We start from the raw sequence: 72,089 nt of genomic DNA on the forward strand, positions 1-72,089 counted from the left end.
CCTACCTGCTTCAAGTCATAGAATTCGTTCAACTTTTATGTGCGGTAAGCAGGTGGCAGATACCTCCCTCGCACAGCTTCCTTAAGATTCTCCCAAGTGACTGTCCCTTCCGAGATCGCTTGGTCTCTGCACCACTCCTTTCACCAAAGTCTCACTTCGCCTGTAAGCTTAAGTTTGGCGAGCATGGCCTAGTTAGCAGGTGCAGTTCCTGCTGCCTCAAAATAGTCCTCCATGGACTCAATCCAGATCTTGGCATCAGCTTGAACAGTCCTTTCCTTGTCATCAAACTTAGGTGGCTTAATTTTTTTGAGGAGGAACTTCTTCTCTTAAACCACAGCTGTACTTAGTACAGGAGTCAGACTTGGGATCTGCGCTTAGGGTTACGTCTGGACAATAAGACTCTTTATGTTAACAACTTATCAAACATTTCCCATATTACGTTAATACGATTAGCACAACTTTTAGCCAAGTGTTTTAACCACTTATCACCTTAGCTAACGATAGTAAAAAGTCTTATTCATTCATGAGGGCATAACCCTTGAGTACATTTATTTTGGATAAATAGGAAAAGCTGATTGATACATCAGTTTGGGGAAAATAGGATTGTGTTACAATCAGCTACAGGGACGGAATAACAATATGGAGTGGGGTCATGGATTTTCAGGAAACGATAAGTCATAGGAAGCTTGGGGTATCCCTTCCTTTGATACTTGTTATTCTCATATGCGCCCTAACACTTTGATCCTGTCAGCAGGGATCACCCAGGTCACTTCTTCATAGACGTACTTGTTCTGCTTAACTTGCCAACCGCCAACATGCAAAGTTGCGTTTGTGTGAGCTTCGACAAAGATGAACAGCTTCATGATCTTTAAATCCTCCATCCACTTGATTCTCTTCAAGTTGATCTGAAGGTACGCGAGATGGTGGGCTGCTATGTAGTATATTCTTGATTCTCCTGTCCATCTCCGTTCCACATACAGGGGAGAAGGATTATAGATGCAGTCCAAAATAGTCATCATGCCAAGTCTTTGGCGGTAATCCGAAGCACACATTGCAGTCATGAACATGACCTAGAACACCAAGAACTTGCTCCATCCTTCGTGACTCTGCAACCCAGCATCCATAAGTGAATAAATAAATGTTTTCAACAAAAAACAATGCTCTATTCCACTCACCTTCCCCTGACTGTCCCCTTATTTCCTTTATTTTCCTTCATCAAGTTCCCTTGTAATCTTTGAATCGCGTTGGTTCACTCTGATACCAACTGTAATGTGTCCACTCGTCCGCTTGTGGGACATGTCTTAGCAGCCCATCGGGAAGAGGGTCTAGAAGGCCCTGCACTCACAAGGAAGGACATAGGGTTTGCAATCTAGGTCTTCCAAAGTCTTCCTCGAGCGGAAGTATCCGGCCATTCCCACTTAGGATCAACCTAAGGTCAGGGTTCCTTTCCTATCAGCAAAGTCTCTAGGAAGAAGCTAGCGTCGAGCTCCAGATGAATCACTTTGCGTAGAAACAACAGAGTCAAAGAGGATTCATGCTGCACTTAGTTCATGGAGAATGGAAAACGAGAGGGATGCGAAGCTCAACCTCTCTACTGTAAGATATAGTCCCATTCCTTTCCCCTAAAACAACATAAATCGGGATTCTAACCCTACTGATACTAGGTATTCATAGTCTTGTTATCTCGTCATTTGAGAAAAGTTACCAGCTAACCGGGACCACCCTTCTATAGGACGGACCTGAGTCACGTCCACCGCACTTTCCTCAATTTGCTTTAGTTATCTAATTACCTACCACATTATGTTTGACATGCAAAAGTAGCTTCCTTAATTAAAAAAATTAATCACGGGTTCCTTCACGTAACTTAGGCACTTACACAAAAACAATGTCAAGCAAGTTTCTTTTTCTCCAATATCTGTTCTTTATTTATCATAATCTTGGAGAACATCCAATATCATGCCCGAAGGCTATCCAAGCAATCTATAGGATTGTTGCTCCAAGTTCCGCCCATAGACTAGTACACGGGCCTCGAGATCTCATCTCGAGTCACGTCGACCTCTTGTGTGAGATTCAGAGGCAAGGGATTTACAGCCAGAGCCTCCCCTGGCACCCAAACATCCTCCCGGTCCAAGCAACACCCACGGAGAGACCTCTCACAGCGGGTTAGGTCCATATACCTGGCGTAGCTAACAACCCCCTTGGATAGGGCCAGGCAAATAGTTGGGGGTTACTGTTCCTGCCTCTCCCTCCAGGCTTTCAACCTGAAGCATTACGTGTTTTTCCTTGAATTAGTTCCTTGAGCAAAGAGATCAAATAATGTACCTAAGTACAAGCATGAACATTTCGGAGGTCGTTTGTATGACCGACTGCTAAGGTGTGATTCCTTTTTCCCGGATGCTCCCAGCATCCGATCCTGGATCGTTTGCGACTTGGCGAGATCCCAACAAGATTATGCAAGCAAACGTTCTTGGTAAGTTAACTTATTTTGACTTTCTGCTTTCCTTGGGTTTTACCTTATGGTATCTTAACCCTAACCCAAAGTATTAACTGGTCAACCAAGGCAATGGACATGCCTTTATTCACAACCCAACCAACGGTCTCTTGTTCTTCTAGTTCTAACCAAGTTCAGTTTACACACTAGGCAATGCAGGAATCTTCATCTAGGCCTTCAAGATACAGTCTAGATGCAAGTGTCCCTTCCATTTCTCTTAGTGTGGTACTATGCTAATCTAATCATCCTTACCCATCATACACATGGTGCGTTTAATATAGTTGTACATCCTAAACGACCTTTAACTATGGCAACGAATACCTATTCCTAATGCACTGGATCACATGTGACTTGAATATATGAAAGTCTACGTCTTTACCTATCGGCGCATCCTACGAATGGAAACTATCATTTCACGTGTTTCTTTTAGTCATGATTGCGAAGCATGAATTCTAAATGATTATTCATGTACTAAACTGGTTTAAAAGCTATTTTTTTAATGTGCAGCATGAACATTTGTTCTTTCAATATCTTCTTCCATAGTAGCATCTTTCTCTCTATTAGTCTCCTTTAGGATAATATTTAACGTTCTTCCTCTTGCCATAGCTACTTGACCACGGCCTTGGGAAGCTCTGCCTTGACCTCAAAATTGGCCTTGGTGATGGTTTTCACCAAGCTTTGGACAATCTCTCCTGAAATGTCTTGGCTCATTATAGTGAAAGCACCTAAGAGCATCCCTATTTCCTTGGGGCGGAAATTTTTTTTCGATTGCATTATAATTTTCCTTTTTCTTCTGACCTTGGTAAAATTGGCCTTGGGTTTTTTTGCTTGACCTTAGAATCCTCCTTTGTTCAGATTATTGTAGCTCAAAACTTATTATTGTTAGGCTTTAATTGTACTTCTCACACAATAGGAGCATCTCAAAGAGGTCTATTGGGCACATTGATTCCAAACGAGTGTTTAGAGGATAATTTAGTCCATTGCAGAACTTGGACACTTATTGAACAGTATCCATGGGAGGTGTATATGTAAGAGTTGAAACAAACTTGGAGTAATATGCATCCATGGTCAGTTCCATTTACTTCAAATTAAAGAACCCATTCATCTTCTGGGTGTGATAAGCTGGAGGTAAATATCTTCCTCTTATAGCTTATTTTAGCAAGTCCCAAAGTAATGGTATCTTCAAAGACACCTTGATCTTGGCACCACCACCACTAGAGTCGAGCTTCGCTAATTAATTTTAGCTTAGCTATCATGGCTTGGTTGGCTTGGACAGCTCCAATAGCTAGTAAAATAATCTTCCATGGATTCTATTCAAATTTCTGTATCGGCTTCCATATTCTCGCCTTTCTTGTCAAATTTCAAAGGTTTGACTTGCTTCAACAGATTCCTTTTCTCTTGAGCTTTGTTGGGAATCATTGTGGGTATGAAATTCTGGGAAGTTTTCAACCATTCTCATGTTAAATTTTATGAAATTTATATAGCGTCAATATTAGAGTTTGATACTCAAATTATTTCTTAAACTTACGTCATATTCTATACTAATGTGCGCTTTGATACAACTTGTGAGTGTTCGCCAATCTCAATCCACGGCACATCTTTTTATAGCCCATCAATAGGTTTTCCAAAATGACGCCATCCAGTGCTCCCTTGGAGTATCACGGGTTTGTCACTTAGGCCCTATTGAGTCTACCTCGCAAATGGAAGAGTTTCGGCCGAACCCACTAGGACCGATCTAAATTTTCGGGTTCCTAAAATTAGATGGGTCTCCTAGCAGCCAACTAGCGTTAGTAATTTTGAGTTTCCACTTCTACAGGATTACTCGATTTGAAGCGGACTTGCCATTGCACTTGGTTCAAAGACAATGGGAGATGGAGGGGAGTGTAGTATGTCAACCCTCCTACCCATAATGCAAAATCCCATTCCAGCCCCCTAAAATAATGCAAATTAGTTCTACTTAACGACTAGTTGGTCAATTTATCATCTTCCTATTTCTATTGTCGATTTAGAAAAGCTCCAAGCTAACCGGGATCACCCTACCATTGGAGAGGCCCGTCAGGGGTTATGTCCATTCGCTTTCCTTTGATGAGGAAATCATCTTTAGTTTTTTAATTACCTATAGCACATTTATTAGGATATATGCAACTAGTTTCCTTAATTAGTCCGTTAAATCACATGTGTCTTCATGTAATTTATCTCATAGACACGCATACAAATCAAACAATCCTTGAATAAGACAAATTTCTTTATTATATTGGAAGCTTATTACAATTTTCATCTTTTTGACCCTATTGAAGATACATAGAATTCCATGAGAGTATTCTATCCACAAAGATTGCACCCTTGTAACTAGTATTTAGGGTTCCAAGATTCCATCCTAGGTTATAAAGGGGCTTGTCAGATTCTAGGAACAATGTATGCTTTACAGCCAGAGCCCCCGTGGCACCCACATTTCCTACTGTCTAAGACTATCCCTACGGATAGACCTTTCGCCTATGGAGCCGGTATAAGCTTCTCGTAGCGCGACAACCATGACCCCCTTGGAGTAGAGTCTTGTAGCTAGCTTGGGGGTAGCCTAGGGCGATCCTTCCTTTTATTCTATTTGTCAATATTTTTCAATCAGAGATCTAGATTCTAGCAAACACAAGCAGTCCTTTCAAATGTATATCAAATGATGCAATGAAAATCACACTATTGTGCAATTCACAACTTCCATAGCCAAGGTTGACCTTATTCTAAGGTAACCTTACATTCTAATGAGGATTCTCCTCCCCATAAAGAAGTGTTGAGTACATCTCTTACCACATGTTAAGAAAGGCATGAATTTTCCGTTTGGGCTATCTTACCCGACATAAGTGAAATTTCTTAAATAAATATATTGTGTAAACAACTTAACAAGATGACTTATAGATCCTTTAAATAGAGTTTCACCTTTTAAGTGATACTTAACCTTGTCACGTTTGACAATAATAATATCGAGTTATTTTACTAAACTTGAGTGCGCATAAAGTCATATGTGCAATAACTTATTGTAACTCTTTTCATCATGATTCCATGATTTAGAGTCTCAACTAATCTAACAACAAATCATAGCGATTAATTGTTTATGTGTGTACTAGTATGCTTTCTACATGAAACTGTCAATTTGTGTAAGTGTAGAGTATAGAGCTAATATTTTATGTAATTATTTTAGGTGGTCAAATAATAACCTAGTAATGAATAACTTGGTTTGGTACGTCGACATCGGGAATTTTGTCTTTGCCTGCACTCGCATTAGCCACACCCAATGTTCTGTTGCTAGTGGCAACTCCGACAACCTTGGGCACTCGCATAACTTTGACAATACCTGTTTCTTGATTGGTTGCGGTGGTTCTTGGTTCCCATGGTCATTCCACCTCATCGCTTTGGAGCCATCATTTGCAAGTGGATGCAAGAGATAAAGCATGAGGAATGAATTTGAGATGGGAGACTGTAATAGAAGATGGCTCAGTCAAAGACTAAGATAGGGGGATTGAGCTAACTCTCTCCCTGGCAGCCTCTCAGGGTAACTCCTCTCTCTCTCTCAAGCTCGTTCTTGCACTCTCGGGGTCTCCTTATGCTTCTTGTTCCTTTCTAAACTGTTTTCCATGCCTCATATTTATAGCTAAACAAGAGAAGATGGGTTGTGGCTGAGAAGAAGAGCTCTTTATGGAGGGGATCTTGGCAAAATTAGCGATCTGAAACTTCTAGGATGATGCAATATGATGCTTAAATCACAAATCCCATGGTTTCATTGGCTCTGAAAGGGAGGTAAAACTCCAAGACACTTGCTTAGAAATCTTTCAGATCACTCATTCTTCTCCTTGTTTGAAGTGTTGTTTTCTATCTGTAAACTGCGATTACGACGCACACGATTTGGTCAATCTTTTTTTTGCATTAATTCTCCAAGTGACTGAAAAAAAACACTTGATTTTTTTACAAGACGTCTTGTTCTAGAAATCTTTATATATTTTTAGGATATTTACAATAAATAATATCTAAATATGCTAGCCTTGTTCAAAAATCTAATATTTTTAGACCATCCATACTATACACATTGACATTAATGACTAATATGACTCATAACTCTTGTTCACGTTGTAACTTCTGTGATGGGTGGTTACAATCCTTATCAATCCGAAAAAATGTCAAGTTACGACTCTCGATTTTTTTAAATAGAAAAATTATTAGTTATTAATGTTAGTTAGTTTTTACTTTAGTTAGTCTTGAGTTAGTGATATTTTTAACTTATTAGTTGATTGACTAACTTTTGAACTAACCAACTAACTTTTAATTGTGTGGAAATATTACAGAGAGCCAATACATGATGTACATCATGAAGAATGAACATGCTACCTGATGTAGCTAGACATCACCAATACCAACTATCTCTAATGCCAAGTCATTAGCTAAATAGATAGATCTAGTCATACTACAATAGGAGTGAAACCACTCTCTATAAGGGGTCACATGCAAGGAAACCCCTAAATCTATCAACCAACACAGAGTATATCTTGATTGTGGTGAAAAGCAACTAGAGTATAGGTAGATGAGAAGGCATTGTGCATAGTGAGAGAAAGAGAGATAGAGACAATAAGTAAATTAGAGTGAACTGTAATTGTTGATTTCATTGCTATGTATACATGGTATATTAAATGAGATAGTTAAGCTCCTATTTTAAATATCTAGGATGTTTACAATGAGGATAACTATGGAATCCTTTTGTCCACATGTTTGCATATCCTTATCTTTTCAATACTTTATCTTAATATCCCCTCTTAAATAGATTCAATAGAGAATCTAACTAAATAGAAATAGATACAACTGAAAAAAAAGGAGAGTACCATTGAAGATCATGATTTATATCCATCTATAATATCATGCCCCCCCTCCGAGCATGCAAAGTATTTGCATTGTAATTTTTGTGCTTTAAATGGGGAACTAATTTGGTGAGGAAATCAATAGCATTGTCATAGGAGGGTACATAGTCAAGGGTGATATGAGAATGCTCTACTAACTCTATTACAAAATGATATCTCATATCAATGTGGTGGAGTTTAAGACTTAATTTGGGGCCTTTAATGACAGAGATACACACTTTATTGTCAGTGAAGATGGGAATTTTTTGAGGGTGGTGCCTAAAACAGATGTCCTTGAAGAGTTTCTTAATGTAGATAGCTTCTTGGGCTACCATGCTGCATGCCACATATTCAGTTTTCATAGTAGAAAATGCTATTGAGTGTTGATGCATAATATTTCAAGAGATAGAACCACCTGCTAGAGTAATAATGAAACTTGTGAGAGATCTTCTGGTAGCAAGGTCTCCACCCCAATCTGCATTCAAATAGACCTTTAAAAGAAAGTCATTGTTGTCTCATTAGAAAAACACAACCCCACATGATTTGTGGCCTTGAGATACCTCAAGACTTGTTTAAGCTCTTTCAATGCTCATATGTGGGCTTATGCATAGCCTTGGAAAGAATGTGTCTTACATAAGACAAGTCTGGACAAGTACAAGTAATCAAATACTTGGAATATCAAAGTGCTTCCATATAAGGAATAGTTTCTATTTTAAGGCTTGCTTGTGTCAAGATTGTGGGAGAGAAGGAAGGAGTCTCACTTGTAGCTTTCTTGCTTGCACAATGGGGGAATACACACAAAGGTGGAGGCTGAAAACAGTTTTCCTCTTCTTAGTTGTGTAAGCCAAAAATGAGTCAAGTACAAAGAAATAGAAGAACCCTATATATGGGTCTCAAACCAAACTCAACTAACTAAGGTGGCATACTAACTGAGCCACGAACTAGAGTAGATAAGGATAGCTGTCATCTAGCTATTATTCATGGGCGATGTACCAATCGCATCTGCAACTAACACGTCGGTGACATAAATGCAAAACGGTCACCCTGGCATATCACGAGTGGAGCTCGATATCTCAATACTCCCCATCGAGCTCAATCCCAATTCCTGCACACCAAGCAGGTCTCTGAACTTGCGCAGCTTCTCTGCACCCAATGCCTTCGTAAATATGTCAGCTACCTGATCCTCTGTGCTGACATAAACTAGATCAATAAGACCTAGTAAAACCCTCTCCCGCACATAGTGATAATGCACCTCAATGTGCTTTGTTCTAGCATGATAGACTGGGTTATTTGCCAAGTGTATACTACTCATGTTGTCACAATAAATGACAACTGGCCCATCTGTAGACTGATGCATATCATAAAGTAGCTTATGCAACCAAGCTACCTCACATGCAGCCATTGCTGCACCCCTGTACTCAGCCTCTGTGCTCGATAAGGCAACTGTAGGAGGCTGTTTCTTGCTGCTCCAAGTGACTGCAGCACTCCCAAAAGAGAACACATATCCACTGGTAGATCGTCTATCAGAAATGCTACAAGCCCAATCAGCATCAGTGTATCCATGCAACTGTATTTGAACCCCAGTCTCATAAAATAGTCCATACTGCAATGTGGACTTCACATACCTGAGTATGCGTCTAGCCGCATCCAAATGCGGTTTCCTTGGAGCCTGCATAAACTGACTTACCAATCCAACATCATAGCTCAAATCTGGCCTGGTAATAGTCATATAAATCAAGGTTCCTACTATGCGTCTGTACATAGTAGGGTCTTCCAGAAGCTCACCTGCATCTGCGCTCAGCTTCACATTCTGCTCCAAAGGAACTGAAATAGGCTTACAGCCTGTCATCCCATATTTGGATAGCATGTCCAATCCATACTGCCTCTGCAAGAGCTGTATCCCACTTGGTGATCTAATCACCTCAATGCCCAAGAAATAACGCAGCTCTCCCAAATCCTTCATCTCAAACTTCTGCTTCAATAGCATTTTCACATGAAGGATATCTTCATCACTGTCACCTGTCATAATCAAATCATCAACATAAATGACAAGTAGCATAATACCTTTCTCTGTTTTTCTCACATAAAGTGAGAAATATGCCTTGGAAATCTGAAAGCCAATAGTGACAAGATACTATCCTATCTTGTCAGACCATGCTCTAGGTGCTTGCTTCAAGCCATACAAGGCTTTCTTCAACCTGCAAACAAACTCAGGATGAACAGCATACACATAACCTGGTGGCTGCTCCATATAGACCTCTTCTTGCAAATCACCATGCAAGAAGGCATTCTTTACATCCATCTGATGTAAAGACCATCCCTTTGATGTAGCCATAGCAATGACTGCTCTTACGGTTGCCATCCTTGCAACTGGACTAAATGTTTCTTCATAGTCAATGCCATATGTTTGTGCATACCCCTTGACTACTAATCTTGCCTTGTATCTGTTCACAGAACCATCTGTATTGTGCTTCACCTTATAAACCCACTTACAGCCAACTGCATTCTTACCTTTAGGCAAAGGTACAAATTCCCATGTAGCATTTTCTTCCAAGGCATCCATTTCTTCATCCATGGCTTTCTCCCATTTTTCTTTTCCCATGGCTTGCTCAAAAGAAGTGGGTTCTGGTTCCTGTATCACTTTGACCATATATGCATAGTGAATGGCTGTAAATCCATCATATTTCAACCTATCCACAGGATACCTAGCTCTTGTAGACCTGCGCAAAGTAGGTTCACTCCCAGGTGCTCTCAAAACATCCCTGGTCTTCCTCACTCCAGGTGTAACAATAGAAGGAATACCCAACTTATCATCAATGCTCTGTTCTGAGCCACTGGATTCACCATCCACATAAGAGTAACCTGCATTCACATCAAACATGGGTTGATCAACCTTCTCTTTTCCTTTTCGTGATACCTGCATACCACTATCTGCATTGCTTTGAGAAGATTCTCCTGATCTCAATCTGCCTGTCCATGGTGAAGAATGTGAACCACTGCTAGAGGACGCTCCAGGTCCACTAATATTTTGTGACTGCTGCTGTGAATTCTGTGCAGCATTACCATTTTGTGCATCTACATCATCAATCACATTTACTGGTTTATACCAACTACTCATCTCATCAAAAACAACATCTCTGCTCACTGTAAACTTACGAGTAGAAGGGTTATAGCATCTATATCCTTTTTGCTGCAGAGAGTAACCAATAAAGATGCACTTCTCAGCTTTTGGATCCAACTTGGATCTCAACTCATCTGGCACATGTACATAGGCAATGCAACCAAAAATTTTCAAATGAGAAATATCCGGTTTCCTACCAGTATACCTCTCCTCTGGAGTCATCCCATGTATTGCTGCAGTGGGAGTCCTGTTCATTATATAGACTGCTGTAGCAACTGCTTCAGCCCAGTAAAAATCTGGCAAGTCTTTTTCATTGAGCATGGCACGAGATACCTCTCCAATATGCTTGTTTTTCCTTTCTGCAATTCCATTTTGTTGTGGGGTATGACTGCATGAATATTGCTGCTTTATGCCATGCTCCTGCAGGAACCTTGCAAACTCATTTGAGAGGTACTCTCCCCCTCCATCTGACCTTAGGCATTTTATTTGCAGGCCTGTTTCTTTTTCAACCATAGCTTTAAGAGTTTTGAAATGCCCAAAAACTTCACTTTTCTTTTTCATAAAATACACCCAAATTTTCTTGCTATAGTCATCAATAAAAGTAACAAAATAATGACAGCCTCCAAGAGATGCAGCTTTAGTAGTCCACACATCAGAGTGGATTAATTCCAATGGCTTCTTACTCTCTTGAACATGTCTAGGAAATGGTTTCCTTGCCTGTTTTCCAAACTGATAGGCTTCACATACCTTATGCATTTCTGCAACCTTGAATTTAGGCAATCCTGCAACAATATTTTGGGCCTGCATTGATTTAAGTCGCTGTACATTAACATGACCAATGTGTTTATGCCAGATATCAATATCTGCAACTACACCGGTCCCATGTGCAAACATTGCTGCACTTAATTCAGACATGTCTGCATCCAACGTAAACATTCTGCCCTTCTTCTTTCCTTTTGCTATCAAGCGACCTTTATTTTTCATATCCTCAACAAAGCATCCATGAGGATTAAATCTGACCTGTAAGCCCTGCTCAACCATTTGACCAACAGAAACCAGATTCTTAGTGATATTCGGGACATGAAATACATCGGACATGTATTTCTTTTTCCCATCCTGCATAGACAAATGAATTTTTCCAATCTGCACAATAGGATGTGCAGTATCATCACCAGTCTCCACAAATCCTGGTTTTTCCATTTTCCTTGCATTCTCCATCCATTCTGCATGACCTGTCATGTGGTTTGATGCACCTGAGTCAATATACCATACATCATTGCTTTCTTCAGCACTTGTCACAGAATTGTTCATGTGCTGCACCAAAAACAAATGCTCATTTCTGTCATCACCCTGTCTACTAGAAGATGCATAGTTCCCTTGTTGTAGTTTTCCATTCATGATGTCATTCTGCTTTTTATAGCAGTCTTTAGCCATATGATCCATTTTACCACAGTAGTAGCATTCAACATTACTGTTTGCATTTTGGCCTCTTTGCCATCCACCACGACCTCTTTGGCTCCCCCTACCTCTAGAGTTACCACGTCCTCCTCCATAGGACTGGTTTCTTGAGTTTGCTGCATATTCTGATTTCTACCACGGCCTCCAGATCGGCCTCCTCTACCTCTGCCTCTACCTCTTGCAGCATTTGAGTAGAAGACAGCTTCTTTTGAAGTTCCTCCTGAAGAAGATGCACCACCATTTCTCTGCTCCTCAGAAATTAGAAGAGTAATCAACTCCTCAAAATCAGGAAATCTTTCACGGACGGAAATGGATGTTCGGAACTGTGCATAATCCTTTCCTAGACCATTCAAGGTCACAGAAACTAAATCATCATCTTCCACTGGTGACCCAATGGAAGCAAGTGCATCTGCAATCTTCTTCACCTTCATGTGGTAGTCATTGATGCTCATATTTTCTCTTTGTACATTATGCAACTCTTGCTTGAGTTGCATTTTCCTGGCTTGCGTATTTGTGCTATACATTTTTGACAAAGTATCCCATGCCTCCTTTGGCGTACGTGCATCCTGAATATGCACAATCATAGAGTCTGAAATGCTGATAGACAGCCAATACATAACTTTCCTGGCTCTCTCATGCCATGCTTTAAATGCCTGCATTTTCTGTTGATTGGGAACATCAGGAAGAACTGGTTTTTCTTCATTTCCTACAACAAATTCCCAATATCCTTTTCCCATAAGAAAATTCGTCATTCTAAACTTCCATGCTTGGAAGTTGTTCTTGTCAATCTTTTCAGTGACAATTCGTGAAAGAGAATCAGACGCCATTACAGAACACTGCAAAAAATTCTGTCACTGCAGAGAACACAGCTTCAACCTCACAAGGGCAAATCTGCAAAACTGACGAAAGTGGTATTTGACCACACAGTCACTTCTAGTGACGATTTTGCATCAACAGGTAACAAGGATAATTTTATAACTCCCAAGGTCTCTGCGCACAGGCATACGATGCAATTTCTATAGTAACTTTTCACCAACCTGTAGAACAGTGGTTGCACAGCATAAAACTGGGCCTTTTCCTGAGTGCGTGCAGAAAACTTCCGCCTCCAAAACACGCCCCGAAATGGCCTCAAATAAAAAAAATAGGGTCGCCGAGGGCTAAAGCCCTCGCCCGCAGCATATACTGCCCTCTTGCTTCACCGCGAAGGGCGTCTCAACCTGAGACAATGCACTCTTGCAATTTTCGGTTGTGCTACCTGCAAAGATCTGCTCCCAAAATAGGAAATGAAAGCAACACTGCTCCTCTTACCAGAACACCGCGAGATTGGCTTGCTTTCTTGAGCTCCTTACCATGAACAAGGCTCTAATACCATGTCAAGATTGTGGGAGAGAAGGAAGGAGTCTCACTTGTAGCTTTCTTGCTTGCACAATGGGGGAATACACACAAAGGTGGAGGCTGAAAATAGTTTTCCTCTTCTTAGTTGTGTAAGCCAAAAAGGAGTCAAGTACAAAGAAATAGAAGAACCCTATATATGGGTCTCAAACCAAACTCAACTAACTAAGGTGGCATACTAACTGAGCCACGAACTAGAGTAGATAAGGATAGCTGTCATCTAGCTATTATTCATGGGCGGTGTACCAACCGCATCTGCAACTAACACGTCGGTGACATAAATGCACAACGGTCACCCTGGCATATCACGAGTGGAGCTCGATATCTCAACAGCTTGTTGGAGAGAGGATGAGATGAAGATTGATTGAGGTGGAGATTTTAAGCAAGAGGAGTAACCATGGCATTACAATGTTACATGGAATAGTGGGAGAGAATAGACATGATGTAGATACGTTGATGCATTTTTATGGATGTGGGTGAGTGTTCAATTTCAAGACCAATGTAGTAATGCATAGGGCCATAATCTATTATAGCAAATTGGAAGGATATTATAGATTTGTCCTTGGACAATACACAATAAGAGTTAGCTAGGATAGGAATGTGATTGATATAGACCTAAGATAGTGATTGTGTTGCCTTGAATGAGAACATAGATGCTAGATATGTATTCAACCTTCTAAAGTCATGTTGTATTGTACTAAGTGAGTATGAATGCAAGGATATTAGGGGAGTTTTGAGGTCTCGAAAATGCCCTGTAAGCGATTCTAGAGATAGAAAGTATTTTAGAAAATAAAATTAATTTTATATTTCTAGAAATATTTATATTTTGGTAAGTAAATATATCAAAAATCGTTAATAAGTCATTGTCGTGATATTCTCATGGTCACATCAAACCTAGAAATCTAGGCCACCATAAAGGTGATAAAGATTATCATAATAAAGATCTTACTCATGCTCCTTAAAGTGAAAACTAATATTCAATTTGAAATTTTTTTTACGTTTGATTACTTCCCTCCATTCACACTCCTTTCTTTCCAATGATCACATCCTTTCTTTCTTTCATTCTCACTCCATTATTAGTTTCTTCTTCCTTTTCCTTCTTATTTCTAATTCACATAGTTTTTCAATCCAATCTTCTAATCACATCCTTAGCTATGGACCAGTCATCCAATGATCTCTATAACTCTAGTAAAAGACCTCTCTATCATCTTCATATTGAGTTGGATATTGAGTATGAACCAATAAGAAAGAGAAAAAACCCATAACTATTAAAGAGCCTATGAAACATATACTCAAGTTTGAAGGAAAGAAGAATCTTGATCTTTGGTTAGATGGCAGGCTATATCCCAAAGATCCTAGCAAAAATAGCACTCCGTCTTTCTATAATAGCTCTTCATTGTTGAGGTTCATTGGTGATGGTTATAATGGGTTTTTGGGTTATATACTTAACTTGGTTGCAGAAAAGGATGTCCTCAGATTGGAGAACCATATTTTATCAAAACATAACAATGAGTTGTTGCAAAAGCTAGAGGGCTGTCAATAGAGGATTCATTTGTTGGAGAAATGTATCAAATCTTATTAGCGAAAGCAAACTATTTTAGGCCTTCAAAATTGACAAAAGACTCTTAAAAATATCGAGTCTCAAATGAGGAGGATGTGGTTGCAGTAAAATAATCCAAGTAGTAAGGTATATTTTTTCTTCACTTTAAAAATATTAAATATGACTTTGTTTATAATAAACTGTATTGATTTGTGATGTTGATTTTGTTTAGGTCTCTTTTTCAACTGAATGCAAGTGAAAGAGATTCTTTAAAAGCATCTCTGTTTTATTATCATATTCTTCCTTTAATAGTTTCAAAAGATAATTTTGGAGAAGAAGAAATTTAAAAAGGCAAAGAAACAATGCTTGGAGTCATTTATTAAGAACCATTCTTTGGATAGTGAGTTAGTACAAAAGACAGTAGATAGTATTGGTATCAGTCGAGATGCTTATATGCAACTTTTTCAGCTTTTACAATCAAATATGAAGCAAGGACAAGTATGCAATTGCATACTTTCAAGGCCATCTGTTGGTTAGAACTATTAGACAGAGAGTGAATAACAAAGTGATGGAGATTTCGGGTGAGCCTTTCCATATCAAGGCTAGCTTCAAGGGCAAGAAAAATGAAGTTGTATTTAATGAATTTAACAATATTTTCCTTGACTTTTCCACCCTACAATGTTTAATGATTAGATTCTATGACTTGTCACTAGAAGAGGCACAAGGAGTGGCCATTTGTGGTTACACTTGATGAAAGTGAGATTTTGAAATGTACAAAACTAGAGAGGGTCTCTATTATCTTGATGAATAGAGCACTTTTATTAGATCATTGCAATAACTCAATGTCATTTAGTGTTCAATCAAAATAGAACATCTAGTGGCTAGGAGCATTCGAAGTAGATACATAAGATTTTGATATATTGTATTAGGTTTTTCATCGAATACCAATACCTGATGTTATTAAGAGACAACAAGTAGAAGAAAAGCTATTTGTTAAAGGATTTGGGAACTACAAGATTGAGTGGCACATAGTTGGTGACTTATAAAGACACTTAAATGTATGTACAAAGTATCAAAGTGAGCCAACTCCAAATCTCCTGGCCTATATTGCATGTCCCCAGCCATAGAGTTAAACTCAAGCAATTGGAATAGAGCTCCCTCTAGGCACAACAAGGATCCACAATTTAAGCCAGTCCTAGATATTCCTTTAATGAATGCCCATATCTGTACACTTCATGTGCTCTGCAGGATAATTGAAAAGCTTGTTCATCTTTATGTAGGATTTACATGGAAGCTGAAGCCATTATCAACTAAAACAAATGCTATAACAAAGATTGAAAAAGTCTTATATGCAAAATTGGTGTACATGGTGGTAATGTTGTTATTGAACCAGATCTTCAAAAGTCTAAGAATGGCAATTATGTCCCCAAAAGCCATCTATTGGTGGAGTGAAGGCTAGAAGGTTTCTAGGCTTTCATGGGAGACTTGGTAAGATAAACTCTAGGAATGGTGGCTCAACTATTAGATACAATCAATGGAAGTCCCTACATAATAGAGTTAAGGATCATATTGATAATGAACAAGCTCGGAATAGAAAAGCCAATGTTTGGGAAATAATAGAAAAAGTATTATTTTATTGTGATAAAATTGAATGGAATTATGATGATCTCAAAGACTTCAAAAACCAATTGAACCGTTTTAAAAAGGAAACGATAAAAGCTTGGGATAATCAACACTTCACTCACTATATGGTAAGAAGTTTGCATATGTATGCCCATTTATTATCTAACTCATATAAGGTTTTTAAATTGATTTTCTTTATTTGTTAACTATGCAACATGTTTTATACAACCATGCTCCATATTTTATTAAAAAATATGGATATCTATCTATCTAGTCAACCCAAGGTATGAAAAAATCACATTATTAAGCAAGAACAAAATACTTTAGACACACAAGATATGGAGGTGGAAGATACAAAGAAAATCGTTTATTAAAGATCTTCCAATGGTTTTGCAGAAAAAAAAGGCACAAATTCAAGCTCAAATATGCAACCGCATCATGTAATACATCATCTTTAGTAAGAACTACAAAAACTATCACCCAAAGAAGAAAAGAGGGATATTTAAACTCTTGTGCAAAGCAAAGATTTTCAAAATGGTCACGAACTAGACAAAAAGATGGAAAAAGATGGGTTTCAAGAAACCCTAGAGATCTTTTAGTCTGACTCTATTGCAAAGGAGTCTCTAGTTAAGCAATTCACTAGGTCCTCTCTAGAGGAATCTTTTATTTCATCCTACTCAATGAGACTTCTACATTTCAGGAAACCTTGTTTCCTATAGTGTGGAAGGAGCTTCAAATTCTTGGTATCTTCTACATGGGAGAGCAAATAAGAGCAAAGAATTCCAAAGTATCTTGTCCTAGATCCACTATATCCAAGCATGAAGCCAAAAACTCTTACAACTTCTTCCTTCTCCACCAAAATTATCTTGTCTGAACCTCTATTGAAAGCTTTGGATCCAATCACCTTGGAGATAGCTTTCAAAGCCAATATTGGTAAGCTTGGAGAGCTTGGTAACCTACTATGATAAATTGTAAATGTTTAATTATTTAAGCTTATAATATAGTGACCAAGGCCTTGACTTTTTCTAAGCTTCAATGGCCTTGATCCCTTGGCTTGTAATATTTCCACAATGAAATATTGAAGACCCTAGACCCCGCACATCCTGCGCAAGAGCAATTTCGAGTGATCTCCTGCAAACAAAAACTTTTGGCTAAGTGCTCCCTCCGCGTGCACTAACAAACTCCAGTCGGCATCGTGTATAGGAAGCCGTGGTTAAAAACCATAGCCCACTCGAGAACACCCCTTCAAGGGGGAAAAGAGATAATGAATTTATTTCAAAATTTTTTATTAAACCCCCTCCCCTTCAGCCGTTGCATGGCAGGGAGAGGGAGTATGTGTGGAAGTATGAGTGATGTTGGAAGAGCATGGGGGAGGGGAGCATGCAGATTGCCACTTGTGTGGCTACCCTCCCCCTTTTACAACCTATAAGAACCCTCCCCTCCTAAGCTTGAGGGGAGGAGGAGAGAGGACATCGTGCTGCCCGCCTACTACTGCCGCCGCCCTGTGGAGCTGCCTGCCGCCATCATCGTGCTACTACGCCACGTCGCCAACATCATCATCATCATCATCATCATCATCGTCGTCGTCATCGTCATCGTCGTCATCTCCATCTCCTCAATCATCACTCTCTCTCCACGTCATCCCTGTATCCAGAATTGGAAGCTTCTATTGAAGCTTCCATAAGCCTTGTTCACCTGTGCTTTCCCCAGTGCTTTAAAACCGTGTCTGCAAGGGCCGTGTCCTGCGCGGAAGAGAAGATCTCGGACAGAGAGAATTTGAAACGCGTAAGTGACCCAAGGGAGATTTGCTGAAACAAAATTACCGTGTCAATGGCTCCTAAGCTAAAGGAAAGAGGAGCACACGCGGGAGCTTCCATCTCAAGTACGCGAGTGGACAACACCTCGATTCTTAATGCCCAGGTTCCGATAATATTTTCGCATGAAAAGGATACACTAGGCATGTTTAATTCTCGTAGGAAAGATTAAAATACATTGGAAAATTTATTTGCTCGCCCGATTTACAAAATTTAGTTGCATGTCAAATATTTGCAATTGCTTGCACTTTCGTGGTTAAGGGTAGTTGAAATTTTGAACGTATGATGCATAGGTAAAAAGATGGGATTGTGCAAAGGCATCTTTGTTACATCATGCATAGGACAGGACTTAGACGTAATGCTTAGTTGTGACTCGTGTAGAAGATAATCGTAGACGGTCATTAAATGATGTCCAAATAGTCGCAATGCATGGAAAGGAATTAGGAACCTTGCAAATTGCATGAGATGATAGTTACATTTTAGGTCGGGTTAAGTGCTAAAGAACGTATTAAATCAATAATGGACTCATGGCATTCCCTCATGCATGGAGTTCTTTTATCAAAGTTTGAATGCATCTTCATTAAAAATATTATAGCTTTGATTTCATTGCATTAAACATAGGATTTACAAGAAATAGTTTTGAATGAAAATCAACGTCGCATAAGGCAAGGAAAAGAAAATATCACTATAGATCCTATAGTTGCAAAGAGGTCTATGGTCTTGAATTTGCATATTCGCATGGAGTGATGCATCTCACCTATCTTGCAATTACTTATATCTTTTAGAAAAAAGTACTTGCAAATTTAGAAGAAAGTATTTGCATCTTTAAAAAGGGAAGATCATCTTTACTCGTGGGGGTTAGATCAACTAAGTAATTCGCCTAAAATTGAATAGCTTACATGAGAATCATAAAGGTATGATTAGTTAGCATATGATGATCACCTTATTGTGCTAGGTAGGGTTAAGCTATGGTAAAATTCTGCCTAGTATCGCACTTAGGATGCCAACCTAATATTTCCGATCTCAAAGTCCTACCCACATTCACGGAATGTTAGGGTTAGCTAAACGCCCATGCAAGAATGATCTAGGGTTCTCACCCTAAGGATAAATTGACTAAATACTAGACTTCCGTATGAATTTAGGAACCCAGGGCCAAAGCGTTATCGGCCTAGTAGGGTTAGGGGTTGGATTGGGTTAAGAGGACTCCCAAACCCTACATCTTGACCAAAGGTATTTTTGACCAAGGAATATCGTAGGATGGGGAAAATAATCCCACAAGTTAGATGATGTCACCTATCTCGTGCAATAAGTTGCAACGTCGTATGGTTTTGTGTCTAAATCACAAAATAGTATTGCCACTCCTTAGAACAAGGTTGGCGAGGTCTAAGTACAAGTCTAATTTTCTAGAGGATGAGTAGTCATCCTACTACATCACCCTTCCTTGGGGCTGATTTGCCAAGTTAGGGTAATTATGAATTGCCTAACAAGCAATTAACCAATCAAGTGAGGACAACAGGATTGCCCAAGGTTTATTGACCATAATATATGGAAACCTAATGTAGTGACAATTTGGGTTAACAAGGTATAAACCCTAACCCAATTAAAGAGGGTAAACAAGCAACTCAGCTTACGAAACCCTTGGGATCTTGCCAAGTCGAAATTGATCCAAGATCGAATGTTGGAAGCATTCGGGGAGAAGGAATCACACCTTAGCTGTTGGCCGTATAAACGACCACTGAAGTGCTTGTATTTGTACACTTAGGAGCATTGTTTGCTCTTCTTTGCTCAAAGAACTAATGCTGGAAAATAACTAATGCTTCAGGTTGAAAGCCTAGAGAGAGAGACAACATCAGTTACCTCCGACTGTCTGTCTGACCCTATCCAAGGGGGTTGTTAGCTGCGTCAGGTACGTGGACCGAACCCGCCGCGAGAGGTCTCTCCGTGGGTGCTACTTGGAGCAGGAGGACGCTTGGGTGCCAGGGGAGGCTCTGGCTGTAAATCCCTTGCCTCCGGATCCTGCACAAGAGGCCGATGTGACTCGAGATGAGATCTCGAGGCCTGTATACTAGTCAACAGGCGGAACTTGGAATAACGATCCCTGAGGATTGCTGGAATAGCCTTAGGGCGGATTATATGATGTATTCCAAAGACTGTTAAATAAAGATCAAATGTTGAAAAGGAACCTGCTTGACATTGTTTTTCTATGTCAGTGCCTAAGTTACGTGAAGGAATCGGTGATTAATTGGCTAATTAAGGAAGCTGTTTTTGCTTGTTAAATTAAATATGGTAGGTAATTAGATAACTAAAGCAAACAGAGGAAAGTGCGGCGGATGTGACCCTAGGTCCGTCCTACGGAAGGGTGGTCCCAGTTGGCCATGAACTTTTCTCAAAGAAATTGACAGCGAGGTAACAATGACCTAGAATCTAGAGAGCTAGAGTCCCGATTTATGCTGTTTTAGGGGAACAGAATGGGACTATGCCTTACGGGCAGAGAGGTCAAGCTTCGCATCCCTCTCATTTCCCATTCTCCTTGAACCAAGTGTAGTATGAATCCACTTCGACCCTGATGTTTATGCGTAAAGTAGTTTGTCTGGGGCTCGACGCTGGCTACCTTCTAGGAACTTGACCATTAGGAAAACCCTAATTCAGGTCAGTCCTAAGTGGGAACAGTCGAAATGCTTCCGCTTTATGGCAGACTCGGGAAGACCTAGATCGCAAACCCCGTGTCATTCCTTGGGAGTGCTGGGCGGCGCTTTCTAGACTCTCTCCCCGATGGGCTGCCAAGACATGTCCTACAAGTGGACAGGGAAGACACGTTATATGGCTCTTCTAAGAAATTTATTCGCATCTTCAATTTCTATTTGCATAATAAACCATAATAGTGTATAATGTCAATAGATAAATATCCAATAATATTTGTCTATAATACATAACATACTCTAATATAAACCACAATGGATATTTTAGAATTATCTTTCATACCTTAGGGTTTTCATCTTCTTCAAGAAGACTATCATTATAAATAACTATTGAACTTTTTGGTTTCTCCTCTAATGGAGACTTCAATTTCTCTTCATACCCCATGTTATCAATACCAAGTCTCTATTGATTTTGTAAAAACTCTTCCTCTGTAGGTATCTCCCCCTTTTCATATCCCACAATCTGATTAATACATGAATGCAAGGCTACAGAGCTGTCTTGAAAATTCTCTCCCTCAACATCAAGACTTGCTAGCAATTCCTATTCAAATCCTATAAAATTCTTATCATTATGACCCCATAATGCAAGGATTGCCAAGCAATAATCTTCTCTAAGATAAAAAAGGTATTGGATATCATTTAGCAATATATATCTCTTTTTGTTGATGAGGTAACTAGGAAATGTTGGGACACATTCAAGAGGACCTATTTCAATCTTTGCACTCAACTCTATCTCCTTTTCTTCCACTTTTGTAATGTTTTCACAATTAAGCAAAGCAACATTAAATCATTGCACTAATTGGTTCTCAACATCCTCTTGAGATATTTCCCCCTTCTTTTCAACCTCTTTATCTTTGCTTGCAATATCCTTTATCTTCTTCTCTTGTATTGTGTCTAAAGAACAACTATTCATATATTGAAGATATACAAGAAATCTAACATCCTTTTGTACAAGAAGACATTGATACTGATTCCAATGAAAATGGCAATATGCTTCCCACTTCTTGAGTTCCTCATCAAGAAGGCTAAATCTTGTTTGCAAAGTTTTTCTAGCAACATTGGTAGCTTCCATTACATCACTATGATGGACAAATCCCTCAATATCTAGGTCTTCAACATGTCTATCTTAAAACTCCCTATAATTCTTCAGTTTGTCTTCAAGATCCTTCAAGAGCTCTTGCAAATCAAAAGGAACATTAAGCATATATCTGATGTAAAAAAATTTGGATGAATTTCTAGTTGCATCGAGGAAATCAAAGAGCTCCTCATCACATGTATCCTCTAGATCCTCTTCCTCCATTCCCTCTAGAGAAAACTTCCTTTTAGTAATCCTGATTACTCACAGACCCAAACCCTGAAAACAACAATACAAATTTAGAGAAACAATATACGAATTCACATTTGCTCACATCTAAAAAATTTGTCTAAGCTATGTATGACATGCTCACTAAGAAACCTTGAGCAAGACATCAATGTGAAACTAGAACAATGAGCCACAATGACAATTTATTTCATTCATCTTGGATGTCTAAATCCATATATCATTCTCCACATTTGCAAATGCTTAGATAACATAGCATACATGTTAAATTGTACAAAACAAAACAGTAGTGCCTTACGAAAGGTGAATTGACCCTTTTGGGCACTAGAGCAAGCATAACATTTCGTGTTTCATCAGACAAAATAACAATTTTAATGATCTTTTGATTCCTCCAAATACTCATTGAACTATTTTCCAAAGATTGCAGAAAGATAGTGATAATATAAGTTTGCTACCCGAAAATTAAATTGCTTGAAATGGGCATTGTTGAGAATACACTTACTTTCAGCTTGCAATGCCTTGTTGAGGATATGGTTGTGGATGAGAAATCAAATTACTTGAAAGAAAAATTTGCATAAACACGAGCTTGAGTTCTTCTATATATGTGTCAATAGTTACCATGCATTTTTTCAAGAAAAAACCATGCACTCGTTCAGAAGAGTTGTATTTAAAGTGAAAATGAAAAGGCTAAAAATTCTCCTTTACACCCGAAAAGTGGTGCCATAAAAGCACCATCATGTCCAAAAATGTGAGTGACACGTGGCACAAGTTTCGAGGCAACAATGATCTACACGGGGCATGTGTCAAGCTAACTGCATATTAAAGAAGCCACATGTGTGAAAAAAGGTCATTTTAAAACTAATTTTTGGACCACAAAAGCATTTTTTCAAAGAGCAAGCCCTTTCCCTACTCCGGAACACCAGCAAGAGGTGACTTTGTCCAGCCAAAATTTCTTTAGCACCCTCCAAACACGGTAATATTTCATCACCCCGCACAAAATGTGCTAAAGTCTCAAAAATGTATGTTTCTTAAAAATCTTAGTAAACTCTATAGCAATGTTTTTTTTTCCAAAATTTTCTTTGAAATCTTCTTTGAACCTATCCAAATTTTCTTCAAAAAAGTTTGATGAGTGACATGCGATAAGGCATAGCTCTCCCCATGCAAAGTAGCCATCTTACATTTCATATGTTGGGAAGGGCTCTACAACTAATTAAAATAGCCTAATCTTATGCTGAGATTGGTTTGAGTAACTAAATACATTGATTACTATGTTTCTGTATTCAAGAAATAAGAAATTTAAAAGATCTTGATAAGTTCAATAGTAAAATCATATTCTAATTTCTTATAGACTTATTTTTCAAAATTTTTCCGAATTTGGCCTAAAATTTTCACAAAAAAAAGGTGACGTATGAAACGCAAAAAGGCGTACGTCTCCCTTACCTAGAAGTCCCAGGTCACATTTCATACGTCAAAGGGCTATATTGTTCAATAGAAATTCAAGGCTAGAAGGTTACCAGAACTTTGATGAATTATTAAAGTTTAATTTTATCATTTGATAAAATAAGTTATTGTCAAAGTGTGAATATATGATCGGCTTGAGATTGAAACTATTTGAGTAGTGTTTATTTACCACTAAGTGATTGCAAATGACATTATATTAGATTTTGGGGATCTTTCCTAATTTTGAGTTGTTTTTTTGTTTTATGTGGAGTTTTTAGATGGCTAAAACTAAGGCTATTGCAAGAAAGAAAAAAGTTGATCCTAGGGATCTTACTTCAAAGATCCATTAGTCATACAAGACTTCCAAACTTACAAGGAAATAAAAGCCGAGAAAGTTTTCATAGCAAGTTAGATGTCTAAAGGAGATTAGAAGTGCAATGAAGGCTTTGGATAATGCAATTCCAAAACTGCCTTTTCAGAGGCTTGTTAGGGAGATTTGTGACAAGCATAATCTTGATAGTTTTAGATGGACAAGGGCAGCTCTCAATTGCACTCAGGAGGTTGCAAAAGATTTTTTGATTGAGTTTTTTCAAGATTCCTATATATGTTGTCAAGAATCGCGTGGTGGAGGGGGTTGCTCAAGATGCTGCACCGAACACACACAGAATGCACAAGGAGAAGCTCACTCAAGAGACAAGAAGAGAGATGGAGGCCAAAACGTTTTCTTGCTGATTTCTTCTTCTTCTTCCACACTCTTTACAATGTACACAAAGTATAGATAAGATACAACATAAAAGGAAAGTGGCCTACTAAGTCAAACAATGCATAACTGACTACACTAGTCGACTGGCGCTATAACTATGCCAGCTGTAAATAGGTGTAACAACCGGAATATAATAAGTAATGAGTCAGTGGCCATGTGAGAGTCATAATGACCACCGACGTGCTAAGTGTAGACGTGTGGACCCATCTAACCAGGCAGTCCATCATCAATGTCCGCATGTGTTGAGCTTGTCATCTCAACACTCCCCCTCAAGCTCAACTGCATCTCTGCAACTCCAAGTAAGCTTCGAAACTTTTGAAGCTTCTCTGTACCCAATGCCTTCGTGAAGATGTCAGTTATCTGATCCTGTGTGCTGACATACACCAAGTCAATCTCACCTGCTAGTACCTTCTCTCTCACAAAGTGGTAGTGTACCTCAATATGTTTTGTCCTGGCATGGAACACAGGGTTCCTAGCCAACTGTATACTGCTCATGTTGTCACAATAAATGACAACTGAACCTTCCACCTGCACATCCAAATCAGCCAATAGCTTTTGCAGCCATACTACCTCACATGCTGCAACAACAGCACCTCTATACTCAGCCTCTGTACTCGACAAAGCAACTGTAGATTGCTTTTTGCTGCTCCATGCAACTGCTACACTACCAAGAGAGAACATGTATCCACTGGTAGATCTTCTATCAGACATACTACCAGCCCAATCTGCATCTGTGTATCCAAACACCTGTACATCTGTACCTGCCTCATAGAAAAGTCCATAATGTAATGTGGACTTCACATATCTCAATATGCGTCTGACTGCATCCAAATGTGGCTTTCTAGGTACTTGCATAAACTGACTCACAAGACCAACAGCGTAGCTCAAGTCTGGCCTTGTAATGGTCATGTAGATCAAACTCCCCACTATCCTCCTGAACATAGTAGGGTCTTCTATCTCATCCCCAACATCAGCACTCAGCTTTACATTCTGCTCCAACGGGACTGAAAGTGGTTTGCATGCAGCCATACCATACTTGGACAACATATCCAAGCCATACTGTCTTTGGGACAGCCATATACCATCATCACATCTGATCACCTCAATGCCAAGGAAGTACCTTAGCTCACCTAAATCCTTCATCTCAAACTTCATCTTCAAATAGCCCTTAACTTCAGCAATTCCACTATCACTGTCACCTGTAATAATCAAGTCATCCACATAGATGACTATGATGACCAAACCTGCATCTCCCTTTCTCACATAAAGTGAGTGATCAGCATCAGAAACATAAAAGCCAATATTGACAAGATACTCTCTAATCTTGTCAGACCATGCTCTAGGTGCTTGCTTGAGCCCATAGAGTGCCTTCTTCAACCTGCACACATACGTGGGATGCTCTAAATCTTCATAACCTGCTGGCTGATCCATATACACTTCTTCTTGCAAATCACCATGCAAGAAGGCATTCTTTACATCCATTTGCTGCAACCTCCAACCTTTGGCTGCTGCCAAAGCAATCACACATCTGACAGTTGCCATCCTAGCAACTGGACTGAAGGTTTCATCATAATCTATGCCATATGTCTGGGCATAGCCTTTTGCAACCAGCCTAGCTTTGTACCTGCTAATAGAACCATCTGCATTGTGCTTAATCTTATAAACCCACTTACATCCAATAGCTTTCTTTCCCTTTGGCAATGATACTAGATCCCAAGTCTTATTGGCCTCTAATGCAGCCATCTCCTCATCCATTGCTGCATCCCAATGAGTATGACCAACAGCCTCCTCAAAACTTGTGGGCTCAACATCCTCAACTAGTTTCACCATATAAGCATAATGGTGAGCTGCATAACCTTCAAAACCAAATCTTTTAACAGGGTATCTCACCCTGCTAGACCTGCATACCACTGGATCACTCAATGGAGTCTTTGCATTAACGCGTGCTCTCTGCACACCTGGAGTCCTCACTGAAGGAATGCCAAGCTCATCATCCAAGCTCTCTGAGCCACTGGAGTCTCCATCAAGAAATGCATCAATGCCTTCTGACACTTTATTCTTTCCTTTGTCTTTACCTGTAGTGCTACTAGATGCACTCGAAGATGTAGAGGTACTTCTTAGTCTCCCAGACCAAGGACTACCAGATGATGTCTCTGGTCCACTAAGAGTCCGTGATTCTTGCCTTTCAGCCTGCACATGAGTGTCATGATCATCATCAACATCCAATGCATCACCACTAGATGCATACCAACTGCTCATTTCATCAAAGATGACATCCCTGCTCACTCTGAACTTACATGTGACAGGGTTGTAACAGCGATACCCTTTTTGCTCTAAAGAGTATCCAATAAAGACACACTTTTCAGCCTTTGGATCCAATTTCTTCCGCAACTCATCTGGCACATGAACATACGCAATGCAGCCAAATACTTTCAAGTGTGAAACATCAGGCTTCTTACCTGTAAAACATTCTTCGGGAGTCATACCATGAACTGCAGCTGTGGGAGTTCTGTTCATAATATAAACAGCAGTATGAACAGCCTCAGACCAAAAATGCTTAGGCATATTCTTTTCAGCCATCAAGGCGCGTGCAACTTCTGCAATATGCCTGTTTTTCCTTTCTGCAACCCCATTTTGCTGTGGGGTATACCTGCATGTGAACTGTCTCTTTATCCCATGAGACCTCAGAAAATCACTGAACTCATTGGAGAGGTACTCTCCCCCTCCATCTGACCTCAAGCACTTTACTTTCAAGCCTGTTTCTCTTTCAACTGCAGCCTTGAAAATTCTAAAGTGCTCAAAAGCTTCACTCTTTTCCTTCATAAAATATACCCACAGCTTTCTAGAACAATCATCAATGAATGTGACAAAGTATGAACTGCCTCCAAGAGATACATTTTGTGTAGGCCCCCAAATGTTTGTATGCACAACATCAAGGATATTTCTGCTTACATCTCTGTCATGTGAAAAGGGTTGTCTTGCCTGCTTACCAAACTGACATGCTTCACATACCTTCTAAAATTCTGCAACTTTAAAAGTAGGCAAACCTGTAACCAACCCTTTGGACTGCATTAATTTCAGCCTTTGTACATTTGCATGTCCAATGCGTTTGTGCCAAATTTCAATGTCTGCAACAACACCTTTTCCTTTGGCATACATAGCAGCATTCATAGTAGGAATTCCAGCATCTAGAGTGAACATACGTCCAACTCTACTTCCCTTTGCTACCAACCTGCACTTGTCATTGAAGTCTTCTACAAAGCAGCCCTTTGCATTAAATCTGACTTACAGTCCTTGCTCTACCATTTGACCGATTGACACCAAGTTCTTTGTAATAGATGGCACATGCAATACATCTGAAAGACTCTTTGTCTTACCATCATGCAAGGACAAGGGAACTTTTCCAATGTGTGAAATTGGGTGGCATGAGTCATCACCCGTCTGCACATAACCTGCATTCTGCAAATCCTGCATCTCTCCAAACCATTCTGCATGGCTGGTCATATGATTGGATGCACCTGAATCAACATACCAAACATCTTCATGTGTTCCCTTTCCTGTAATAGCATTCAGCATATGCTGCATAACGAACAAACGTTCATTTTTGTCTTCATTCTGTCGTGAAGACGATGCATAGTTTCCTTGCTGCAACTTACCACTGCGGATATCATCTTTCTTAGCATAACATTGGGCTGCAATATGACCTGTTTTACCACAGTAGTGGCACACAATACTAGAGTTGTTAGAACCTCTGTTCTGCCATCCACCTCTTCCTCTAAAGCTCCCCCTGCCTCTAAAGTTACCACGACCTCCTAAAACCTGCATATCGCCAAATTGTTGATTCAATCTGTTTTGCTGGTTGTCACTACCACGTCCTGTACCACGGCCTCTTGAAGAGAACCTGCCACGTCCCCTTCCTGAACTGGAGTAGAAAGCCTAGACCTGTTCACCACTTCTTTCAGATGTCTCACTCTGCATGTTGATTTCTTCAGTGATCATTAGAGAGACCAACTCATCGAAATCTGGAAATGGCTTTCTAACATATACAGAAGTTACAAAAGACTTCCAAGCCTTTTCATTGTTAAGTCCACCCAAGGTAGATGACACCAAATCATCATCATCGGGCATTGCATCAATCGCTGCCAATGCATCTGCAATGCTTCTTACCTTCAGTGCATACTCATTGATAGACATCTTCCCTTTCTTTAATGTATTCAACTCTTGCTTGAGTTGAATCTTTCGTGCCTTTGTATTTACAGAAAACATACTTTCAAGTATGGTCCAAGCTGCATATGAATTCTCTGCATTTCTAATGTGTCCCAGCATATTATTGTCAATTACTGCAGACAACCAATATATGACCTTCTTGTCTTTTGCATTCCATTCCTTTCGTGCCTTTGTCTCTTCTGCAGTTGGAGGATCACTCACCTCCGGCTCCTTTTCTTCACCTGAAACGAACTCGTAGAGGCCTTTTCCAATAAGGAAGTTCGTGACACGAAACTTCCATGATGGGTAGTTGTTCTTGTCGAGCTTCTCAATGATGGGGCTTCCACTATTCTCTGCCATTATCACAAAAATAATACCAAACAGCAAGCAAATCTTCTGCAACCCTTGACCTGTAGTGCACAGCAGTACACCAGACGGCCTTTTTCACTGTCTGCTCAACAATACATGCAATCTGCAACCAGTTTGTAGATAAACCTTGTGTTTACTCACTGGTAAACACCTTTGAACTTACAGACCTGAAATCTGTAACCTGCGCACCCACGTTCGGTCAATACAGTCGAAGTCACAGTGTACCCCGAAACTGCTGTCCGCAACCTTCCGGCTCTAAAACGGGCCCTGAAACGGCCTCAAATGCAATCTGCCCTACTTCCGGTGCCTCCACAGGCACTATCCAAGAGAAGAAGTGGAAGAATGGGAGAGATTCTTACCCGTAGCTTGCTTGCTCGAACCTTGCTTCTTCTCCTTCACTTCAGCCTTCGAAATCAGCCTCTCTCAATGGCGCGGCTCTGATACCATGTCAAGAATCGCGTGGTGGAGGGGGTTACTCAAGATGCTGCACCAAACACACACAGAATGCACAAGGAGAAGCTCACTCAAGAGACAAGAAGAGAGATGGAGGCCAAAACGTTTTCTTGCTGATTTCTTCTTCTTCTTCCACACTCTTTACAATGTACACAAAGTATAGATAAGATACAACATAAAAGGAAAGTGGCCTACTAAGTCAAACAATGCATAACTGACTACACTAATCGACTGGCGCTATAACTATGCTAGCTGTAAATAGGTGTAACAACCTGAATATAATAAGTAATGAGTCAGTGGCCATGTGAGAGTCATAATGACCACCGACGTGCTAAGTGTAGACGTGTGGACCCATCTAACCAGGCGGTCCATCATCAATGTCCGCATGTGTTGAGCTTGTCATCTCAACATATGTGTTGCTCATGCACATAGGCTTACACTTATGGATAAAGACATGATAATTCTTAGGAGGTTGAGATATAGGTTTTCAAAGGTCCTTGAGCCAATCCCCCTTTCTGATGTGAAGTCTTTCAATATTTTAAATGTGCCTCCATATAGAAAAAAGAAAGGTGATCCATGTCCTAATATTGAAGATGTCACCCATGAAAAAGACACAAGACTATATGAGAAAGAGAAAAAGGCCACAGAAGAGCAGGCAGATAAATGGAGGGAGTATAAAAGAAAGAAGAAAGAAGAAAAGAAAACAGAGCAGCTCTTATCAAAGAGCTATCCATCCTTCTTGAAAGGGCCAACCCTAAGGGCTTCAATGTCTGTTGTTTTTTACTTGGTGATATTAACAAAAGATCAGATATGATATTTTTTTACTCTCACTATATTCAAATCCTCAAGAATAAAATGAGAAAAGTAAACAACTTTATTCTCCTTGCTAGGATGAGGTATAGTATATCAAAATTTATTTTTACTCACTATATTTTTCTAGCAATAGGCTTTCATGTTGATGCTCACTATGATATCCATTCCTTTGCTAGGTGTGTAATGCATGAACTCCCCTTTGATACAACAAAAAATTGAGGTTCTTGATCCATCTATCTCATACTATATGAGGAGTGAGCTTGATATAAGTGCATCTGATCATTGGTTCAATCCAATTGACTTTGAAACTTTGGAGATTCTTCTAATTCCATACAATGAAAAGTAATTTGATTTTTTTAAGATTTTATTTTGCTAAATTATTGAAATATAATTATTTTTAGTTCTCATTGGAGCCTAATTGGAATAGACTGTGTGAAGAGGCAATGTTTTCTCAACAATTCTATGAAAGGAAGCCATAAAAATGCCAAGTTGTAAGTTATATAATCTAGAGTCTCATTGATATTTTGATTTTTTTTTTGTAATTACTCTAAATTTTATTGTCTTTATGGTATAGAGCTATAAAAATATTGATTGAAGTGCTAGAGAAAAAGCCTCCCATACCTTCTAATTTACTTGCAACAATGCAATATAGACAAGTTGCGGTAAGGTCTTGATTTGAATGGTTGGAACATAATAATAAAATTTATTCTATAAACTACCATAAATAAGTTGCGATAAGGTCTTGATTTGAATGGTTGGAACATAATAAGAAAATTTATTCTATAAACTACCATAAATAAGTTTCATAGTTTTATTATATATTATTGATTGTAGTGTCCTCGTGAGGATGATAGTCACTCTTGTGGTAGGAGAGTAATTGCAAATGCCACAAGATTGGTCAGGTTTATTTATCTCAATGAAGATAAACTTATAAAGGTAATGTGAAGATACTAAACTTTAAGATTGAGGTTTATTACAAAATAATCCATTAATGATAATAATATAGTCCATTGTAAAAATAACAATGAACTAAAATCATTTTCTTACAAATATATGATAGTTTATAAGGAATTACTATACAAGTGAGCATATTTGGTATATAAGAGCAAACGTCATGAAGTACAACATAATGGTCAATTGTATGCAACTGACAAGAATGGACAATAGTGGAGGCTTGGACATTCAAGGAGATGAGGTGCATGTAACTGCAGCAAGTGAAGCTATGCCTTCAATACCCAAGGCATCCAAAGCATCAAAGAAAGACAAACAGACTCCTAAAAAGGATATCTCTTCTCCTAAGAAAAGTTCTCAAAAAAAGTAGCTTTGTCTCATTGCTTGTAAGCCCTTGTGTGTATAAGTCATGGAGATGGCTGATAAAAATTTACCACAAAATTTGTACATGTATTTTATATTGATAGTAAAGATATCTTTTCTTCAATATCCTTTCTTTGTATATACTTCTCTCTCCTTGTTTGATATCTGCAAAAAATATGTTGCAAATGTTTAATAATCCGAAAGTGGTATAAGATATGCACCTAAGTGGATATAATATGATATAAAAACTTACTCGTTTGTTACTAAGTTGAAACACAAATGAGCATGGTAGTTCAATATCTTCATTCTGTAAATCCATCCTCACTTGATGTATCGTACATGATGATCTAACCTTTAGGATTGCAATAATGTCTTCATTGAACCAAACATTAAGATCCAATATAGGATCTTTGCTATTATCAAGATTTTGGTCTAAAGCAACCAAACTACCACCAACATAATGCCATCTACTATAATAAAAGCTAAGGACGAAATTTTGAGTAGTAATCATATATTTACAACTATAAAGTCTTGATCTATCTTACATATAATTATTCCTTCTATCCTAGTGTCCCATCCCTCATCACATCAATAAATTGTATGACATGATCATATGTTAGTCTCTTCACTGAAAGCATGGCTATTGATCTTCTTATCTCAACATTAGAAAAGAAGTCAACAAATATATTAATAGGCATGAACAAAGTAACTTTGCTTAGCCTACTTGAGATATTAGGTTTTAATGCTCTCTATATCTCAGAAAATATTTTACATGTATAGCCCTCACTAGTAGTTGGACTTGGCAAAGGCCACTCAAAGCTTCAAAAACCAAGCAAAGGAAGGGGGGATATTGATCCCCATTGGCTGCGCTGTATGGGGAAAATATAAGAATGATCATAAAAGAATATTACATTCTTTGCAAGCTTTTTCTTCTTTCTATATTTGTGCATTTCTTTTCCAATCGAACCATGCATCACATAAATAACATCAACAATAGACTCGATCGGTTATCATTCCTCAAGATTAGAGGGATAAGCATTTACAAGACAAACAAACAAATGTTATAATGAAAAATATTAAATCAAGTTCAAGAAAAGAAAGACTTTAAGAATCAAATTCTTACAATTTGGTCTATACATTAGAAGATTTGAAGTTCTAGGTTGCAAATATAGCTCTCTATTAATAAAGACATATTGCACCAGTACCTATTGTATGCTATTCTTATTTACTCCAAGCTTGAAATCTCAGATTCTACCTTTCCAAGTAGAAATAAAGCAGCTCTCATATCTTTGCCTTTTTCCACATTTTGTCCTTTTTCCACATTTTGTCTGTTGCATGGTGATCCAACTACCTTTGCTAATGATTATAGGAATCCATCTTCCATATTTTTGGAATGAGTTAAACACTGACATGGATGTGATTTGGGAGCTTGGACGCCTTGTTGAAGATCAAATTTATGGGGAGAGAGAGAGAGAGAGAGAGAGAGAGAGAGAGAGAGAGAGAGAGAGAGAGAGAGAGAGAGAGAGAGAGCTAGGCTACCACAAAGGAGGAAAAGACTTCAGAGGGGACAAAAGAAAGGAGGGAAAAAAATATGTGCCAAGCTTTTTAATTCGAATTTAGATTAAACGTGTCATTATCATTAATCTAGACATATCATTAAATAAAAGTGGTTGAGATTGTATATCATTAATGCAAAGAATGTTATAATCATAAATATAAGATGCTAAAAATAGATATTGATAATAAAAAATCATATTATTATTATAATATATATATCTCTCTTTTTATAAAATAATTTTATATTTTTTAAAATAGAAGTTTTGTTAGGGAGGCTTTGCTCCTGTTGATCTAGAGCACTCTCTTTCTATCTCCTAAAAGGCATTTTCAAGACCTCAAAACTCACCTAATGGATGAAGGTTTGAGAGTAGTGACAATGAGGGCATCGGGAGATGAGTTGTTGGAAGTTGAAGACATGGCAACTATCACCTTTGAAGATTTGGGGTAGAGTTGGAGGTTGCTTTTCTTCTTGGATTTCCTATTTTGGTTAAATGAAGCTACTCAAGAGTGGAAGATGGCAAAGGAGATTGTTGAGGACATAAGCCAATGAGGGTGGAGTAAATAAGTCTATGATGGCTATGGTGAGTATTGTTTCATGATATAGCCAAGGCTTGAGTATCATTAGGTAGCTAAGGCCCGGAGGGAACTGTGAGGGTACAACTGATGAGATGGTTTGGTAGGGATTTTTGGAAGGATTAGGAGATGAGATAGGAGGTTGGAAGAGAGTTGGAGCAACAAGAGTGTGATAGGTTGCATGTTAGAATATCAAGCTCCCATTACTCTTCAGTCAGAGTCTATCTTTATGTGTGTGACTAACATTAGCTGGATACAATTGTACACGTGTGTGACATTCAAAAAGTCGATGTAGTCAGTGACTTAACCACAATTAGTCTTGGTTAGTCATACTTATGTGTGTAAGTCTCTTTCAGTTAGTATGATGGTAGAATAATGAAAGAAGAATAACAATGAGCTGAGGCTCATATTCCGCTCCACTCTATCTCTCTCCCTCTCTTCCAACATGGTATGTGAGCTTGAACGCCTGAAGCTTGAAGGCTTGGCAGTGGCCATTTGACATCAAGACATCATATCTCAAGAAAACGCCATCAAAGGAGACTGTGCCTGCAGCACATTTTTTTTCAGAAGCTTCCCCATAAATCTTAACAGTTTTGATGTGGTCTATAGCTTTGCAGAAGAAATTTTTTTCAAATTCCTCAAAATATTTTGAGATATTCAGCATAGACCTGTGCATACTAGCTATTTACTGCAATAAAGAGTAGGTGATTCCAGGGCACTAGTAGCTTTCATCCTAACAATGTATATGCCCTTATTATCATGCATTTGAGCGTGATATTGGAGTGTTAAATGGTCAGTTTTGGAGCTTATTTGTAGGCTGGAAACAGTGAACTGGTTGTTGTCATGAATTTGGAAACAATATACCTACAAAGTTGAAGTATTTGTGATGCTTATTTGCTACTCATAAATACTTGGATCATACCACTTGAGTGGTAGATACTTTTGGGATATTGTGAGTACTAAAAGTCTAAATTTTTGACTGATTTGTTGTTGGTTATACCAGGGTATTGACTGATTATTGTCTGTAGGAAGGATACCTATCATCTTCACTTGACATACATGCAATATATTCTGACCGATTGGACATGTATCAACTCTTGCATAGAGTGACAACTGAATGAGATATTTTGGGGCTGTTTTGAGGTCTATATACTCTTGTTCTAATAGAGAAAATACTACTGGTTATAGTAGTGGATTGGTTGTATTTGGTAGTGCTAGTACAAACATTGATACTTGTATGGACATAGTTTGTTGCTGGGATGTTTTGCCAGTATCATAGAATGTTTTGAACTGATTTAAGCTTGGTTTATGCTCAGTTGACTATGTTTTTTCATTGTTGGAATACATTTTATAGTAAGCAAGTTGTTAGGAAAACTGTCTTGAATTCCAGGAAACTGTCATGAATAGCAGGAAATTGGTCCTAAACTGTAGGAAAAGGAGTCAGATACTTACAGGTTGTATACATCACTGAATACCTAAGCTGCAACTATGACAAATGCTCAAGGAACTGACAATATCACTCAAATTGTGGGAGAAAAGTTAGACAACAAAAATTTTGCTTTATGAAAGTTTCGTATGAAGAATTTTTTGATTGGTAGAGGTTATTGGGACTTATGTACAGGTAATGAGGCTGAACCTGAAATGCATGAAAGAAATCCGATAAATGATCAGAAAAGGGCTCATAAGCTATGGACTGAGAGAGCATGCAAGGTGTTACATTGGTTTTCCTTATGTATATCAGATGCTATGGTTATACAGATTACTGGATGCAGTTCTCTAAAGGATGCATGGGACATACTCATGAATAATTATGGAAATGTAACACATGCAAGAAAGATTCAACTAAAGCAACAGTTTAATAGCATGTCTAGGAATGACAGAAGCATTCAGGCCTACACTACAGAGATTAAGAACATAGCGGATCAGCTTGCCACCATTGGATCTTCTGTGTCTGGGGATGATATGATTGCAGTGACATTGAATGGACTTGGCAAAGAGTATAAAGCATTTGATACGTCTATTTCTGTGAGAGCTAAATCCCCTGATTGGGATGAGCTGATTGCTTTGCTGCTGTATGAGGAAGTTAAGCTTGGGCTGAATACAGGGTCTAGTACGTCTCAAAGCTGAGACACTATTCTTTACTCTAGCCAGTGTAGCAGAGGCGGCAAAGGCCGTGGCTTTTTTGAGGTCGAAGAGACACTCGAAACACTTATGGATAGCATCAACACAATGCTTGGCATGGCACAAATACACAGGGCCAGTGTGGATTTGGTGGCTTTAGAGGCAAGGGAGATCACGCCATGGTAGAGGTGGTGGATCTGGTTCATGGCATTCAAATGATCAGTCAAACAGAGATAATGATTGTTTTACTATGGCAGATATGGACACATTATAAAGGATTTTTACAAGAAGCAGGGAGATATGAAGGCAAAGGGCAAATAACATGTGCACTATGCATCTTCTAGCGGTGCTTATGATGAGCAAGTTGACAGATTATTTGCCATGTAGCATGTGTCTAAGAATTCATCTAGGCATAACAAATATGAGAGATGGTACATTGATTCAGGGGCTTCAAATCATATGACACCCCATGGAGAATGGTTTGATGAGATGGTTGCAGGTTCACACGGTTATGTGTGTACTAGGGATGACACCCAACATGACATTCAACACACAGAAATTGTTCCGTTGTTGATGCCCGAAGGCAAGAAAAAGAGCATGCATGATGTATTACATGTACCTACAATAACCAATAATCTTTTGTCAATTGGACAGATGGCAAAACAACATGTGCAGGTGAGATTTAATAGAGATGGATGCTTTGTTGAAGAATATGGTAATGGTTGCAAATTGATTGTGCTAGAGGCTGAAGGGATGGTAGAATTTTTACTCTTGATGAGTCAATTCCAGAATTGAAAGCAACCATATTTGCACATATGATGATGGTGCCATACGGGATGTTGAGATATGACATAAGCGGATCGGCCATGTGAATGTACAAAAGCTGAAATCTATGCAGTAGAGGGAGATTTTTTTTGGACTACCTAAGTTCAAGTATCATGAATTTGGACATGTATGCGATGCATGTCAGTTTGGAAAGCAAGCACGGTTTCCATTTATGAGACATGTACGGAATAGATCATGACCCTTACAGTTGGTACATTCAAATGTATAGGGTCTGTCTCATAATGCTTCGTTTGGTGATGCTCGTTACTATGTATCCTTCATTGATGATTTCAGCAAGGTATACTTGGCTTTACATACTGAAACATAAGGATGATGTGTTTGATGCATTCAAGGATTTCAAGAAGCATGTTGAAAATGAGTTGAGTTATAAAATTTCATGTCTTAGATCAGATGGAGGTGGAGAATATGTCTCTAATTACTTTGACAGGTACCTTGCTAAACATGGGGTCACAAAACAGTTAACTTGCAGCTATACACCACAACAAAATGGTGTAGAAAAAAGGAAAAATCGAGTATTGATGGAATCAGCAAGAGCTATGCTGAATGAGAAGAGTTTGCCAAATGGTTATTAGGCTGAAGCAGTAGTGACTGCTGTCTATGTACTGAATAGAACTCCTACAGCAGGGATTCATGATGTAACTCCATATGAGAGGTTGTATGGTCATAAGCCTAACATTTCACACTTGAAGGTATTTGATAGCATTGCATATGTGCATGTTCCTGATGAAAAGAGGAAGAAATTGGATCCTAAAGCTGTCAAGAGTGTGTTCCTTGGTTATGCACAGTACCAGAAAGCTTACAAGTGTTATGTACCGTCTACACATGAGACATTGATTAGCAGAGATGTTTTTGATGAGCTGGCATGGTGGTATGGTAATCCTGTTGTAATGGCTACTGATGGATCAACCAACACTAGTAATGCTGAAAATACACCTACAATGAGTACCTCTATGAGTGGTCCTGTAGGTCATGGGTCACCTATAGTAAGTCCTTGGTTAGGATGCTTGCGGAGTCGTACTCCTACGTCCACTGACATGGACATGCTAGTGAGGGGGATATTGGATAAGGGAAAAGAAAAGATACTTGATGATGTGATAGGTCCACTTACAACATGTTATGAGCCATCTAATAGCGACAGTTTGGATAGTAAGTTGGGCATTCCATCTATTATGACACCTGGAGCAAGGCAGAGTCGTTATGTACCGGCTTATGGGAGGAAAGCTTAGAGTGAGCCACAGTTACGGAGATCTGAGAGAGTTAAAAAACCAGTTGACAAGTTTACGTACACTAGTTATTTAGCCTGCCATTATGCATATATGGCTAGTGTGACAAGTTACAAAGATCCTACAAAGTTTGATGATGTAGTTCAGATGATAACTGGTGTTTTTCCATGGATGAGGAGTATGCAAACCTGGCTGAAAATGAGACATGGGAATTGGTTGAGTTGCCTAAAGGCAAAGTCCCCATTGGCTGCAAATGGGTGTACAAGGTTAAGTGCAAGTCAGATGGTTTGTTAGAACGTTATAAGGCTAGGCTAGTTGCAAAAGGGTATGCACAACAATATGGCCTTGACTATGAGGAGACTTTCAGTCTGGTGACTAAAATGGAAATAGTTAGAACTGTCATTGCTTTGGCAGCATGCAAAGACTGGAAATTATGGAAAATGGATGTCAAGAATGCTTTCTTGAATGATGATTTGGTTGAGGAAGTATATATGGAGCAATCTGAAGGCTATGTTCACCCGTACTTTCCTACAATGTATATAAGCTAAAAAAGGCTTTATATGGACTGAAACATGCACCTAGAGCATGGAATGCTTGGATCAATAGTTATTTACAGCAACATGGATTTAGATTGGGTGATGCAGATCACAGTCTGTTCACGAAGAAGACAGATCATGGATATGTGTTTCTAGTGGTTTATGTAGATGATCTTATCATCACTGGAGATGATGAAGAGGGCATTGCTAAAATTAAATCATGTTTACATGTTGAATTAAGAGTCAAAGACCTTGGTGAGCTAAAGTATTTTCTTGGGATTGAGGTAGTCTCTATGCCTCAAGGTATATGGCTACTATAGAAGCAGTATGCTCATGACATGTTACAGAATTATGGTATGGCTGAATGCAAGCCTATGGAGACACCTCTTGATCAGAATGTCAAGCTGAAGATTGATGTTGGGAATGACATAGAGAATGTGACCATGTATCAACAGATGGTGGGCAGCTTGATATACTTGACTATTACCCATCTTGACTTATGTTATGCAATGGGGCTCATTAGTCAGTTCATGAAGAAGCCTCACAAACCACATTTAGATGCAATCAGGAGGATCATGAGATATGTAAAGGGTACCATAGATTATGGGCTATTTTATGCATATAGAAAATCTCTTGACTTGACAGGGTTTACTAATGCTGATTGGGCTGGTTGTGCCTATGGTGACAAGAGGTCAACCAATGGTGGTTATGCATTTGGATTGGGCAATAATATGATCAGTGGCATAGTAAGAAACAGCCTACTGTTGCATTGTCTAATACAAAAGCTGAGTACAGAGGAGTTACCTTAGCAGCTTGCGAAGCAATTTGGTTGATGAAACTGCTGAAAGACTTGGGAATATAGCTGGAAAGTAGAGTGAGATTGCATTGTGATAACCTCAACAATGTTATGTTGGCTAGCAATCCTGTCTACCATGCTAGGTGCAAACATATTGAGGTTCACTACCATTTCATCAGAGAAATGGTTCTTACAAGGCAGATTGACTTGATTCATGTGAAGACTGAAGACCAGGTAGCATATATATTTACCAAGTCTCTTGGTAAAGAAAAGTTCATATACTTCAGACAGCTACTTGGAGTTTATCAAATGGTTTGACATTGAGGGGGAGTGTTAGAATATTAATCTCCCATTACTCTTCAGTCAATCTATCTTTATGTGTGTGACCGACATTAGCTGGATACAGCTATACATGTGTGTGACATTCAATAAGTCAGTGTAGTCACTGACTTAACCACAGTCAGTCTTGGTTAGTCATACCTATGTGTGTAAGTCTCTTTCAGTTAGTATGATGGTAGAATAATGGAAGAAGAAAAACAATGAGTTAAGGCTCATCTTCTTCTCCACTCTATCTCTCTCTCTCTCTTCCAACACTGCCAGCATGGCTTGTTGTCTTGATGTGAGGATGTTGGTTCCTTCTCCTATGAGATCCCCAAGTGATTTGAGCCATTAGTGAATTTGATGGATTGGTGGAGGGAACTTGATAGAGTTAGAGGATAATGGGGTACAATTGTAATGGAAGAAGGAGAAGGAGATAGCATTGAATCTGGAACCAAAATATGGACACCATTAGACTATTGTGAGTTGGAATAATAAGGTAAGAAGCTTTGACAAGTAGTGATTGATTTAGGTATATTAAATTGTTGGGTTTTTAGGGGGAGGTCACATGGGCAAGTGGGTAGGAAGGTGTACGAAGTAGCAAGTGTGTGGAGAAGAGGTAGGACCCGGAATTCTAAGCGGTAGGAGAGGATCTTGAAGATGTAGACCTAGAATTAGATGTGTGTATTGTAGGGGATGAAATTAAAGTAGTGGATTTAGCATTAGAGTTGTTTGCAGCAAGGGATTAATTCAAAGATGTGATTGCAAAGGTTGTAATTGGATAGAAGTAAGAGATTGAGAGTTTGTGGTGGTTGAAGGGGCTAGAAAGATATGGAGTTTGTTAAATATGGCACTTCTACCATAAATAAAAATTTTGTAATGTTGGACATAAAATCTGTAAGATTTGTGACAATAAGGCTCAACATATCTAGTGAAGATAAGCTATGTGGCTTTGGGGGAGAATTTGATTTGTTGTTCGTATTGACAAGAAGGGAAATGCATCCAAATATCTTTAAATGTGATAAGTCAAGAGGGTGGCCAAACCATAATTCATAGGGAGTGTGATTGTGAAGAGAGGTAGAATATAACCTATTTTTAAGATAAGTTGATGTAGTAATTGCCTTTTTCCAATATTCTTTTTGAAGGTGTGCTATTGTTCACATAAATCTTGTAGCATTTAGCAAAGAGTATAGTTCTTGCATTCAACAACTCCATTTTGTTGTGGATGATACGGTATGGCAAGCTGATGGTGAATCCCAAAAACTTTATAGTAGTCTTTGAACTCATATGATGTGTGCTCTCCTTCATTATCTATGTAGAGAGCCTTGATTTGTAATCATGCTTATTCTCCATTGCTTCTTTGTATTCTTGAGACTTTGAAAATACTTATGACTTCCTTGTGAGAAAATATATACCACCCTAACATTTTTAGGAGATAAATTCTCACTAATTGGCAAAGTTTCAACCAAACTTACCCCACTCAAAATTTCCTCAAGTGTGGCTTTACCGCTTTGCAAAATTTGCTTAGGGTCCTCTCCTTCGGTATTCTTGTTATTCACATGATGGCTCACAAGCCTAGGTTGTTGACCCTCTTGTTGGAGAGAACTAACCCTACTCCAACGAATAGTGGCTAAGTGACTAGACTTTTTGCATATATCACACTTGACATTAGGACAATTACGAGGGAAATACTACCCACCACACCACTTATAGCTGAATCAAGATGGGCCCCCATCATCAGGCTTTCTAGTACACATCATATTTTGTTGATGCTTTAAGAAATTAATACCTATGAAGATCTGGCAATATTTCTCAATGATAATATCTTTTACTTCCTCTACAATGTTTCATGCAAAGTATTCATAACCAGTGGCTTCAAGAGCTACCCTCTCACTAGGTTCCACAACTTGCAAAGTGGCCACTACTTGTACTAAACCTTGGTTTACAAAGGAGCTATTTTTCTTATTGTTGGCTTGATAACATTTAGAGGAGTTGGCACCAAAGGCACATTTGGCGTCATGCTTTCTCTACCATTTGGGTTGGTCGTAGAAGTACTGATGACACTTTGATCTCCACCAACCAATCCCAAATTGCTACCAAGACTAAGGCTTGAATTTAGATTTTTCCTTGAGGCATCAACTACTTGTAAGCGAGACTCTACTTCATTTACTTGAGTTATAATAGTAGTGTCTCTAAAGGGACACTACTCAATTGCACTTGGATATTAAAGTCCAATCCATGCAAGAAATATTGCAATTGGGTAGCAGGTGGAATAGGAATAGGAGGCTTACAACTTGCAAAAGGCCTCTTTCATCTTCTTGGCGTATGTGGTGAGAGGAAGGACAGATCAAGGCTCATCTAAGAGTACAACTGACAGTGAAGAGTGTGATAGCACAACACCTAGTGCAATAATCTGAAGTGTGTAGTGCAAGTATAAAGTACAACCCTTAAACATTAGGGTTGTAAGAGGGTGTTCACATCTGAAAAGTGTAAAACCTAATAAGTGCCTAAACTATGTAACATAGGTACATAAAATAAAAGGAAATCAATTTGGGGGAAAAAAACCTCTCGTAAGGAGGGTAAAAGGTGCCCCAGTTTCCTACTAAGGATCACCGACACTCCTCTGTGAGTGTAGGCATGAGTCAAGCTCAAGAAACCCCCCTAGAGTGAAGAGTGATCATGATACAAGGGTCATTCACCAAAGGATATTAAATTTAAAGCATTGTGAAATGCTTCAAATTTGTCAAGTAGAAGAGCTTTGTTGAAGATTCTGCCACATTACTGGTGGTAGGGCAATAGACAAGGCTAATATCACCTGCATGTAGCCTCTTGCTGACAAAGTGATAGTGGATCTCAATGTGTTTCATATGTGCATGGAACACTGGGTTTGGTGCCACTGCAATGGCACTCTAACTATCAGTGAACAAAGGAGTAGGCTTTGTGATAGATACATCCAAATCAGCTAACAAGCACTGTAAGCCATACACATTCAACTATGGTAGTGAAAGCTGCCTTGTATTCAGCTTCACATGATGATGTGGCAACAATGGATTATTTCTTGCTAAGCCAAGAGATGTAAGATGAACCAAGAAAGAAACAATTACTACTAGTGGAGTGACGATAATCATAATCACCAGTCCTATCAAAATCACTATAAGCATGTAAGTGCAGTGGTCCCCCTTGGTATAAAGCAATCTAAGAGTCCCAATACCTTGCAAGTAATGGAAAACATGCTTGACAGCTTGCCAATGTGACATACATGGCTGATGCATATATTTGCTTAGGGCTGAAACTACAAACTATATGTTTGGCCTTATGTTGCATAAGTAAATAAGACGTCCAACTACTGGAGTATTTGCATGGATATCAAATAAGTCATTGTCATCATGAAATGACATCTTTAGTCCAGGTTTCATTGGTGTACAAAGTGGCTTGCAATCATGTAAGCCAAAACTCTCAAGAAGTTTATCAATGTATCTAGACTGTGACACTCCAATGCCTCTAGCATCATAATGAATGAACTGAATGCCCAAGTAATGGCATAAAGGCCCCGAATCTAACATATCAGAAGTTTGCTACAAATTTTGTTTGAATGTCCAAATCTGATTAGCATGTGTCCCTATAACCAAAATATCATCAACATATAGACATGTGACCAACAAGGATCCCCCTCTTTACATATGTAAAGTGTAGACTCTAATGAGCTATTTATGAACCCTTGGCTGAGTAAATAGACATAAATCTTTGCATACCAAGATCGAGGAGCTTGCTTCAAACCATATAAAGCCTTTTTCAGCTTGCACACCAAGTGTTTTGATCCCACAATTTCAAAATCAATGGGTTGCTATACATAAACTTCTTCTTGAAGTTCCCCATGTAAAAATGTAGTCTTTATATCAAGCTAATGCATAGTCCATCCATAATGGGCAACCAAAGAAACCCATAGACCTAATGGTAGTCATGCAGGATGTATGAGCAAATATCTCCTCATAGTCAATGCCTTTCTTTTGTGCATAGCCTTTAGCTACAAGCCTGGCCCTATGTTTGTCAATGGATCCATCTACATTTCTTGTCAATTTATAGATTGTAATGTCCCCATTACTTAGTTTATTTTAATAAACAATGTGCATATACATTCCAAAGAAAATTGATTTATGTTGCACATTTTTAAAAACTAGCTCTAATTATAAAACTGGCTCTACTTATGAAGATAATTGTTACTATTAATGGGGTATTATATGCCAAGTCATGGAAGATAGACTTGGGAAACCCTCCCAATACTAGCTTATTAAAACAATGTTTGTGGTATAGAACAACAAAAAGAACTAGCCTAGTGGATAGTCACTTGGCAGTTGAGTGTACTTGGGTGACAATACTGCCGGGATGGGTGACCTCCTAGGAAGATTTTTCTACAAGCTAGTGGGGGCTTCTCATGCACAAGGTACCAATGAAGCCTTCATAGCCCATTTCCAAGTATGCCAAGGCCAAGATACCAAGGTCTATGCCTTGGTTGCCACCTCCTTGATGTCATCAATGATGTTGTCAAAAATGCTAAAAGAAAGCGTTTCCTCTTTGTCATTAATGATGTCATCAAAAAACACTAAAAGAAAGTAGGCATCCTGTATTTAAATCCCCTCCATTACTATATAAACATGGGTAGAGCATCACGTCATGGGACAGACAGAGAGACAATAACAAAAATGACTCGTGCAAAAGTCTCTCTACTATTGATGTGACGAAGCTCTACTACAATTAGCCTCTCTCTCTCTCTCTCTCTCTCTCTCTCTCTCTCTCTCTCTCTCTCTCTCTCTCTCTCCACACCTATGTGAAAGTGTTGCTCGAATCTGTAATATGCCCGTGCCTTTCCTTCCCCCTCGCATAGGAACTCCCCCCCCTTTAATGGAAAAAAAAAAGTTATTATTAATGCAATTTTTTTTTCCTCTCTCTCTCCCCACCGACAACACATCGAGGAGAGAGAGAGAGGGAGTGATGTGGTTGGTAATGGGGGGCATGCAGCCCCCTAGGTGGGAGGGGTGGCCATGCCACCCACCTCCTCCCCCTCTTATAAAAGGAGCACCCTCCCCCTCCCTCGTCGATAGAGAGAGCACCCCCTCCCTGCTGCATCACCCTCCCCCTCTGTTTGGCAGCTGCGTGGCCCCCTGGGGCTTCCGATTGAGTCTCCCCCCTTGATAGCTAGTCGCTACAGGCCCCCCTGGGGCTTCCGACTAAAGCCACCCCCCTCCTTGATCGCCAGTCGGCTGCGGGGCCCCGTGAGCAGAAAAGAAGGAGGAGAAGGAGAGAAGAGAGAAGGAGAAGAGGAGGAAAAAAGGTAGAAGAGGAAGATGAGAGGGAGAGAAGAAGAGAAGGAGAGAGAGAAGAGGAAGAGAAGAGGGAGAGAAGAAGAGAAGGAGAGAGAGAATGGAGAAGGAGAAGAAGAAGAAGAAGAAGAGGTAGAAGAGGAAGAGGAGAGGGAGAGAAAAAGAGAAGAAATAGAAGAAGAAGAGGAGAGGGAGAGAAGAAGAGAAGGAGAGAGAGAAGGGAGAAGGGAGAAGGAGAAGAAGAAGAGAAGAAGGAGAAGAGGAGAAAAAGAGGTAGAAGAGAGGAGAGGGAGAGAAGAAGAGAAGGAGAGAGAGGGAGAAGAGGAGAAAAAGAGGTAGAAGAGAGGAGAGGGAGAGAAGAAGAGGAGAGAGAGAAGAGAAAGAGAAGGAGAGAAGAAGAGGAGGGAGAGAAGAGGGAGAGAAGAAGTGAAGAAGGAGAAGAAGAGAAGAGAAGAAGTGAGAGAAGAGAGAAGGAGAAGAAGAAGAAGAGAAGAAGGAGAAGAAGAGAGAAAGAAGTAGAAGAGGAAGAGGAGAGAGAGAGAGAGAAGAAGAGAGAGAGAGAGAGAAAGAAAGAGAGGGAGTGAGAGTTGGTGAGTAGCCCTCGAGGAGCCGCGTTTGTGAAGCCATATTTTTCAAGACACCCCCTCGGCGAAGGATGTTGAGAGTGGAAAAAGACTGAATTTTTGAATGATTTTTATTGTTTTTGAGGTCTGAATGATTGATTTTTGATGGACTAGAGTGATGTATGGTTATAAGGAAAGTATTTTAAAGTGTTTTGGATGATATTGATTATATTTTGGAAGTTCATGATGATTCTTAGTGGAGATATGAGGTTTTGTGATGTTCTGTTGAGCTTCTGATTGGTTCTGTATACCTTCTGTATAGCTTCTGTTTTGTTCTGATTGTCTTCTGTATGAAGTATGGATTGATGATTGATGAAGATTGAGATCTTTTGAAAGATTATTGAATAGTTTTTTATAGTTTGGGATGGTTTGATTATGAGTTATGAGGTTCTAATGACCTTCTGTAACCTCTGTAGAGCCTCTGTCTCTGCTCTGTCTCTGCTCTATCTCTGTACTGTAATTGTACTGTAGCTGTTCTGGTGCTGTACTGTGACTGTTCTGTAGACCTTCTATAAGTATTCTATAGAATGTATGTGTGACTTTGGAAAAGTTTTCTAACCTTTGGAAATGATGAATCTAAGTTCAAAAGAGCTAAAACAAGTGGAAGAAACAGCTGCTGAAGACTAAAGAGAAGACTAAGTGACAGTGATAGTAGTGAGCTGTGAAAAGACACTGTAGTGACTCTTCATATCAGACATACCTCTTGGGAGGTGCATCCACGACCTAAGAAGGATTATTGAGGGTTATTATGAGAGCATTTTAGTGAGGATATGATGTATTATTGATGGAGAGAGAGAGAGAGAGAGTCAGAGATAGTCAATTTTATCAAAACAGTGTAACTGTATATGAGAGATTGAGAGGGAGAACTATTAAGACATTGAAGAAGGATAATATGTGATTGATTTCCATTCAAAGATGGTGTATTCTCTTGTGTTCTTTGTTATATTGAAGAATTTTGTGAAGATGTTGAAGATTATGGTTGATTCTATCAAATCCGTGGGAGATATCTACTATGATGCTGCATGAAAAAATGCTGTTTTTTTTTATTTTGATGATCAAAAGAATGAAATAAAAGCTTTTTGATGTTACAAGATAGATTTTCTTGCAAGAGAATTCCCTTTTCCTTGGTGTTCCTCTTGGGGCTCCATGTTTTTGGTGCGCAGCCGGGGAAACTTGCCATCAACAAGCACCAGAAGAGGCTGATAATGAAGGAAATGGCATTGCCAAGAAGAGAAGAATTCAATGGATGTTTGTAAAGTTCCTTCTTCCACTAAAGAGTTGAAATTTCTCATAATCAAAGCCACTTTCCACAAGAAGTTCATCCCACAATGGCGGAAACATATCACCATCATGATGCGTGCTCTATGTGGTGGCCTGTTTCCTCTTCCTGTTGAAGCAGCAGAAACTTGCATCTTGGTGGCAAACTGTTTGGGAACAAATTGAAGAGCAGAAACAGAGAGAATGACCATCCATGGAAGATTTGGCATTCATTGAGAAGTTTCCAGACATCATCAAGTGGGAGATTGTGAAGAAGCTTCAGGAGTTTTGGTCTGTAGAGGTTCACGAAAACAAGAAGGAGAACAGTTGGAATTTATTTGTGGATGCTCAACAGCAAGATACATGGGATGCTTGGTGCACTGATAATCTTCTGTTTGTTCAATTAGCAACCCACTGGAAGTTGGTAGATAGAGTGTTTTTCACAACATACACTGTTGAAACCCTCAGAAGTTGGCATTATTATAATGACGCAACAACGGTCCTAAGAAGAATGAGTTTTGATACTTTCAGAATGGAATATCTCCCCTTGTGTAGTGGTTTGAAAGCTGAATTCAGAGATGTTGAAAAGAAGGAAGTAGAGGAGATGTTGGCCAGAGAATCTCTCAGAGACTGAAGCCCTCTCTGATACTATCCTGTTGAGTCCAAAACAACTGGTTGCAGCCAACTCCCTGATGAATGACGCAATAAAGAGGCAAGCATTAGAACGAGTTCAGAGGTACGTGAGAAGAGAGAATGCAAAAATCAAAGCTGAGAACGAGCTCGCAGTAAAAGCCTCCTTTGATGCCCTAAAAGCACTCTTTACAGAAGTCCCCATGGCAACTCAAGGTCCCCTTCCTAGTCAGATTCGTCTTGGAAATATTGATGATAGGCCAGCAAATGTAGTCCCATTGCCAGTTTTTAAGGGAGAGTACAATGAAGACCCTGATCTTCATGTAGCAGAGTTCATGGTAGCATATGTGTCTAACAAGGCCAGAACCCCTGAGCATTGGTTAGCAATCTTTCCCGCCACTTTCAAGGGCGCGGCGTTTTGGTGGTATGAGAGACAAGTAGCAGTAACTTTTGGCACATGGGACGACTTGAAGTTGACCTTCCTCACTAAATTCAGGCGAGAAGGTTTTGAAGAGCGGATGCAAGAGGAGTTCATGAACCTAAGTCAGTCCTCTGGAGAAAGAGTAGAAGCTTATGTCTCGTGAATGGAATCCATCCTGAAGAGATAGACTAATCATCATTTGGATGAAGGAATCCAAAAAGGAGTGTTTCTCAGGGGCCCACAACCAGAAGTTTGCAAGTTCATGGAATTGAGAAGACCAATCAATCTGCAAGCTGCAGTGGAAGGTGCAAGATTGTATGACGAAGTTAAAGCAAGGCTATCAATGACTCCAGAAAGAGGAGTCTTACCCCCTCATATGCTTGGAATGGTATACCCATCAAATGCAGTCCCAGGGACAGTTCCCTACCCCTATCCCCAGATACAAACAGTGCCGCAGTATAGTGCACCTAATCCAGTGTGGTCACCACAGACGACAGTGTCTCAAATGATGGTTCAACCACAACAACAATGGCCTCAAACAATTCCTCCAATGGCAACTTAACAATAGTGGAACCCTACCAACTGGAATCAACAACCCCAAGTCTCAACAAGAGCTCTGAATCAGAGCCAGAACAGAGGACCTTCTGGATCAACCCAACCAGCTTATGTAGTAATTATAGACATTTCCCAAAATCCCACAACAAGCACTTCAGGAGTGAAAATATGAAGGATTACTTATCCAACTCAGTTGCAAGTATCAAGAAAGAGCTTCTGGATGTGATTACAGAGCAGCTACAGACGCTGAAGGTGAATACCGCCAATATATCCACTCCTGTGGGAGCTGGAAGAGATGTGATGAGCTCTAATACCTGGTGTGGAAAGTGCCATCAAGTGGGACATTCAGCCACTGAATGTAACCGAAAACCAACCATTCCTGGAGCCTTCTGTTCTTACTGTTTGCGAAAGAACCATACAGAGGATATTTGCTCTCTGAAAGAGATGCATGAACAAAGACAGAAGGATGAAACTGCAAGATTCAACTTGCTGGAATCCAAAATGAAAACACAGGATATTGGACCAAAGCCTAGGGAATTTGGTCCTAATTTTGGTCCAAGGAGGCTTCCCTCTCAAAGTTACAAAGGACGACAGTCTTGGCGCTGGTCAGAGATCAGAGGTGGAATGTTATAGGTGTGGAGAAAAGGGATATATCTCCCCAAATTGTCCAAACCCTAGACAATCTGTGGATTACAAGCCCTTATGCAACCGATGTAAAGGTGAAGGCCACACTGCAAAGGACTGTCCTAGTCCAGCCCCTGTAAAGGCCAATGCCACTGATAGCCAACAGAAGGTACAAGAGCTTGCTTCCAATTTGGTAGAGTTGGAAGTTGCTGCTATTACACGCACCAGGAAGAAGGAACCAGTGGTACAGAATGAAAATAACTCTCTTGCCAAGACTGTGAAGTTTAACCTACCTAGAGAGCAATAGAGCAATACAGAACAGAACAGTACAGTACAAAGCACTACAGTGCCACAGAGGGATACAGAGATAGTCCCAGAGACAGGACCAGAGGCCCAAGAGATAGATGATAGAGAAGCACTTCCAGAAACAGAAGAAGCGCCGATGTTGCAATTGTTAGAAGAAAAAGGAAAGATGAAAATGAGTGTAGCCCCATTCCCTAGCCGGCTCGAGAAGCCTGTGGATCCTATTAAAGATTATGACTTGGTCAAAGACCTAGACACTTTTAAACCAAACTTAACATCTCGGCAGTTGCTGATGCTATCTCCTAGCTGTCGAAAGAGATTCAAAAGCATCTTGACACGAAGGCGTGGACTAAGAATCGCTCCTTCAACAACAACCAAGACCAATAAGGCCCCAGAGTCTGTAAAGGAAGTGGATGTGGCTAATGCCTTCCTAGATCCTGGAACCCCAGAGACTAGTGTATGGATAGAAGGATGCTTCATTTCAGATGCATTGATTGATAGAGGTTCATCAGTAAACATAATGACGGATGTCACAATGAAAGACTTAGGGTTGCAAGGAATTCAACCTACACAATGGCTTATCAGATTGGCAGACCAAAGTAGAGTCAAATCGTTGGGTATCCTCCCATACATAAAAACAACCCTTGCAGGAAGAGACTATTGGTTGACATATTTGGTGGTCAAACCAAATTCTTATGGGACTTCATATCCTCTGTTGTTGGGAAGACCTTGGCTTTTTGAAGCAAGAGCCAGGACGGATTGGTTCAAAGGAACCCTAACTCTAGGCAAAGGACCCAATAAAGCGGTGTTAAAGCTGTGTGGATCAAAAAAAGGCAATGTATCCATATCCATTGAAGTCATAACCGACTCCTCTAACGAGGCAACAGATGGTACATAAGGAGATGAAGAAGCTGTTAAGCAAATCTATCCTAAGAAAAGAGAGGCACAGTCCCTAACAGTGGGCACTGTAAGCCAACTGCCAAGGGAAGTAAAATCCTTGTCCATGGGAGAATACCTCCTGCCTCAACTAGAATTAACTTCTGAAATCACCTCTGACAGTGAAATAGAAGCATGGATGTATTGTTCTCCCTGTTACATGACAGTCTCGCAGAGACAGAGCAGAGACAATATAGAGACAGTACAGTTACAGAGCAGAGATAGTACAGAGGCAGAACAGATACAGAGTGGCTACAAAATAGAGACAGAGCAAATACAGAGATAGTTACAGAGACAGTGATAGATATAGAGCCAGAGCCAGAGGCAGAAGCAGAGTCAGAACTAGTGATAGAAGCAGAAGCGCATGCAGACGCAGAAGATCTGTTCTTCTCCTAGAGAGCCTCTACAGAAGCAGAGACAGAGCCTCCAGAGGATGAGGATGAAACTGATGAGGAAGAAAATTAAGTAGGCTATGAAAGTGCAGATAAAGAATTCTCTCTGATAGAGGATGATCTGGTTGATGTCCCTACAGAGACCTCAGAGGTCGAATATCTCAGGGTACTAGATGGAATGACCATGGTTCCGTTTGGGTTGGTTAATGGACCACAAAGTATGCAGAATCTGTATAAGCAATAGATTAAAAGCATAAAAATTAAGTTCACCATTGGCTCCTATCGCCCTCACTGTTTAGTCCAAAGAAAAGATGATGATGATGCCCCTTGCCAACAGAAGCCCAAGCCCTCAAAGCCACGGCCTCTAGCAGGTCCATGCTATGTGACATTTTTGGACACATCCTCCGAAGATGAATCCCTAAGTCCAGAAGAAATTACCACTCACACCGAAACAAACAAAGCTCTGATACCCTTCCAGCAACCTAAACAGACGAATGCGTCATCTGTTCAGAAGGAGGACACTGGTTCTAGTGGAACATCAGACAAGAATACTACTCTCTTGAAAGAGTCAGACCTCTATCCAGAAGCAATCCGTGGGACATTTATCCGCAAAGTGGAAGGTGAAAAACAAGTAACGTTCTTGAATGCTGAAGGAACCGAACGTCACCTGAAAGTGGGTCTCAATCTTCCAGAAGAAGAACTAGTGGTCTTGCAAGACCTACTAAAGGAGAACTTAGATGTGTTTGCTTAGTCGTATAAAGACCTAAAGGGGATTGATCCCACAGTATGCCAACATCACATTGACCTAGAGTCTGATGCCAAACCTGTAAGGCAAAGAAAAAGGCATATGAATCCTAATTACTCTGCTCTGGTGAAGGCTGAATTATTGAAACTTCTTGAAGTAGAGTTCATTTATCCCATGGCTAATAGTGAATGGGTTTCGCCCATTGTGGTAGTACCCAAGAAGAACAGGAAACTTCGAATATGTGTCGACTTTTGAAAGCTCAATTCGAAGACGAAGAAGGATCATTTCCCTATTCCTTTTACATACCAACTGTTGGACACAGTGGCAGGCCATGAGCTGTATTCCCTCTTGGATGGATTCAGTGGATATAACCAAGTCCAAATCGCAGAAGAGGACCAATCCAAAACAACCTTCACCACAGAATGGGGGACCTATGCCTACAGAGTGATGCCATTCGGACTCTGTAATGCTCCTGCCACCTTCCAACGAGTAATGATGGCTGCCTTCTAGAATCATCTGCATGATTTCATTGAGGTGTATCTTGATGACTTCTGTGTCTATAGTTTGATCCGTGAGCACTGGGGACACCTAGAACAATGTTTTGATAGATGCCGAGAGTATGGGATTTCTCTCAACCCCGACAAATGTGTCTTTGGCGTCTCCTCGGGAGTTCTGTTGGGCCATATTGCCTCTGCATAAGGGATTGCAATAGACCCAGCAAAGATTGAGAAGATTGCCGCCTTAACAGCACCAACAAACCTCAAGCAATTGAGAGGATTTCTTGGCCATGTGGGCTATTACAGAAGATTTATTACACATTTTGCAACTAAGGCAGCCCCTCTGCACAAGCTCCTAAGGAAAGAAGTTGATTTCCTTTGGACTAATTTGACTGTGAAGAGGCCTTTAATACCCTAAAACAGTGCCTGATCCAAGCACCTATTTTACAGCCTCCTGATTGGACGAAGGAGTTTCATGTGCACACAGGTGCATCCGTTGAAGGGCTAGGTGTTGTCCTATGTCAAAAGGGCCCCTTGAAATTAGATCAACCGATATATTATGCAAGACGAAAGGTCACTGATAGGGAATGGAACTATACAGACAGAGCTTGAGTGCTTGGCAATGGTGTTTGCACTAGAGAAGTTTCGACACTATCTATTGTCCACACATTTCAAGTTCTATGTGGATCATGAAGCCCTGTCCTTCTTGATGAACAAAGTAGATGTTAAAGGACGACTGATGAGATGGTTGCTCTATTCCAGGAGTTTGACTTTGAAGTAGTCACTAAGCCTGGCCGTTCCCATGTCCTAGCCGATCATCTATCACGGATCCCTCAAACAGAAGAAGAGGAACAGGATGATCTAGACCTTCCTTACACTTCCTTATTTCTAGTTGAAACAGTTACTCCCTGGTATGCAGACACAGCCAACCTCTTAGCAACTCAACAGTATCCTCCTGGCATCTCAAGTCGTGAGCGGAAGAAGCTTCTCTTAGAATCATCCCCCTACACTTTGTTAGGCGGTATATTGTACAAGAAAGGCAAAGATGAAGTGCTGTGAAGTTGTGTTGCAGGGGATGAAATCGGCATAGTATTGAAAGCATGCCATGACGAACCATGTGGTGTGGACACTTCGCAGGAGAAACGGTAGCCAGGAAGGCTCTATTAGCAGGATACTGATGGCCGATCCTCCACACGGATGCATATGATTACTGCAAAAGATGTGATGCTTGTTAGCAAATGGGGAAACCCACCAAAACAAGTGCCATGCCACTGTAACTTATTCTTCCCCTAAAGCCGTTTGAGAAGTGGGGGATTGATTTCTGGGTCCCATTGATCCACCTGCCAGATGGAAGCAGAACAGATACATTTTAGTATGTACGGATTATGTCACAAAGTGGTGTGAAGCTAACGCCTTGAAGCGGGATGATGGTAACAGTGTAGCCCTATTCATGTACGAGAATATTATCACCTGTTTTGGCAGTCCCCTTGAGCTGGTAAGTGATAGAAGGACTCATTTCCTTAACAAAATCATGGAGGAGCTGACGGAACTATATAAGATCAGCCATCGTAAGTCCACTCCCTATTACCCTAGAGCCAATGGCCAAGTTGAAGTCACCAATCGCATCCTTTGCTCGATTTTGACAAGAACGATCGCCGCACATCGTCGTGACTGGGACGATCGACTTACAGAGGCCCTCTGGGCGTACAGAACCTCCCATAAGGCAGCTACACAACAGACCCCTTTCCAGCTAGTATATGGTATAGAAGCCGTCTTTCCTGTTGAGCTGGAATTGCCCTCTTTGCGAGTGGCAGTTAAAGAACGCTTGGGAGATAGTGAGTCACTGCAATGTCGTCTCCTGCACTTGGAATGCTTGGATGAGATCCGGCGGATGGCCCTACAGTGCATGGAAAACACTCAAGCACGACGCAAGGCCTATCATGATAGTTTCATCAAGCACAAGGAGTTAAAAGAAGGTGATCTTGTTCTAGCCTATGATTCCAGATTTGGCAAGTTTCCTAGCAAGCTCCAACAACGGTGGATGGGCCTGTACAAGGTACTGGCCGCCGTCAATCCTAATGGCTCTGTTCAGGTGCAGACTATTGATGCCTCTGATGATCCTTTCTTGATTAATGGATATCATCTGAAAAAGTACTTCCCTCCCTGGGGATCTTGACAATCACAGTCAACCTACCCTTTCCCTTTTGGGCGTCGCACTGTCCTTCTTGTCGTGCTTCTGATAGCCATTATGATTCTCCTCATGAGGTGGTCTCATTCTGCTATCCCCTCGCAAAAACATCTTAATCCAACATTGTTCTCTTCTCGTCTGATCCAACAATGGTGGCGAGGTTGGTCCTGATATATGGTATTTCTACCATTCTCTTTCTTAAGAAAAAAAACACAAGAAAAAAAAGAAAAAAAAAAGAGAAAAGAAAAAGCAAAAGAAGAAAATAAAAAAGAAAAACAAATGAAATTGTTATGGGAGAAAAGGAAGAAATTCCTTGTCATAATAGGCCTCATTCCAAGAAAAGGTGGAAACACCCTTGGGCAAGAAGCTAACTGTGGAAAAGGTGGTAACACCCCACAGTTCAGGATAGCTGACTCACCAACAGAACCTTTTCAGCAAGCAATTTGAAGCCACCTCCCTTGGTGTGCTGTTGTTGCAATATCAATCCGACTGCCCTTCTTAATAGACAACTCTTCCTACCAATCATTGAAGTATGAGATTTGTAGGCTACCTCCCTGGGTATGCCTCCTCCTTAAGATCCTGATGACACCAACAGTCGACATGATCTTCATCACTAACCCCTTGAGTGATGTGAGCTTTCATCCTAGCAGGATGGGGATGTGAGTAAGGGCTGCCCTCTGTGTATCTTTTAACAGAACGTGAGACAGAGGGTGGGGTGAGTGACCAGTCTTTCCTTTCAAATCAAATGAGAGGTGAGAAGTGTGAACGAAGTGTTGCATGCACGGGAAGGGCCTCTCAATGCACAAAGCACGATTTGTTCTTGTGCATTGCATTATAAGGCTCCTTGGCCTTCCTTCTTGCACTGTATGCCGGCACAGGGTGGGATGCACAATTGCACCATCAAATGCGCACAAGGCATACAACCTTTGCACAAGTGACCGTGAGGATTACATCAACAGGTTTCAGGACATGGCTGCCCTCTGTATCTTTCAACAGAGCATGAGACAGAGGGTGGGCTGAGTGTGACTGGAGTCTCTTCAATCAATTATTGAGAGGTGAGGATTGAGGGACGTTACGACCTTTGGAGTCAGGTACGTTCCCATTTCCCTATTCACCCATGGGCTGGGTTTTTGCCATTAGCACAAGACACATCACTCTATTCTATACACTCCGCTACAAGGCTCCCTGGCCTTTCTCCTTACACCTATGCTAGATGGGTTGGATACACTGATGCACCATCCAGTACGCACCCTGGCATACTACCTTTGCATCATCCCCTTCTCGATTTCTAAACTACGTGTGAGCTCTGGGATTTCATCCTGATTTCCTTGAAGTGATATTAGTAATGGGACAAGTGCTTGCTATTTCAATCCATTTGAGTGATCGTGAGTTGAGTGCAATATCCCTCGTTTTTGACGAATTTTTGGTGATTCCTTCAACCAACTACCTCCCTGGGTGCTGCCGCGTGATCCCTGCCACGAAGGCCGAAGAATGTGTGCTGTGACGATACCTTGTTACCTCCTGCAGCCGACAACGCCTCAGATGCAACCTCGATAGTTGACATTCCTTTTCGGCAATATGGACCAAGTTTTTCTAACCCTACAACTTCTGTTTTTAAGTGCTGGTTATGTTTTAAGTGAGGGGACGTATGTGGTTGGTCTGATGTGAGGTACCACGTCCTTGATGTTTGGTTTATCCTTCCTGTTAAGGTCTTAAGTGTGGGGATGCGCCCCTGCGCGTCCATGTTGCATACCCCTATGCATATACCCTGTTTTAATCATGCATCTATGCCATGACTTCATGTTACCTTGATGGGGTCCCTTTCCCACCCTTTTGTTCTATTTCACCCTGTCCGAGGGGTTGTTCCTTGACCGTTTGCCCTTATTCTTGGTTTTACGCTTATTTCATGTGAACGAATCTTACGTTCATTGAAATCCCAATCCAACCTTACAGCCCTGTTTGTCCCTTTGAACCGCCTATTTTTCCTTTTTACCGACCCCTGTTCCGCTAGACGGTTTTCAAGTTATTAATTTTTTAAGCAATTCCCATAAATGATACATTTTCCAATGTAAACGCATCTTTATTTCTTCGAAACCCTGATCTGATGTGTCAACCCTGTCCTACCCCTTCCCCCTAACATTTTCCCTTTTTCTTCCGTGTCATTTCGATGCACGATTCATCCGTTATTAATTTTTGCGAGTTTTCGGAGCTTTTTCGTGCCCATTTTCACAAATTTCCATGTGAACCTGCCCTATTTTCATCGGAATTCTAGTTTGATTTGACAGTCGTATCTTGCCAGCCTTTCCCCCAATTTTTTCTTTTTCCTTTTCCTATTTCGACTGTCGAATTTTTAGTTATTAATTTTTTCGAGTGTTTTCGGATGCATTTTTCGTGTTTTTTTCATGTGAACCCTTTCTAGTTTCCCCCAAACAGAGATTTGATGTTCCAGTCCTATGAAATCCTTTTTCTCAGACATTTTTTCTTTTTATTGCTTGCTATTCCGACGCACGATTCTTCCCGTATTAATTTCCAAGTCTATTTTTTGGTCCATTTTTGGTGTTTTTTCCATGTGAATGCATCCTATCTCGATCGGAACTGTGTTTTGACATGATAGGGTTGTTGCACACATTGTTCTGCACACTTTTCCTTCTTTTTGTACTTCGTTCTGATATGCGTATTTCTCGATATTAATGCCCGTATGTGTTTTTGGGTTTGTTTTTTGCGTTTTTCCCATGTGAACACCCTGATTTTACCCCGGAACCCGTGTTGCATGTTTCCAACATTTTCCCCTCATCTCCCGGCCCATTTTTCCTTTTTACGGATTTTTGATCCGACAAACGGTTTGGATTTTAATAATTTTTCTTTATTTTTGCCGTTAACCGTGTTTCTCACCTTGCGCGTGAACGCGCCTGTTTTTGGTTTTACGTGTCCTGGGACGCCCGTGGCTCGCGTGTCCCTGTCCCTGTCCATTTAAACCGTCATGCTATCAAAGAAAAGAAAAAAAAAAGAAAAAAAAAACAACACAAACCTACGTACCTGTATCGGTTCACGTTCCTCTCCCCTTCTCCTCTCCTACTTCTCCTTCTTCTTCTTCTTCTTCTTCTTCTTCTTCTTCTTCTACCTCCACCTCTCTTTCCCTCCCCCTCTTCTCTCTCTCCTTCCTCCACCCCTCCTTCTTCCTCAACCTCCTCCTTCCTTCTGCCTACAGCGGCCCCCAACGGCCCTTCCCTCTTCCTCGATCTCCTTCTCCTCCTCCCCCTTCCCTCCCCGCAGCTGCTCCTTCTCCTACCCCCCTCCTCCTGCTCCTCCTCCTCCTCCCGCTCTGCCCGCTCCTCATGTCCCCAGTGGCACCTTGCGGCCTGCCCCGTCACGACCTCCCCTCGCTCCTCCTGCTCGGCGGCGTCCTCTCGTTCCTCCCGCTCGGCGGCGTCCTCCTCCTCCAACTCTGCCACCTCCTCCCTCCCCCTCCTCCCTCCCCCTCCTCCTCCAACTCCGCCACCTCCTCCCTCCCCCCTCCTTCCGCTCCTCCTCCTCCTCCTCCTCCTCCCCCTCCTCCTCCTAACTGCCATCATAGGTTAGTTCAACTAACCTAGTTAAACTAACCTTCCATTAGTTAAACTAACCTTACATTAGTTAAACTAACCTTAATCTAGTACCATTAACTTTAGTTTAGTTAAACTAACTTTGGTTTAGTTAGTTAGCCTTAGTTTAGTTATTGACCTTAGTTTAGTTAGTTAACCTTAGTTTAGTTACTTCACCTTAGTCTAGTTAATTGACCTTAGTTTAGTTACCCTAGCCTTAATCTAACTAACCTACCTCAGGTTAGTCCCCACCCTACTAACTAACCCTAGGTTAGTTAGCCTAATCTAGGTTAGTTAGACTTGACTTAGCTTACCTAACTAACCTAGACTAACCCAGACTACCCTAACCTGACTTGACTTAGTCTGACTTACCTTATTTACCCAGACTAACAGGACTTAGCTGACTTGATTTGACCCTACTTACCAAACTAACCTGATTTCCCTGATTTAATTGATTTAGTTAATTTATAAGTTCATTTCAACTCAAAAAAATTTCAAAAAACATTCTAAAAATTCCCTTATATTTTTGCAAATTTTTGGAAATTTTTCAGGTGGAAATTTCCACCACTAAAATTACAGAGAATTAAATATTTGATACTTTATTCAAAATTACCTAAAAAATACAAAAAATTCATTTAAAATTAGTAAAAAATAAAATAAAATTCTAGAAAATTCCACCCACCTCCCTTGACCTTTTTTCACTCATTTTTCACTTTAAAATATTTTCATACAAGGCACCAATATTTTTTTAAAAAACAACAACAAACAAAACCGATTAAACATAAAAATCCAAATCTTATTTTCATAACATAAATTGTGGATATTTCCTAAATGGCTGCAATTTTATTTTTTCTTCATCACATAACCATATGTAATTATTATTTCTTTTGAAAAAAATAAACACATATCATTTCTTAAAAAAATACAAACCGAAAAAGACACATAAACCAAACAAACACACATAATAAAATCAATTAACCAAACCATTATAAAACACATAATAAACACACCTACACTACTAAACAAAAAATATATAAAATTAAACAAATACTCATAATTCCACACAAAAAAATTGATAATATTAAAAATCGACAAACCCACTAAGGTGTTGTCTTTGTTGTTCAGTCAGTGGTCTTTGATTTTGTTTGATTGGATTCATTGCTTTTGGGAGACTCTTCCATGCGCCTTCAAGCCATTGCATACACACCCCTTTCAAGTATTTATTTTGTGAGCTTTATTTATATTCATTTTTTCCTTAATCACAAATTAATTGCTAAAATAAACTATTTATTCACCCACATTTTCCACGTGCATTCGCGCTAAACACACAATTTCATAATTTTAAAAATCAACCAACCGTTCACTTTGCATGCGCTACGTGTGCTTAAGAGGCACTTTAATTTGTAATAAAAATGAGCCAACCGTCACAAGAGCACGCGTTGGCAAAAAAGCGCTCCACATCACTCTTAATTTTTAATTAAGGAATTTGCATTTAGAGACCCAATCTGGGCATCGTAGTCTGGGTTGCGATAAAGCACCGTTTCACCTTAATAATTTTTAATTAAAATTTTAAGAAAGAGCGGTCGTTTTCTTATTAAGGTTTATAATCTAATAAAATGTCATCCATTGTTAATAATTTATTAAAATGAACCCTTCATTAAAGTAATTCCCCCTCACTGCACTTTTTCTCCCTTTTTAATAAATACGCTTCATAGGATGGGCGCGTACAAGTCTTTTCGTTGACACTGATGGTCCAAGTTATGGTTAAGTCTTGATGTACATTTTTATGGTAGTCTGATTTGTCTATGTGTTACGATTACAGGTACGGTGTGTAGTTTTTTTCTTTCTTGCCTGATACGGGGATTTGGGTGCTTGAATGTTGCATCGCATGAAGCTTTCGGTCGCACATGTGTAGAGATCATGCCGAAATTTTTCTAGGCTGTGTATTGTCTGGGGTGGTAACTAGGTTAGTTACGTCTATGTCTGTATGAGTGTCCTTCTTTTTGGATTGATTCCTTTTTTATAGCCCTTTGGTTGTTTTGTAGGCATTCTTTGTGACTGTCTGTGTTGTAGTATGTGTGTTTACCATCTGAATGGCGTCTTACGCTCCTCCCCCTATCCAGTATGTCCCACTGGTCAGTAGGGATTACTCTTCCCTACTCACTTTTGAGCCTCTCACGAAGGCGGGACTTGCGACTTTCGTGGCTGCCTCCTTCCCCTTCATTCTAAAAGATCCATCCATGTGTGATGAGTTCCTGGCCTCATACAACAATAAGTCGGGATTGGTTCATAGTACTTCCATGACTTTGACACCTCGAGGGTTAGGGAAGGCTCTGTCTCTTCCCTACAAAGGCGAGCTTTTTGTTACAGCTCGACAACTATTCTCCAACGATGAGATTTTGAAGCTGTTACAAAAACAGACCAAGGAAATTTTGGATGTTAAGAAAGTGATCAATACTTTAGGAGTCTCCTTTTCTATGATCACTAATCCTGTGTGGAAGTTGGTCTACTAGTTCCTCCAAGACAGGTTTATGTCTGCCAAAACGCCGTCCCATTACTTGTCAAAAGAGCTCTTTATAGCTTCAAGGATGGTGTTAAAAGGAGTAGCTATTGATTGGAGCACTTACCTACTCACAAAGATGGATCAACATTTCGTTAAAGTAACCAGGGGCAATGTCACAAATGTCATCTATGGATCCTACCTGTCTGCTTTCTTGACCTACTCAGGTTTAAAGAAGAGTGTGCCTCCACCTCCTCCATCTGATCCAGTACCTCCTCCTCCACCTTCAGATGAGTCAGAACCAATTGATATAGAGGATCTGGATTCTCCTCCTCCACTGGTCATACAGCGCAAATGCTTGAAGCGGGTGGCAGATAAAGCTCTTTCAGTTCTTACTTCTGTGACAATTCCTGCTATATCTGGCAGTGATTTCCCTGCTTATCTCACATGTAACAACCTGTTCAGAGCACATAGAGAAGGTTCGTTGGACATATCAGTCCCTTCATTGAACAGTCTAGTATTGGGAGATGCCATTCCATTTCTATGTAAAGACATCTAGAGTTCAATTGAACTTTCAGTGACAGCCTGTGTTCAACAGCTGTATGCTTCCTTTTATGAGGAACTGATGCAGTCCAAAGACCAGTTGCATAAGGCAACATTTGAGTTAGCCTCTGCTAAAGATACCTTGGCAGATCTGTTTAAGCAGATGGAGCAACAAACCCAATTGATTGAAACCCAAAGAGATGAGATATCTTCTTTGAAGATTCAGTTAACAGAAGCTCAATCAGAGGTCACTAGAATCTCAGAGGAGAAGGAGAGAATATCCAAAGAAGCGCAAGAGTTTCAAACTCTTTTAGATGCAAACCTCTCAGCCTTATAGACTGCTAATGACACAGTGGAATCACAAGCTTCCCAAATCAAACAGTTGCAAGACCAACTGGCACAGTCACGGTCTATTCCTCCAAGCCCTAATGTTCCCCTGATCCCTTCTCTCTCACAGCAGGACTTGGCAGTTCTCCAGAGACAGGCTACCTTGTGTCCTCTCTTCCAAGATAAAGTGGAAAGATTGCAGTCCAGGATGGATCTACTATGGTCTACATTTGAGCATTTCCAAGAATATGTTCCTCCGGACCATTCTTTATTTGTCCACTATCAATTACAGAAGTTGGCCTTTTACATGAAGCTTTCCACGATGGATCTTCCTCTTCCAGAGGATGGTTGGAGTGGGGCTTGGTCTCCTGAATTGCTGACATAAGTGGTCTGTATGGTGTTTGAAGATTCTATCACAACAGATACCATGTTGCTATCATATATGTATCTACCGAGAGACTTGTTGATTCCAGATGAAGTGGATATGGCATGGTATGTGGAAGATGTGGTTTTACAAGCTGTCTTGTATATCAACTATTTGGAGCTGCGAATAGACGACATATTCCAGAGTTACTCCTCAAACGTGGCTACTTGCCCTGATATTCCTGGCACTCCATGATTGATTCGGTGGTCCTGAATCAACAAGACAGAACATAGCTTATACCTATGTACAGAGCACTAACCAACTGAGGGTGGATCTCTTAGCTCACCTTTCCAAAAATAATCCATTTGATTCCACCTTTTTTTATGCCTATCACAGAAGATCTATCTTAGGTCCCTCTGTTCCTAGCCTACTGTATTACCAACAAATGGCTCACCGCTATGATACCTATCTTTCCCTCTATCAAACCAATTCCATAGCAATCTTACCCCTTCTTTTCCAACCTCAATCTTTTCCTCAAATTCCCATATTTACATATTGCTCTTTTATCGAAGATAGAGTATTTTCCCCTTCTCCACCATGCCCTTCTCTATCCATTCATGTACCTTCTACCTTTCCTATTTATCAATTAACACCCTTCCTAATTGATTCCCTAAAATTTTCAGCCACTCCTTCTTTAACCTATTCCTCCTTTTATAATTTTGCCTACCCATCTCTTCATCCACTTTTACTTATTCCACTTCCATCTCCTGCCACTTCTATCTCTCAAGCCCCTCAGTTGGTTAGTGAATATGAAGGGTTTGATCAGCAGATTCCCAGAAGACGAGGATGGAGCTCGAATGATTCTCTTACAGGACCTCAGATAAACTGGCCAATAATTCCAGGAGATTGGACAATTTCCAGTCAAGCATACCAGAACTACCTTCATTTTGCTCACCAATATTCACAATCTCTAGATTCTTTGGTGAGATTGATAGCTCATTTTGCTTGGTATCTAGCATACATGCATAGGCATTCCCATAATTATCAAAAGGCCATTCCAAAACTTTGTATGAATGTCAATGTGAACATTGACTCCCACCAGTTGGATGTCCTGTATTTTCATGCCCTATGTCTCCCTAGCAGGAACCTTGTCTTGCTAGAAAGGATGTGCTGCCTGTAGTTCTTTCAAAATCCTCCCAAGACATTTGTAGATGAATCCTTCTCCATGGATCACTTCCAAAACCACCAAGCCTTTAAAAGGGATCATCTTCATTGATGCCTTTGCAATGTATCTTGGATGATTCTTAATGATATATATCTTTTTGGAGGTGTCATTCAGATGGTTGTGTTAGTATTTGTATATGTGTTGTCTTAATTGTATGTGATGAGTTCATGTTGATTGCGAATAACTTGTTCGAGAGCTCTTTTCAACCGATTGGCTGGTGGATGAAAAGCCTATGGTGGAAATCTGAAGATCCTTTAAAAATTTGTTATGGCTTTTAAATGATTAATCAGATGAGTTAATGAATAATGAAAGTTTTCCTTTAGTAGTTTTTTCTCTCAGATACAGGTGATAAGTTGGGGTCGTGGTTTAGCAAGATTATTGAAGATCTGACGAAAGATAAAATTGAGCTCTTTAGTGAACTTATATTCTTCTTTTCCTTAGGTCGCGAGGACGCTTCCTTTCTAAGTGTGGGGATATGTTGAGAGTGAAAAAAGACTGAATTTTTGAATGATTTTTGTTATTTTTGAGGTCTGAATGATTGATTTTTGATGGATTTAGAGTGATGTATGGTTGTAAGGGAAGTATTTGAAATTGTTTTGGATGATATTGATTATGTTTTGGAAGTTCATGATGATTCTTAGTGGAGATATGAGGTTTTGTGATGTTCTATTGAGCTTCTGATTGGTTCTGTATAGCTTCTGTTTTGTTCTGATTGTCTTCTGTATGAAGCATGGATTGATGATTGATGAAGATTGAGATCTTTTGAAAGCTTACTGAATAGTTTTTGATAGTTTGGAATGGTTTGAGTATGAGTTATGAGGTTCTAATGACCTTCTGTAACCCTCTGTAGAGCCTTTGTCTCTGCTTTGTCTCTGCTCTGACTCTGTACTATAACTGTACTGTAGCTATTCTGGTGCTGTACTGTGACTGTTCTGTAGACCTTCTGTAAGTGTTCTGTAGAATGTATGTGTGACTTTGGGAAAGTTTTCTAACCTTTGGAAAGTATGAATCTAAGTTCAAAAGAGCTAAAACAAGTGGAAGAAACAGCTGCTGAAGACTGAAGAGAAGACTAAGTGACAGTGACAGTAGTGAGCTCTGAAAAGACACTGTAGTGGCTCTGGTGACTCTTTATATCAGGCATACCTCTTGGGAGGTACATCCACGACCTAAGAAATATTATTGAGGGTTATTATGAGAGCATTTTAGTAAGGATATGATGTATTATTGATGGAGAGAGAGAGAGAGAGAGAGAGAGAGAGAGAGAGAGAGAGAGTCAGAGATAGTCAATTTTATCAAAAAGTGTAATTGTACATGAGAGATTGAGAGGGAGAACTATGAAGACATTGAAGAAGGATAATATGTGATTGATTTCCATTCAAAGATGGTGTATTCTCTTGTGTTCTTTGTTATATTGAAGAATTTTGTGAAGATATTGAAGATTATGGTTGATTCTATCAAATTCGTGGGAGATATCTACTATAATGCTGCGTGAAGAATTGCTATTTTTTTTGTTTTGATGATCAAAAGAATGAGATAAAAGCTTGTTGATGTTACAAGATAGATTTTCTTGCAAGAGAATTCCCTTTTCTTTGGTGTTCCTCTTGGAGCTCCAAAGGACCCCCATCTAACAACCTTTCCTACCCGAGCCTGTCATCCTGAAGGCCGTTAAGGTCCGGACTATCCAAACTCTGCGTACAAATGGCCCCCAAAAGGAAAGTCGTGGGAAGCGTAGGTGCCAAAGCTACCATTGGTACCGGTAATGTGGGAGAGGTAAGCGGAGCGACCAACGCAACGAATGCCCCTACAATCAAGAATCAAACCCAGGTTCTAAGCTTTATAATTAATTATATATTATTTCTCGTGAAGAAACAAAGGGGTTAGCTACATGCATGGAATAAGGACGAGTCTTAGGGTTTTTGTTTACTCTAAGTGCTCGGTTGCATGCGTGAAATGGTAGAGTATGGAGTTTGCATAAGTTTATATGCATGAAATGATAGCTTTTACACACATAGAGCACAAGAAGGGTCCAAATCGTCAATATTTGGTAATACAAACACCAGCTAGTCATTGAGGTAAATCATTTAAAGTTTTGATTGATCATGGAAGTACACACTTATTCACCCAAGTGTACTAAGAAGTTAGGAATAGATACAATAAATGTATCAAAACTGCTTGTGTAATTAGCAAATGGAAAGAAAGTACTTTCTACACAGCAAACTGCCAAGTTAGAGTTTAACCTAGGAGAAAACCTTTCAAGTATGAGGTTAAGAGTAATGAACTTAGGAGATTATGAATGTTTACTAGGAATGGATTGGTTGATTCCCAATGATGCTCATATCCATTGTGGAAAAGGTCAAGTCACATTCCAGGATTTGAACGTTGAAATAGCAACTACACAAGGTGAAACAGAGAAACCTAAAGTTCAATTAGCAAAAGCTTCTCAAATTGTGAAAGGCTTGAAGAAAGAATTAATGCATGACATTTATAAACCTCATCTCGATGATTTTGTTCTTGTATTCTTTGATGACGTCCTAACTTATTCTAAGGAGGAAGAAGATCATGAACCATATCTTTGCATTGTCTTGGAGACAATGAGAACACACAAGCTATATGCCAAGAAGAAGAAGCATGCCTTATTCAAAAGGAAGAATGTAATATTTCCACACAATAAAAGTTAGTTGGTTAGTTTGAAAGTTAGTCAATTAATAAGTTAGTAAGATTACTAACTAAAGACTAACTAAATTTAAAAAAAAACAACTAATGTTAATAATTAAGTATTTTTATTTAATTAAAAATATATGTTTAAAAAAATCAAGAGTCGTAAATCCGATATTTTCTCGGATTGGCAAGGACCGTAGCCACCCTTCACGTAAGTTACAACGTGAACGAGACTTATGAGCTATATTAATCACTAGCATTAATGTGTATAGTTTGGATAGTCCAAAAATATTAGATTTTGGGCAAAACTTGTATCTTTTAGATATTATCCTAAAAAGATATGGAGATTTCTAGAACTCGATGTTATTTAAAAGAAAATGCAAGTGATGTTTTAGTTAGTTTGGAGATTTTATAAAAAGCAAAAAATAAAGAGAGGATTTGTGAAATTGCACGCACCGTGATCGCAGTCTATAGACAGTAGATAGCACTTCGAACAGAGAAAAGAAGGAGTGAACTAAGAGCTTTCTAACCAAGTGTCTTGGATTTCTACCCCCCCTTTCGGAGCCAATGGAACCATCAAATTTATGATCTAAGCATCAGATCACTGATCTTTCCAAGATCCCTCTCCACCAAGAGCTCCACTTCTCAGCCACAAGCCCTCTTATCTAATTCACTATAAATACAAGGCATGGGGAGGCACAAGAAAGCATAAGGAGACCCCGAGAGGCTGCGAGAGAGAGGTAGAGAGAAGGATACCCCTCCAAGATATTATGAGAGAGAGCTTCAGAAAGAGAGAGAGAGAGAGAGAGAGAGAGAGAGAGAGAGAGAGAGAGAGAGAGAGAGGAGTTACCATGTGAGGCTGCACAATTTCCTCTATCTCGATCCTCAACTTACCCATCTTCTCCTACACTCTCCCATATCGCATCTATTGCGCCTTCTTTATCTCTTGATTCTACTTGCGGACGATGGCCCCCAAGCAAAGAATATCACGTGCGGATGGCAACCCCATAACCAACAACAAAGCTTCAGACAAAGGCATCACTGTCAATCCAATTGCGGTCTCTATGAGACACGTTAGGCCCCATACTATGATGCACAAGTATAGGTCATCAAAAAGGATAAATTTCATATCACCTACTCAAAAGATGGAGTTTGTGAAGTGCATATATCAAGGGAAGTTAATTGCACCTAGTTACATATGGCTTATTTCCTGGTAGAGCAATTACAAGAAAGAATTAGTCAAGGGTTGTGAATGGCATAGTCGTCAAAAGAACGACATTAAAAATTGTACATACAAGTGTTAAGTAAATTTTATATAGAATCGCTCCTTGATCCCAAGGGGGAGAGCATATATGTGATGGTAATGTTATCGCTATTATTATTGCATTGTTTGGCAAGAATACACTTGGTTTTTTGTTGGTTGATCTAACAATATCCTGAATGCTTTTACATTCAACTGGTTGTTAGTTGTTGTTTGGATGATTGTTTCAAGTGCTTGTGATTTATGCTAAATACATGGCAAGGGTCTGTGTGATGATAGGTTTCCATGGGAATAAAGAAATATTTTCTTAGAAAATGATATTAGGACTGAATGCCTTGTTTATGCTTGATTATTAAAGGATTTAATTAAGGAAGGATATTTTTCACTAGTGGATCACCTCCATGATCGCACCGCGGATTAACCCAAAGAGGGCACTGCTTGATTCATGGGCCGAAGGTCGAGTGGTGAAAAGGCCAACCACGGAAATGATATTTTGCTCCTAGATAGCTTCTAGATAGCTTGCGGGTCAATTGGAGCTCTGGACACCCCTTGCTAGGTCTAGAATGGAGTTGAAGACCTCCGTGGCCCCCAACGTCACGGCATGTTGGGAAATCCTATTCTAGATAAATGATTGAATTTGTGGTGCCATGAGATTTGGACCAGTTACTTCTGTAGGGCAGAAGAGATACTTATGTTGGACAAAAGGGATACATAATTTCTCCTATATGGGTGGGAGACAAAGATTAACTTGAAGTTAAGTTAAGGAACTTGTTTGAACTTGTTTGTAAATAGATTGCTTTACTTTGTTTTCGTGTCTGTGCTATAAGTTATGCGAATGAACCTTGTTCCCTAAAAGGCTTAATTAATGAAGCTGATTTTAAATGTCGTACATAAATGTGGTAGGACCTAATTAGAAAACTAAAACTATTAAGGGAAGTGGGTGGGCAAAACCCCCGACAGGTCTATCCTACGGCAGTGTGGTCCCAGAGAATCGGGAGGCTTCTCACAAGGTTTACCATCTTTGACCTTAGAAATTGTTAGGATAGAACCTCGATTCATGCCGTTTATATAAACCGCAATGGGACTATGCCCTACGGGTAGAGAGGTTGAGCGGCGCATCCCTCTCGCTTACCATTCTCTTTGAACCAACTGCAACATGGGTCTGCTTTGGCTTGGATATCTCTGTGTAAAGTAGGATGTCCAAGATCTGACGCTAGAATACTGTTAGGAGACCTTGACCACTAGGAGCCCAAAATTCAGGTCGATCCTAGTGGGTTTGGCTGTGAATGTTCTGTTGCGAGGCGGATTCAGAAAACCCTAGGCGACAAAACTCGGAACATTCCATGGGAGTGCCGAGCAGCGACGCTTAGATTCATTTCTCGATAGACCGCTAAAAGTGTGCCTGGATAGCCAATGGGTGGGCACCTTATAGTTGGTATCAGAGCAAAACTTTGTAATGATGCATGATTGATTAATGTATGGTTCGTAGACATATCCTAAATAGAATAGCCTAAGTGGTGTGGCTTGATTGCCATGCACCTTCTACACCCACAAATGCTGACATGCAAAAGAAGAAGTTCCTTCTCAAGTAAATTAGGGCACCCGAGTTTGATGGAGAAGGGATAGATGTCGCAGTAGAAGCAAAAATATTGATTGAGTTGATGGATAACTATTTCTCTGCAACTGCCTCCATGAATCAAGCAAGGATAGCCAAACTTAAGCTAGTTGGCCAGGCCTAGTTATGGTGGAAGAAATGGTGCAAGGATCAAGGTATTTTTGAAGCTGCTGTCACTTGGGCTCAGCTGAAAGATGTTGTATGTGGATGATATCTTTCGCCAACCTACCAGACTTTGAAGATGAATGAATTCTTCAAGCTCAAGCAGTTGGAATTAACCTTGGAAACTTACTACTCAAAGTTTGTAACCCTACTAAAATATGTACCACCTATGGATATTGCGCAACAAGTATCCAAGTTTTGCCATGGCATAAACACTCCTCTGAACCACCGTCTTGAAGTAATGAGTCCAACAGACTTCCAAGATGCATTACTTCGAGCGAATCCAATCATCCAAGAACTTAAATCGGGCAATTGTAACAAAGATAATTTTCGAGATCAGGACAAGAGATGCCACTTGTGCGGTGAGATAGGCCACATCTGTAAGAGATGTCCCTACCGTCAATGCTTCCATTGCAATGAGCTAGGGCATGTCAAAGCAAGCTGCCCTGACTTAAGTGCAAAAGATATTAAATCTCTAAGAAAACAAAGCTACACAAGTGTAGTCTTCGAATATATATAGGAATCAAATGAAGATGAAGACCTGGAACCTACAACACCTCTTCAAGATGATTAGAAACCTTAGATATCTTTCAAAAATGCAATATATTTGATATTGAGAATATCCCAATAAATCCTACTCTTATATCTACAGTTAATTTGCATCATATAAATTGCATCTATTTTGAGCCTAGAACTTGCAAATGATTAGAGATACACTGCCAAGGAAGGATAGTTATAAATTGCAATGAATTTTTATTTAGTCCTTCCTTCTCAACTAATATGGATTGGGTCTTACAAGAATGTCAAAACTTGGAAGTATTATTTAGTATTATAAACAAAGTCAATTGTCCCAATAGAACTTGAAGAGACCTTGAGCTTACAAGAAATAAAGTTGTACAAGCTCCAGTAATCCAAAATATACCAAGTGCTTAGGAAAAACCTAGAAGATATCCATTAGATGTAACTACAATAAATTTTCTCTGGTAATCAAGACTCATATATATCTAATACAATAGGTTGTTGTTTCAAAAGACCGCATGCCAATGAGTGATCAGAGTAGCGCAATGAAAGCATGGGGGACCCATAACCCATAGGTTTCAAAATGTTGCCCCCGGTTTCTCTCGAGATGAAGACATCTCGATTTCTCTAAGGAGAGGAGGATGTAGTATTTCCACACAATAAAATTTAGTTGGTTAGTTTGAAAGTTAGTTAGTGAATTAATAATTTTGTAGGAATACTAAATTAAAAAAAAAAGAAACAACTAACGTTAATAATTAAGAATTTTTATTTAATTAAAAATATATATATATTAAAAAACATCAGGAGTCGTAAATTTGATATTTTTCTCGGATTGGCAAGGACCGTAGTCACCCTTTATGTAAGTTACAACGTGAATGAGACTTATGAGCTATATTAATCACTAGTATTAATGTGTATAGTTTGAATGGTCCAAAAATATTAGATTTTGGGCAAAACTAGTATATTTTAGGTATTTGAGATATTATCCTAAAAAGATATGGAGATTTTTAAAACTTGCTATTATTTAAAGGAAAGGGAAAGTGATGTTTTAGTTTGTTTGGAGATTTTATAAAAAGAAAAAAATAAAGAGAGGATTTGCAAAATCGTGCGCCCCACGATCGTAATCTACAGACAGTAGACAACACTTCGAATAGAGAAAATGAGTGAACTAAGAGCTTTTTAAGCAAGTATCTTAGATTTTTATTCCCCTTTCGGAGCCAATGGAACCATGAGATTTATGATCTGACTATCAGATCATTGATCTTTCCAAGTTCCCCCTCCACAAAGAGCTCCACTTCTCAGCCACAAGCCCTCTTCTCTAATTCACTATAAATACGAGGCATGGGGAGGCACAAGAAAGCATAAGGAGACCTCGAGAGGCTACAAGAGAGATAGAGAGAAGGATACCCCTCCAAGAGATTATGAGAGAGAGCTTGAGAGAGAGAGAGAGAGAGAGAGAGAGAGAGAGAGAGAGAAGAGTTACCCGAGAGGTTGCACAATTCCCTTTATCTCGATCCTCAACTTACCCATCTTCTCCTACACTTTTCCATCTCGAATCTATTCCGCCTTCTTTATCTCTTGAGTCTACTTGCGGACGATGGCCCCAAGCAGCGAAGAATGTCACGTGTGAATGGCAACCCCATAACCAACAATGAAGCTTTAGACAAAGGCATCACCGTTAATCCAATTGCGGTACCGATCGTAAGTAATGTATTTCATATGCTCTCCTCCTTAGGATCAACGAGCAATTCTATATAAAATTTACGTAAAACTTGTATGAACAATTTTTAATGTCGTTCTTTTGACGACTATGCCATTCATAACCCTTGACTAAGTCTTTCTTGTAATTTCGCTACTACCAGCAAATAAGCCAATGTAACTAGGTGCAATTAACTTCCCTTGATATATGCACTTCACAAACTCCATCTTTCGAGTAGGTGAGATAAAATTTATCCTTTCCGATGACCTATACTCGTGCATCATAGTATGGGGCCTAACGTATCTCATATGAGAATCAAAACACGCATCTATCAATTTGGAAATATATTACTTACGATCGGTATCGCAATTGGATTGACGATGACGCCTTTGTCTCAAGCTTCGTTGTTGGTTATGGGGTTGCCATCCACACGTGACATTATTTGCTTGGGGGCCATCGTCCGCAAGTAGACTTAAGAGATAAAGTAGGTGGAATAGATTCGAGATTGGAGAGTGTAGGAGAAGATGGGTAAGTTGAGGATCGAGATAGAGTGAATTGTGCAGCCTCTCAAGGTAACTCCTCTCTCTCTCTCTCTCTCTCTCTCTCTCTCTATCTATCTATATATACATATATATATATATCTCTCTCTCTCAAGCTCTTTCTCATAATCTCTTGGAGGGGTATCCTTCTCTCTACCTCTCTCTTGCAGCTCTCGGGGTCTCCTTATGCTTTCTTGTGCCTCCCCATGCCTCGTATTTATAGTGAATTAGAGAATAGGGCTTGTGGCTGAGAAGTGGAGCTCTTTGTGGAGGGGGATCTTGGAAAGATCAGTGATCTGATGCTCAGATCATAAATATGATGGTTCCATTGGCTTCAAAACGGGAGTAAAACGCCAAGACACTTGGTTAGAAAGCTCTTAGTTCACTCCTTCTTTTCTCTATTTGAAGTGCTATCTACTATCTGTAGACTGCGATCGCAAGCGGCGTGCGCGATTTCACAAATCCTCTCTTTATTTTTTGCTTTTTATAAAATCTCCAAACTAACTAAAACATCACTTACCTTTTTTTTAAAATAACATCGAGTTCTTAAAATCTCCATATCTTTTTAGGATAATATCTAAAAGATCTAAAATATACTAGTTTTGCCCAAAATCTAATATTTTTGGACCATCCAAACTATACACATTAATAGAGTGATTAATATAGCTTATAAGTCTTGTTCATGTTGTAACTTACATGAAGGGTGGCTACGGTCCTTACCAATCCGAGAAAAATATCAGATTTATGACTCGATTAAAAATATATTTTTTAACTAAATAAAAATCCTTAATTATTAATGTTAGTTGTTTTTTTTTCATTAGTTAGTAATCTTACTAACTTATTAATTGACTAACTAACTTTCAAACTAACCAACTAACTTTTATTGTGTGGAAATATTACATCCTTCTCCCCTTAGAGAAATCGAGATGTCCTCATCTTGAGA

The sequence above is a fragment of the Lygodium microphyllum genome, chromosome 13 (genome assembly GCF_053477565.2).
Source record: "Lygodium microphyllum isolate KBCC chromosome 13, Lygodium_microphyllum_v1.1.10, whole genome shotgun sequence".
NCBI lineage: Eukaryota > Viridiplantae > Streptophyta > Polypodiopsida > Schizaeales > Lygodiaceae > Lygodium > Lygodium microphyllum.